Source organism: Peromyscus leucopus, chromosome 14 (assembly GCF_004664715.2).
Source record: "Peromyscus leucopus breed LL Stock chromosome 14, UCI_PerLeu_2.1, whole genome shotgun sequence".
NCBI classification, from domain to species: Eukaryota; Metazoa; Chordata; class Mammalia; order Rodentia; family Cricetidae; genus Peromyscus; species Peromyscus leucopus.
In genome coordinates this window covers 81,981,871-82,053,959 of record NC_051075.1, presented here as the reverse complement: position 1 = coordinate 82,053,959, position 72,089 = coordinate 81,981,871, and the positions used below count along the sequence as shown (strand labels likewise).

Genomic DNA, 72,089 nt, shown 5'->3' with positions numbered 1-72,089 from the left:
TGTCAATCTATGCATATCAAAGGGAATAATCATAGCCTCACACTATATATAGATTTACATTTATGGTCTCCAACAATATCTGTGTTGGGAACTCACTTTTATGGACTCATGTACATGTGTAGAGGACTCTAGAGCTCAAAGAAGGCCATGGAGAGGATGTCCAGTGTCCACATTTAGACCTGGATGGGCCTCAGCTGGGAGCCTGACTCTAAAGTGACATATCAGAAGCAGGTCCCAAGACAAGAGTAATCCTGTTTTGGGAGTTGTGCAGTTGTGCAGGTCATAGGTGGTGCTCACACCTCAGCCAGGGCAGGAACACGAGGAGTAGATGAATAGAGCAGACAGCAAGGGAGGCTCCAGGATCCATCAAGGTTTCTTCACCTCACTTAACCACATGTTACATAGTCAATCAAAATCCAGAAGACCATTGCTTACTGAGCTGTACTGTTTTCCTGGAGGACTCAAAGCAGAAGTAACAACAGGAAAATTCAGTTATTTCCTTTAACATAAGTCACTCTCCCTGGTATATAACAGAAATAGAGATGTCACAACCCACAGGACATTTAGTCACTATGAAGACAATTTTTCTCACAATAGAATGAAGTATTCAACTGAAAAATTAGAAAACAATGCCTTTTCTCATGGAGGGAACTATTAAAACTCTCTTAATCTTGAATCATATCCTATGGCCACTATGGAAATGTGATGTCATCAGGTGGACATGAGAAAGTGGAAACATTAGAGCAATGTCTCCCCAGAGTCCAGGCTGCAGACTCCTTTCCATCCAGTGATGATTACAGACACAGGACCTGTGCCTACGTAGAAGACAGTAAATAGTGACTTGGTTCCTAAGGATGTTTCGACAAACATACCCCACACACAATCATCCAAAAATATATGCAAGCAGAGGTTTCCCAATTGTCTATATTATTAATCAAACTGAATTTATTTAATTAATTTTCTTCAGTCTTCTGGATCTAAACCAGGGCTCTATGTATGTTAGACTACCAAGCTATATCTCCAAATAAATTTATTAATTTGGAGATATGAATTCAACATTCACTAAATTTTCAATTTTCATCTGGCACATGTAAATATTTTATTTTTTGTGAGGCAGAAAAGGCAAGAAGAAAAGTTTTATGGGTAAAATTCATAAACACATGATAGTTTAACACAATTGTTGCTGCCAGTTCTTTTATTTCAGGTCTGTTATCTGCAGTAGACCTGCTCCTTTAAGCTTCTACTCCAGAATTCCCAGGTGGTTCTTCCTCAGCTCATGAACACCAGTCCAGCCCTGAACCTGCAGCTCTGGAATTCCCAGGTTTTCCCATCCAGTGATCATCAATGAACACAGACCACTCACCATGGAGTTGGGGATCAGCTGAGTTTTCCTTGTCTGTGTTTTAATGGTTAATTTGTGGAGAGTAAGATATGCTGAGTGCATGAGTAGACATGACTGATAATGAGTGTGAACACATGTGACAGCTAGATTCCTGATCAGGTTTCTCTGTGTTTGCAGGCGTCCAATGTAAAGTTCAGAAAGTGGGGTCTTAGGTGGGCTTGGTGCAGCCTGGGGCTTCCTGCACTCTCTTGTTCAGCATTTGCATTCACTTTTAGTAGCTACTGGATAATCTGTGTCTGCCAGACTCCAGGGAAGTAGCAAGAGTGTGTTTCAGTGGTTACTGATGGTAACAGCCAGAACCACCCAGGCTCTGTGAAGGGCCACTCTCACTGGCTCCAGAGACAATTCCAACAATGCTTTCTATCTCCATTGAACATTTGAGATCTGAAGACACTGCTGTGTATTACTGAGCTAGAGGCACAGTGAGGGGACTTCCGTGTGAGTCCAGATATTAACCACTCCACTGATTTGCTCTCTGCTTTGTGTTTGCATTTGAAGATGTGAGCTCTCAGCTTCCTGCTCCTGCCATCATGTCTTTATAATCAGAAGCCTCCTTACAGAGCCACCCAGCAGAAATGACCAATTAGCAGGTACTAAGTCTGGGAAGGGTTTCTTCTTAAGGTCTGAATCACCATCCTCAGAGACGTAGAATCTACACAAGGAACAGTGACAAGGAAGAAAAATAGATAAGTACCAGAATGGAGGAAGGGAGGGAAAGCACACACACACACACACACACACACACACACACACACACACACACACACACATACACAGAGAGAGAGAGAGAGAGAGGGAGGGAGAGAGGGGGGGCAAGAGAGAGAAAACAAACATAAAGTGATATATGTGGAAAGTATTTGGGTAATATGATCAAAATACATTTTATGACAAAATTAATAAAAAATAGAAAATAAAACAAAATAAATTCAAGTCTATGAGGCTAATAATTTTTTATTTAGTTTTGTTGCAGCTGAAAGACATTCAGTAAACAAATTTCTAGCCAAGGATTTGTCTGCCCTTAGTTCTACATCTAGAGCCTCAATTGATTCATGTTATCATGATAAAAAACACACCCCTGCATCATCAGCTGTCTTGGCTAAGAACAAGTCTCTCTCTATAGAACACAAGGCACCAGAACCTTGAAATCATGCTGGGGAAACATCAACTGAAAATTTCCTTGATGCTTTGCTCTTATCACTTCTAAACTAGCTGAAATAAAATTGATCACTTTCTTTTATGAGGTCATTCCTGGGGTTATTGAATTTATATATTTAAATGCTTTCAATTCCTAAGAAATATGAGGCCAATGCAAACATCTGTGTTCATTTTTATGTGCAAACACTTCCATTCCAGTCTGTTACACACCTATCAGAATTACTCCTAGAGTATTGTCCAGCTAGTCTTATGAGAAGAAAGCCACTGAGATGGCAACATCTACATGTGCAAGGAGCACAGAGCTCAAGAGAAGCCATGCAGCAGAAGTCCATATCCACACCATAGACCTGGGTGAGTCCTACATATCAGCTAGACTCTGGTTCTGGAGCAAATCCGGACAAGATCAACCTGATGCAAGAGGAATGCATGTCAGCGGGTGATGCTGGCCCCTGAGCCATTCAGGTTTCCAAGATACAGGTGTCAACAAGAGAAAGCAAGGGAGATTGCTACATCTATCCAGAGTTTCCTCCTCTCACTTGCCCACATAAAATTCTGTTAAATATATGAAGCCCATAACATAAATTATTTGATCATCTCAGGACCAAAGCAGAAATGACTTAAGATCATCAATTCACTGCATTTAGTGGCTTTAATGAGGTCTCTTTACCTGGGAATGCCACAGAAACAATAATGCCACAATCCACAAATCCTCTTAGCAATAGCAAACCCACTTTCTCTAATAGTAGAATTGATTACTCCATTGAACAATTAGGACCCAATTCTCCTTTCTAATACTGGGGTGGCTATTCCATGGGTCCTCTTCTTGAGACTGATCCCACAGCCATGAAGGAAGTCCTACATTCTCATGGGAATTAGGGAGATGGGAGGAAGAGAATCCATGGCACTACGGACCCAGCAACAGACTCCTCTCCTTCCTGTGGTAACCACAGACAAGAAACATATACTTAGTTTGGGGAAATTAAAATGATAATGACATGACTCCCAAGGTTGTTGACTAACACACCCAAACATAAGCATACAATATATATGAACAAAAGTTTGTTATGTGTTTTTATTATTTTCTTAAACAATAATCTCTGGTAGTATCAATGCTTATTTAATATATATTTTATCTTTTCAATAATGAGGATAAATCTTGGGACATTGTGAGTGTTACACTCTCCCACTGTGCTATGTCCTCAGTTGAGTTTTGTTAGGTTAATTTATTGTATACTTTCACTATTCATCGAACTTTATATTAATTCCCCTGAAATTATAAAATTGTGATTTTTAATTCAAAACTTCCTATGAATTTATTGTAAAATATCTGGTAGGTAAGACAATAAATAGCAAGTGTGGAACAAGAACACAAATAAAAATACAGTAAAGCTGTTGGAGTTTTATGACAAATACAAAATGAATAACATTTTAATGAAGCCATACTCACTTTGCTACTTCATTTTCTCTCAGACATTTGCATCATTAACTGCTGCCCCAAAGGCTCCCACATCAGACCATAAGATATGCAGGAATATATGCAAATATGGCCTTCTTCTGCTCATGAAAAGCAGCCCTGCCCTGACCCTGCAGTTCAGGCAGAGGACTCTAGTCCTGTCTTCCCATTTGGTGATCAGCACTGAAAACAGAACAATCAGCATGGGATTGTGGCTGCACTGGGTTTTCTTGGTTGTTCTTTTAAAAGGTAGATAACAAGGGGCACTGAATGTATGAGTAGACATGAGAGAGACAGACAGTAGATATCTGTGACTGTTTCTTGATCAGGATTTTTTCTGTTTGCAGGTGTTCATTGTGAGGTGCAGCTGGTTGAGTCTGGTGGAGGATTGGTGCAGCCTCAGGGGTCATTGAAACTCTCCTGTGCAACTTCTGGATTCACCTTCACTGACTATGCAATACACTGGATCCGCCAGGCTCCAGGGAAGGGTCTTGAATGGGTTGGTCGCATAAGAAGTAAAAATAATAATTATGCAACAAACTATGCTGATTCAGTGAAAGGCAGATTCACCATCTCCAGAGATAATTCCAAAAGCATAGCCTACCTGCAAATGAACAATCTTAAAACTGAGGACACAGCCACATATTACTGTTCAAATGACACAGTGAGGAGTCTTTACTATGAGCCCAGACAAAAACCTCCCCGCCAGGTACCCATGACCAGCAGGGGGCGCTCAGCACACATAGAGCCCAGGTGCAGACATACTTGATACTTTTCTGTGTTATCTGGGCACCCACTCCACCTGATTTTTTTTTTATGTGATCTTCTTTAAAATTATATAGTATAGAAATTGGTCTAAAAAGAAAAAAATAAAAAGTCCTTTTTTGAGTGACTTTTTAAAAACAATATGTCACCTTGTCTCTCCCTTGAACAAAATACAGAAAGTATTTATGAGAGCAAGAGTGATTCTCTGTGGCCACCAAGATCAGCTGCTGGGGAAACTCAGGAACCTCGGATAGACTTCTCCCTCATACTAAGGTTACTGTAGACCCTCGATTGGAACAGTGTTATTAATTCAAGGGATTCAAGTGGAAGGGGGCCAGGCTCAGTCTCACGTAAGCTCTGAGTTGTTCAACCCCCTTTCCTCTTCTTGAGGATGGTACATATAAGGCTAAGAAGTGATAGAACTGAATTTATAATAAAATTCTTTCCATTACTGCATTTCATCATTGTCTCTTCTGTTTTTCTGTTCAATGAAATAATTCTAGTTCTGACCTCTGTGCACTAAACTCAGATCCCAGCCCCTCATCAGGAGCTAAAGGATGGTTTACAGTGTGGTCTAAGCAGTGTCCTTCCTGTGTGCTTTTACTGTGGATTCTCAGGTCCCGATCTGGCTCCTTCTGTTATGAATTAATTCTCACTATATTCAGAAGTTTCCTGGTCAATCTGTCTCCAAGTCACAAAGAGTGAACAGTTTTAAATTTATAACAAAGACCCATATGTCCACATGTTGGTAATAATGTGAACACATGCTTTCACCAATACTGGGTCAGTATTTTGGAGAAGGTGTTTTTTTTTTTTTTTTTATTTTTCAAGACAGGGTTTCTCTGTGTAGTTCTGGCTGTCCTGGATCTTGCTCTTAGACCAGAGTAGCCTTGTACTCTCAGAGATCCACTAGGTTCTGCCTCCCAAGTGCATTAGATTAAAAGCATGTATCACCGCCGCCCAGCGAAGAAGATATTTTTGATTGTGTATAAATTCTGATAGCTACTTGCAAATTAAAAATTTGTTTTCTCAGAGGGAGTCTCACTGGGGAAACAGACCACTCTCAAAGAGCCCCATGTCCAGCAGTAGGTGTCCAACACAAAATCAATCCAATGGCATCTTTTGTGGGTTCTTTTTTTTTTTTTTTTTGGTCTAATAATGTTGTCAGGCCATTGCATTTTTTCTACTGTACAGATCCTTTGTGTATATATTATGGCCTCCAGTTTTGCATTTTTATAGCATTCCTGATTGTGTGACTGTCTGTGTCTCTGCATCCCTATTTGTTTCTTGGGCTCTTTTTCTTGTTTGGTTGTTTTGTCCTGTTCTCATTTCTTCATTTTTTAAATTTATCTTATGTACTTTTATTATTAATCCTTAGGAGCTTGTTTGATTTTTAATGAAAGACGGGAGGGTATGTCTCTGGGTGAGAGGAGAGGTCGGAAGAACTTGGAGGAGTAGGGGGAGGGGAAACTGTAATCAGAATATATTGTACGAAAAACATCTATTTTCAACAAGAGAAAAATGTATGAAAAAAATCTGAAAAAAAAATTTCTAAATACAATTCCTGTAGGACAGATAATTTTCTCTTTCATATTCATTTCACATAATTTATATGAAGTCTCAGTTCATGTTAATGGCAGAATTGAGAGTTTGGAATTTTAGAACCAATCCTTAACACAATATTCACAGCCTTTCCATTCCCAATACCCTGCCTGCAGTGCAAGCCTGTCACAGAGCACAGACCTGCACGGACACACCATCACCTCCCACAGCCCATCTCCATGGGGTTCAGCCTGCTTCTACAGAGCACTTGGTTTTGGATAAATTGAGGAACCATGACTGGGATGGGACCTTGCACTAGGGAAATCCCAATGGACTAATATCATAGAGATGTGTCTTCACAGAACATTGATTATTCAGTGCTGAATGTGAGTTCCCTCGGCCAAATACGTGTTAGAAACTTTGCAATCCTATGCTGAATTAAAATTGCTGCTTGCAATTCATGTCACATCTGACCTGCCTCTTCTTATATAGGTGAGCACCTCAAAGTCATAGATGACCTGAACTTACATTTTTCTGCCAATAAATAAATTTTTTCCTTCACTTTTCAGATATTTACTGGGCAGCTTTATAAGTACGTGTAGAGGATTTTCGTTACTTTGACCCTCATTCCTCTTTCTCATCCTTTCCTTTCTTCCAAATTCTTTTGTGTTTTGATTATTGATCAAAGAATACTTTTCAGTAGTATTTATATTTATATTTATCTTGATATTTTAAATACTAGAATCAAACTTGGGTTCTAATATGTGTGATGTTGATCATAAATAGTTATAAAGAATATTTCTACATAGCTGTTAAAATATGTTTAAACATTAATTTACAGAAATAAAAGTAAATATTTTGTAATAAAAGTGAGGTATGCAGACAAAAATATACAGCCATAACTGTTGTGGGACGGTCTGTATGTCAAATTGCTCTGATTGGTCAATAAATAAAACACTGATTGGCCAGTGGCCAGGCAGGAAGTAGGTGGGACAAGGAGAGAGGGGAATTCTGGGAAGGAGAAGGCTGAGGGAGAGAGACACTGCAGCCGCCGCCATGACCAGCAGCATGTGAAGACGCCAGTAAGCCACCAGCCACGTGGCAAGGTATAGACTTATGGAAATGTATTAATTTAAGCTATAAGAACAGTTAGCAAGAAGCCTGCCACGGCCATACAGTTTGTATGCAATATAAGTCTCTGTGTTTACTTGGTTGGGTCTGAGCGGCTGTGGGACTGGCGGGTGACAAAGATTTGTCCTGACTGTGGGCAAGGCCGGAAAACTAAAGCTACACATAACATTCATAAAGGAGGTCATTTGAGTCACCATCTATGGAAACTGCAGGACAATATTGATATACAGAAAGAGAAATTCCCCAACTCATCATCTCTTATTGGGAGGCAAACAACTAACCACATGAGGTAGATATAGAGGTGTGGGTGGTGGTAGGGACATAGATGGACACCCACACAAGTAAAGTGACATACCAGATCTAGTATTCTATAGCACTGGGGATGACTAGAGTCCAAAGGAACTAATTACACATTATGAAAGAACCAAAGGGAGGAGATAAAAAATTTGCTTAACATCAGCGGTCATTAAATACATAAATCAAATTGTAATTCAAAGCTCATAAATATGGGAACATGCTGCATGACCATTACTGAAAAGATTGTATTGCTCATGGATTGCATATTGCAGTTTGGCGCAGGAGTGGTCTCATGAATCTGAGCTGTGCCTAACTCTATCTTTTGGATCTCACTCTGTGGACCATCTGAACAAGGAAGTGTTTCTGCACTGATTGTGGCATTTGACTCTTGTACTCCTGGGTATCAGACCAGGAGAAAACATTCTGAATAGACAGGATCCAGCCTCTCTTAGAGGTCTATGTCTCCCATTGAATTCAACACTATTTCAGAAAGATTTTATCTACACAATTCTATGTGAGCAAAGAATGACACCGAAATCACCACTTGGGTTATCTTAAGATCATCCCACCAGGAAATCAGCACAGGATAACCTGCTCACAACATGGAGGTCAGGTATTATAGAGAATCCAGACCTGGGTTGAGTGGGGGACCCCAGTAAGAACCAGTAATGGACATGAGAAAGCTGCAGCCCAGGACCATGAATCATGACCATTTTGCAACCAAACACCAGAAGTAACCACACTAGGAAGCTAAGAATGTAGAATCATCATGGTCTTATACTCCTTTTAGAGAAAAATCCTGGATGTTTATATATCATAAATACCCCGTATTAGTAAAAGAAATAATGAGTCTAGGAAATATAACTCTTCTGAACATTTATGCACAAAGTATTGGATCCAGAAATTTATAAAACAAACACTAAAAGGCAAAAGACTTTATACATTCTGACACAATAATAATCTATCACTTCCATATTCCAATTGTTTTTAGTTTGAAAAACTAAAAACAAGTAAACAAAATTCAGAGCTAAAATATACTAAGGATGAACTTGACTCAAAAGATATATACAGAACATTGCACCTAACTGATAGGGAATACACCCTTTTCTCATATAGAATCTTCTCGAAAAATCTCTCACACCATAGGACACAAGGTAAATCTCAAGAAATGCAAAACATTGAGATAACTCCTTGTTTCCTATCAGAGTATAATGCAATAAAATTAGGAATCAACAAGAGAAATGGCAGAAACCAAAAATGTGCTTGGAGAGTAACAACAGACATATTAGTGAAGAGTTGGTTATTCATGAAATCATAGATGGTATTTTTAAAAGATTCCTCAGGGCAATTATTGCAAATAATGTAAATTAAAAGAAATTCTATCAGACATTTTGGGATTGAGCTAAAGTTGCCCTAAGAGAAATGTTTCCAGAAATAAATACTCATCTAAAAATATCTGAGAGATATCATATGTATATAATGATGCACTTCAAGGCTCTTAAAAACATTTAACCCCAAATACAGTTGATGATAAGAAATAATAAATATATTAATATTTATAAATAAATATAACTATAAATAATAAATTAATGAAATTTAGAGAAAAAGAACAACACACAAAATCAGCCAAAGAATTGGTTCCTTGAAAAAGTTAATAATGTAGCCAAATTTTCAGCTAAACTGAAAAAAAGGAGGAAAACCACAAATTGATAAAACTTAGAAGTGAAAATAGCATTATTACAATTAATTTCAATGAAATTCAGAGTATCATTAGAGATTGCTCTGTAAAAGTATCATGCCAAAGCTGGCTAACCTAGAAGGACTAAAAGTATTCCTAGTAGCATATTGTCTACATAAATTAAGCTGTGAAGGTATGCATGACTCAGACAGGCCCATTACATGAAATTGAAGCTGTCCTTAAAATACTCCATTTGAAGAAAAGCTCAGGATCATACAGACTCACTGGTGAATTCTATACCAAATTTTAAGTAGGACTTGAAACCAATCTTGACATTCTCCACAATAGAAAGTAAAGGAACAATGCCAATTTCATTCATGAAGCCAATATCAGTATAATCTTGATAACAAAGTTGGGTGAAAACACTTTTAATAAACAAAATGCAAGAAAAAAAAAAGCAAAGGAAGCCATAGAGAAATTTCTTTAATGAATATAGATGGACAAATTCTTTAAAAAATGCTTGACTTTAATCCAAGCACTTAGGAGGAAGAGATAAGTGGATCTCTCTGAGGTTGAGGCCAGCCTAGTATACAAGGGAATTTACAGGTCTGTCTAGTCCAAGGGGCTGAAAATATTCAAGTTTTTTTTTTTTGTTGGAACTGAAAGACAACCACTCAAAAAGCAAATTTCTTGCAAAGGATTTGTCAGCCCTTCATTCAAGAGCCTCATTTTGTTCATGTTATCACTAAATACAGAACACAACCCTGGATCATCAGATGTCTTGGCTGAGAACAAGGTTCTTTCTATACAACAGCTAGGCACCAGAACCCTGAAATCATGCTGGGAAAACATCAACTGAAAATTTCCTGACACTTGCTTTCATCACTTCTATGCTAGCTGAAAGGAAATCAATCATTTTGTTTTATTCAGTCATTCCTGGGATTATTGAATGGATATATTTAAATGCTTTTGATTCCTAAGAAATATGATGAGGCCAGCTAAACATCTGTGTTCATTTTTATGTGCACATGCTTCCATTCCAGTCTGTTACACACCTATCAGAATTACTCCTAGAGTATTGTCCAGCTAGTCTTGTGGGAAGAAAGCCACTGAGATGGCAACATCTACTTGTGCAAAGGAGCCCAGAGCTCAAGAGAAGCCATGCAGCAGAAGTCCATATCCACACTGTAGACCTGGGTGAGTCCTACACATCAGCTGGACTCTGGTTCTGGAGCAAATCCAGACAAGATCAACCTGATACAATTGGAATGCAGGTCAGTGGGTGATGCTGGCACCTCAGACATTCACGGTCACAAGGGACAGCTGACAACAAGGGACAGCAAGGGAGATTGCTACATCTATCCAGAGTTTCCTCCTCTCACTTGCCCACATAAAATCCGGTTAAATATATGAAGCCCATAAGAGAAATGATTTGATCATTTAAGGACCAAAGCAGAAATGAATTCAGATCATTGTGTCACTGAATTTAGTGGCTTTAGTTAGGTCTCTTTACTTGGGAATGCCACAGAAACAATAATGCCACAATCCACAAATCCTCTTAGCCACAGCAAACCCACTTTCTCTAGTAGTAGAATTAATTACTCCATTGGACAATTAGGACCTAATTTTCCTTTCTAATACTGGGGTGGCTATTCCATGGGTTCTCCTCTTGAGACTGATCCCACAGCCACCAAGGAAGACCTACACTCTCAGGGGATGAGAAGGCACACAATCATGACACTACAGACCCGGCAAGAGACTCCTCTCCTTCCTGAGGTAACCACAGACAAAGAACATACATTTAGTTTGTGGAGATTAAAGTAATAATAGCATGATTGCAAAGGATGTTAACAACACACCCCAACACAAGCATACAACATATATGTGAACAAAGTTTGCTATGTGTTTTTATTATGTCTCAAAGAATAATCTCTGTGAGTATCAATGCTTATTTAATATATATTTTATCTTTTCAATAATGAGAATAAATCTTGGGACCTTGTGAGTGTTACACTCTCCCACTGTGCTATGTCCTCAGTTGAGTTTTGTTTCATTAATTTATTGTATACATTCACCATTCATTGAACTTTATATTAAATCCTCTTAATATCAAATTACAAATTCTATTTTCAAACTTCCTATGAATTTATTGTACAATATCTAGAAAGATAGGCAATAAAGACTGAGTGTGGGGCCAGGCAGTGGTGGCACATGCCTTTAATCCCAGCACTCGAGAGGCAGAGCCAGGCAGACCTCTTTGAGTTGGAGGCCAGCCTGTTCTACAGAGCAAGATTTAGGACAGGCACCAAAACTACACAGAGTAACTGTAGCTAGAGTTTTCCTGCCTTGCCCACAGTCAGGACAAATCTTTGTCACTTGCCAGTCCCATAGCCGCTCAGACCCAACCAAGTAAACACAGAAACTTATATTGCTTACAAACTGTATGGCCATGGCAGGCTTCTTGCTAACTGTTCTTATAGCTTAAATTAATCTATTTCCATAAATCTATACCTTGCCACGTGGCTTGTGTCTTACCCATGTCTTCACATGCAGTTTGTCATGGCGGCTGGCATTGTCTCTCTACCTCAGCCTTCCACTTACCAGAATTCTCCTCTCTCCCTGTCCCACCTACTTCCTGCCTGGCCACTGGCCAATCAGTGTTTTATTTACTGACAAATCAGAGCAATTTGACATACAGACCATCCCACAGCAAGTAACCCTGTCTCAAAAAAAAAAAAAAAAAAAAAGAGTAAGTGTGGAACAAGAGCACAATAAAAATATATTAAAGCTGTTGAAGTTTTATTACAAATACAAAATGAATGACATTTTAATGAAACCATGCTCACATTGCTACTTCATTTTCTCTCAAACATTTGCACCATTAACTGCTGCCCCAAAGGTTCCCACATCAGAGCATAAGATATGTACGGAGATATGCAAATACGGCCTTCCTCTGCCATGAAAACCAGCCCTGCCCTGACCCTGCAGTTCAGGCAGAGGACTCTATCCCTGTCTTCCCATTCAGTGATCAGCACTGGAAACAGAACTTTCAACATGGGGTTAGGGCTGCAGTGGGTTTTCTTGGTTGTTCTTTTAAAAGGTAGATAACAAGGGACACTGAGTGTATGAGTAGACATGAGTGAGACAGACAGTAGATATGTGTGACAGTATCTTGAACAGGATCCTCTCTGTTTGCAGGTGTCCACTGTATCTCCTGTTTCTCTGTTCAATTAGATAATTCTAGATCTGTCCACTGTGCACTTAACTCATATCCCAGACCCTCATCTGGAGCTAAAGGATGGCTTACAGTGTGGTTGGGACAGTGTCCTTCCTGTGTACTTGTACTGTGGATTCTCAACTCCTGATCTGGCTCCTTGTGTTGTGAATCCATTCTCATATATTCAGAATTTTCCCAGTTAATCTGCCTCCAAGACTCAAAGAGTGAGTAGTTTTAAATTGACAACAAAGACTTGAACTTTCCCATGTTGGTGATCATGTGAGCATATGCTTTTTCCAATACTCGGTCAATATTTTGGAGAAAATGTTTGTTATCACATGGAGATTCTGATAGTCACTTGCAAATGAAAGATTAGTTTTCCCAGAGTGAGTTTTACTGGGGGAAACAGATCACTCTCAAGGATAGCTCCACCCAGCAGTAGATGACCAACACAAAACCAACTCATGAACATGTTTGGTTGTTCTTTGTCTCATAAAGTCCCAAAAATCATTGTTTTTGTTTGTGTGTTTTTCATACAGTTTCTTTGTATATATTATGGCTTCCAATTATGAGGTTTCATGAGATTCCTGAGTGTGTGTCTCGGCATCTCTCTGTGTTTTGGGCTCTTTTTTTTGTTTGGTTGTTCTGTCCTATTCCAATTCATTAATTTTTTACTTGCCTTATGTTCTTTTATCATAATCCTTACATGACTTTTTGTTTTCTAATGAGACACAGAAAGGTTGTGGCTCTGGATTTGAGAGGAGGAACTAGGAGAAGATGATAGGGAAGGGGAACCTATAATCAGAATATATTGCATAAAGCAATGTATTTCAATAAGATAACAAAATGTAAACAATAATAACTGAAAATTTTTAAATATAATTCATGTAGGGAAGATGATTCCCTCTGTTATTTTCATTTACAGAATTTACTTAAAGTTCCAGATCATGTTCATGGCAGAACTGAAAAGAGAGTCTCAAAATTTGCAGTTAAAATATTCTTGATTCCATATTCACAGCCTTCCTACTCCTGATACCCTGTCTGCAGTACAATCCTCTCACAGAGCACAGATCTGCACCGACACAGCATCACCTCCCAGAGCCCACACGGGCTCCATGGGCTTCAGCCTGTTGCTGTAGAGCACTTGGTTTTTGATAAATTGCTGAACCATAACAAGGATGGTGTAAGGCACTAGAGAATCTCCATAGATTAACATCAGTGAAATATCTCTTTACTGAACAGTGATTACTCAAGCCCTTTAGCAGACAGTCCCTTCAACAACAAATATGATGTTGTGGGACTGATATGGATGGCATCTTATTAGCAATGCCTTACAATGTATATTAATTTCCTTGGCCAATTACTTTGCAATCCTATGCTGAATTAAAAATGACATTTGAAATATCATATATAAGCCCAAGAGAAATAATGTCTGCCTTCATCTGTGGTGATATTTTATTTGTGTTCTAACAAATAAAGCTTGCCCGGAGATCAGAGGAAAAAGCAGCCACTATATGAAACTTAGAGACTAGGCTGTGGGTAACACACACTTTTAATCCTAGCATTTGGGAGGCAGGAATTCATCCTAATCTTTGTGAGTTTAAGGCCACACTGGGAACAGAGCCAGGCCTGGTTGCACACCCCTTTAATCCCAGCACTAGTAAACCATAGAGGTCTATAGGTCTGTAGAGACAGACAGGAAGTGATAGAGCTGGCAGAAAGAGGAAAGTGATGTAGCTGGGCTGAGGGAGGAAGTAAGATGGCAGGGCACAGAAAGGATATAGGCGTGAGGATACAGGAAGTGCCCCCCTCTTTGGCTGAGGATTTCCTAGAGGTAAGATGTGGCTGACTTGTTCTTTGATCTTTCAGCTTTCACCCAAACCTGGCTCCAGGTTTTGTATTAGTAAGAACATTTATCAATTCATGTTACAGATATCATGGAAATATCAGGAAAAACTGGGTTGTGTCCATTCCTACCTATAATTACAGGGCTCCCAACGTGTGAGTATGCTTTTAATCTCCAGGGGAAATTGTAGTCTCAGCACATGGAAGATCACAGTCTACTCACATAGACTTAAAGTCTCTGGGGGAAGACAGGGGTGTGGTTAGAAGATAAGACTGTTGGGTCAATTCATGAGTCTAGTGACAGGTTCTCAGTATCAGTGTTTGTTTGCTACTCATGGATCACACTTGGGGTCTGTTAAAAAAATGACTAAACATTGATGTGTCCAAATATAAATCCTTTCTGTGCATGTTTTTGTTTATAAGAACATATGGTGCCTTTTTTTCTTACCAAAGCAGATTGTCATTTATAGTATCAGAAATGACTCTGCCATTGTCACCATGGTTAGACCCTGAGGAATTGCTAGGGAACCTACAGACCTTGTCACTGTGACTGATTGAGGCTGATTCTCCTTGTCCATAGGTTCTCCTTCCAATGTTAACAGGACCTGGTGAAGCTCTCAGAGATGTGGTCCTTACCTGCACTACCCCTGGTTACTCCATCACACTCTCATACATACTGGTATTCGGTTTGCCCCAGAAAAGTGTCTGTTACTACTGGGAGAAAGAGGTTATTATGAAGTCACAGAAAACAGCTCATTCTTCTTCATCTTCATATCCACTTCCAGAAACACATCTAAGGAAGAGTTGTCCTTAAGGCTGACTTTTGTGATGAACACACGTGACAGAAAAATCTTCCTGCAATGTGCTCTCAGAAAGAGCTTTGGAGCTCATCTCCAGCAGGGGGCACACAGCACACAGAAACTCACACTCAGCCCAGGAGTAGGTGCAGAGGGTAGCTTAAGCTTTGTTACTTTGGGGATTTGGTAGTTAAGGATATTTGAGCTTCAGGAATCTGAGCAACATTTTGTAAAATAGTGTCCCAGGAGTACCCAGCTGATATCAGAGGTGTGCATATTCCTGATATTCACTGATGTGGGATGGACAGCAGTGCCCAAAGCTTCGTGAGAGTGTTTGATGGGGGCAGGATAGTCAGTGCAACTTCTCAGCATTACAAATGCAATTGATCCTAAGGAAGTTCACGTGGCCTTTGAGCCCTTGAAGTGTGGTTCACTTTAATGACCATGGATATGATGAACTAGATTCTTACTGGGATGGAAGATCTCTGCCCACACAGGTGTCAGAATGAAACAGGGTGAAGCAAGGAACGCTTTTCCCAGACAGGTTTAGGACTTGAACCTCACCATTCAACTGAATAACATAGAAAAAAAATCTACCTGTTCTGCCTCAAAAGGAGCAGGTCTTGTGTGGGAGCCCGTTCTCGGGTTCCTCGTGGCTTTACCCAGCATGTCCCCATAGAGGATGATCAGGACCACGGGCCTGAGTGCAGGTGTCTGAGATGGTCTGCACTTGGCTGTGCTGGGGGAGGAGGTCTTTTGCTCCACCCCTTGGAGTCTCTATAAAAACCCTGGGCCAGAGACAGTCGGGGCCCGTTGGAATAGGTTCCAGGCCCTCTCGAGGCTATCCTTTATTTTCTATCTGTTTATCTCCACAATATTCTCTGCTATAAATCCTTCTATCTAATATTTCCTGCTGATTGCACTCAAGAAAACTCTGGGGAACTGTGGGGATGGTGGGTAAATGCCCCCACAGAATGGCGCCATGAACAGGGACTAAAGAAAAAGGAAAAAAAAAGGGGGACTGAAGAAAAAAAGGGGGAACAAAAAAAAGGGGACTAAAGACAAATGAACAGGGACTAAAGACAAAGTAATAGGGACTAAAGATAAAGGAAAATAATAGTTTTATTACAGATTTTTTGGTGAAAGTGCTGAGTCAGTCCTGCCAGTGGAAAGGCATGCCGGTGTTATGGAATATATATATTTTTATATATATTTTTGGGAGGCAGGGATTTTATCCTTGAGAGAAAAGGAAAGCGGACTGGAAAGATGTCCAATGCTGCAGCGAAATTCTCTTCTGTCAAAATTTTCTATCTTCTATCCCTTTCTCAATTTCTATCTGTGAAAAATAAGTAAGGTATAGGGTAGTAATATAGTTTTGGAAAAACTTAGAAGTGTAAGATTGTGTAGGAAAAAATAAGTAAGGCAACTAGACAGAAAAACTCTTCAATTTTCTCACTTTGGGAGCTATGAAAGCAAACTGGGGGAAAATCTTTCTTTGGGCTTTACGGGAAGTAAAAAAGCTCTTCTTTGAGCTTATGGGGAAGAAAAAGTTTCCTATGGAAGCTTTTGACCTGGGAACAGCTGAAATGCTAAGTCCAAGCGGCAGGAGAAAGTGTTTTCTCCCTGAGGCAAAAATGGGGGTGTAAAAAGCCAAAAAGTTTAAAGTTGGGAAGTTTTGGGAAAAGTTGGTCTTTCTCCTGGGGGGAAAAATCTTTCTCTTAAACTATAAAGCTTTTCTTGGAAAATTTGAGGGGAAAATCTCTCTAAAAAGCCTTAATCTTTCTCAAAAGCTCTCAAACTTAAAAACTAAAGCCTTTCAGAACTCTCTCTCAGAAGGACAAAAATTAGAATCACCTGAAGATATTAGTATGGGGACCACCTGTGATTAGCTCTAAGGGAAAACAACAAACTTAAGACAGCAAAACCTCTCTAAGTTCTTTCAAGCTTTAACAATCCTCCCTGCAATGCAGGAGGCAGGAACAAGTTCCTAAAAACCTCTTCTAAGCTCTGTCTCTTCAAGCTAGTGAAAGACAGTAGGTCAGAGTACCCTGAGGGAAACACTTGGGAGAGTGTGGGTAAAGAGCTACAGAGAGCCCAAAAGGGCAGGAAACTTTACCTGAGAAAAGCAAAAAAGCGAAGCTTCACAGTTACAGCCTAGCTGAGGCATCAAAGGTTTTGTCTGAGTGAGCATTTCAGAATGAAAAGGTGCTCCTAATAGTCTTAATGCAAAAATCCCCTGAAGCGATGCAAACTGTTAGCATTGTATCCTTGCTTCTGACCAAAAATCCAGAGTCAACTGGCCAGCGTCTCTGAGTTGGAGTTCATTTCAGGGATACTAGGGTTCCTGCATTTGTAAACTTCCTGGAACACAGAGCTGAGGCAGGAAGGTGCAGGACCCAGGGGAAGATTGCTAGTGAACAAAGCAAGCTAAAGCCAGTGGGAACAGCACAGTTGTGTGCTTTCCTATAAGCCCCGGGTTGAAAGGTCAACGTCTGCAAAAAGAAATCTGAAAAGCTTTCCTAATAGAAAAAGGACCTTTCTGGGAAAACAGTAAAGCTGATCTGTGTCTGAAGCAGTCATGCTGCCGAGTCAGAATGCTGTCTGGGGAAAGAGCCCAGCCAGGGCAGAACAGAACTATCCAGGAGTAAAGCTTTCTTTTCTGTCAGAGAAAGCACCTCTTTGAGAAAAGCTTTGTTTCAACTGGCTCTTGGTGAGATGAGGGAGTATAACCCTGAGGGATGATTGCCTCTGGCATAAACACTGTCCTTGAGCACCCAGACAAGCAAACACAACCCACTGGGGGACTGGGCCAGGTGAAGGCCTGATGAGGCAAAACACCTGTCCTAATGGGAGTTTAGAAATGGCAAAAAACTCCCTTGTTAGATTTTCAGTCTGTACACAAACCACACAGACCCCAAAAACAGAAACGGACAAAAAGCCCTACCTTCAGTAGCAGGGAAAGTCGCAGCTCTAGTGTTGGAAACTGTTTCTGGGGTAGATGGGATAAACTGAGACCAAACTGGGAACTGTCTGGGAGAAAGACTCTGAAGAAACAGAGAAGGGACATAATCCTCCCACGAAAATATGTGACCTGAAAAAGCTGCAAGAATTCGAGGCAGATTTGGGGGGAGAAAAAAAGCCCCTTCTTCCAAAGGCAGCTAGCAGAGGAACAGAGCCGCAGACAAATAGCTGAAGCTCTGCATCTGTGGGGGGGGGGGGAGGAACAAGCAAAATGAGAATAAGATCAGTGTGAGAAAAATCTCTGAAGGAGCTATGGAAAAGCTCTGTTGCAAATGATCTTGTTTTTCACTGACTGGCTAAAACAAACATAGCCCCAAGGAAAGTTGCTATCAGGAATGCCAGCCTCAATGCGCACTAATGAGGCAGGTGCAGTTCTGATCCGGGGGCCAGTGTCTGATGAAGGAGAGACACCTGTTAAAGCCAGTTGAGAAAATAGAACTCCCCCAATGTGCCATAGCTGGAAATGTAAGGTGCTTGTTCAAATCTCCCGTTGCAAAAGCAAAAACTTTGTTCAAACCTCCCGGGCAAGAATTTGTAAACAAGTATGTTAAAAGAGAACCAGTTGACTCTCAAACCTGAAAAGAAATATGGGAAATGATATAAGGGACTGATATTATTATGGACTGATATAAGGGAAATGCATTCTGGGAAAGGTAGTTTTTCCGCTAAAGATGGCGACATTGCCCTGAAACATTTTTGTCAGCTCAAAAATACGTTCATGGTAAACTTAAAATACAGCCTTTAAAAAGAATAATGAGGAAAATCATCTAAGAGTTTACGTGTCAGTTCCGATGAAAAATTGAAAGGAAACGGAACTAGGCACTTCGTGGTTTGGGGCTCCATTGGTAAAATGCCTTATTTACCCTAATAGATGTGAAGTTTTTAACAGTAGTTGGATGACAAAAAGCTACCTATAAGAGCAAACAAGTCACTTTAAAATCCTTAAAACAAGGGAAAGCAGTTTATACTCTGAACGTTGTCTTAGATATGAAGAAACTTATGTTGAAATTAAAGTTCTTTGCCTTTTGAACAAACTGCCTGTAATGAGTAATTCCTTTGCAAATCTAATAAGGAGACAAGGAAACAGGCATTCAAAAAAGAAATGACTGCTTTCTAGATGGGAAACAAACTTCAGAAAATTTAGCTGTCTTACAAAAGAGTTGCTTTACCTGAAAGTTCCTTATAAAAAAATCAATGCTAAATATCACCACTGCTAATAACATCAGGAGTTAAAGCTAATGAAGTGAAAATACTAATTCCTGAAACTCAAGTGAAATGGAAAGATCCCTGCTCAGGATTATGGAAGGGTCCTGATCCTGTTTTAATATGGGATCAAGGACATGTTTTTGTTTTATTCGCAAGAGGAGAATGAAGCTCAGTGGTTACCAGAGAGTTTGGTAAGGAGTGTGGAACTAAAAAAAGTCAGCTCCAATGATGTTCCTATAAAGGAACCAGAATGAAAGTGGCTCGATTAGTGCTTCTGAGGTTTTGTCACTGATTAATGCAAACAGTGAGGAAATAAGAGTTCAGAGCTGTGCTGCTTTTGGCTTTACTAGCTCATTTAGAAAAATACCTTATATCACCTAATAGCTGTGCAGTATTGGCCAAGAGCTTTATAGAAGCTAAATATGGTAATTTCACCCTTGGGGTGAAGGTTTTCAGTAGAGCAAACCAAAAGTACTGCTGTGATAGAAACTTTGTTTGAATTGAAGTTCTTAGGGGAGCTATTATGAATTTGGGTGAAGGGACAGCCTCTAGTTAAAAACCATTTACTGCTGACAGTGCTTCTCTGCCAGTTTGAAAAGGCCAACTGGCAACTTTGGGGTGTGGCTTTGTCTGGAGAATGTTACAGCCCCCTAGCAACAAGCATCACAACTCTATAATGACAACACTCACTAAATCCCAGTGCTTTATAACAGGGCTGACTATAAACTCTAAACTTTAGAAATGACGTACATACTTCCTGTCTAGTTAAGAGAATCTTTCTAATAGAGATGGTGATAATAATTAAAAGTAAGAAGTAGAAAGACGGGCGGAGACAAGCAGACGCAGGTAGGCCTGTGGCAGCCGCCCTGGGAGGAAGACGGGGCCCGGCGGCGGTGGCCGACAGGGACATTCAGGTCCGGTGGCAGCCGGCGGAGACTTTTAGGCCCAGCGGTTGCCCACAGAGGTGGACAGGCCCAGCGCGGCACATAATAATCAAAACACTAAACACACAGAACAAAGAAAAAATATTAAGAGCCACAAAGGAAAAAGACCAAGTAACATATAAAGGTAAACCCATCAGAATAACACCAGACTACTCAATAGAGACTATGAAAGCTAGAAGATTATGGACAAATCTCATGCAGACACTAAGAGACCACGGATGCCAACCCAGACTATTATACCCAGCAAAACTCTCAATCACCATAGGCGGAGTAAACAAAATATTCCAGGATAAAACCAGATTTAATCAATACCTGTCCACAAACCCAGCCCTACAGAAAGCACTAGAAGGGAAAATTCAACCCAAAGAAGCTAAACACATCCATGAAAAATCAAGCAATAGATAATCCCACACCACCATACACCACAGAAGGACAACACAACACAACCACAACAAGCATTAATGTGTGGGTGAAACGCTTGGTGAAATTCTGAGTGAAGTTTTAGCTAAAGTTGGTTGAACTTGGGATTGACTGGGAGACCAAAGATTTAAAAAGCAGAAGATTCTCTCAAGACACAAGTTGTGTGATAATAGTGTGTTTTGTGTGTGTGAATGAAAATTTGTAAATGTTGAATTCTAGGCTCCAACAATCATTGTCAGTGCAGATCAAGCTGCAAGTATTTATGTTTTAAAACTTAAATTATAAAGCTAGTTACGTCTTTCTAACAACTAGTTTTAATGTTTATGAGTATATTTTACCTACATTACCTTTTCAGGATGTTTAGAAAGATGTATCACAAGCACAGGCTGGAGACTGGGGGCTAGATGGTTTTGAGGAAGAGGTCTTGGTGAACTCTTTCATAGAGCAAAGGGAAGCAATGCCTTCTGGGAAATGAGCTAAGTTTTAATCTAGTCTTTATATTAGAAGTCAAAAACAAAAATATTAAGGAAATGAAAACCTAATTGATCTTTGAAGTATTGTTATGTGGAATTGAGTGGGACTTTTGAGGCCTTTCTTCCAGAAAACAAGGATTTGGTTGTCAGGCCTATATTAAGCCTAAACCTTGGTGCCATGTAGTTGTACTTAAATCATTTCAATGGAAAGTATCTTAGTGATTGGAACTTCTAGTGAAGTTTGGAGTTCTTCCATTTGAAAAATGTGATATTTGCATGGGATTGTTTGAATCTTGTTTTCTAGTCTCTCCCCATCACTACCCTCATAGTCTAAAGGTAGATTTTTCTCTTGATAAAGGAATAAAAAAAGTGAACATCTTGTTTGTAAATAGGTATCTAGTAACTAGTGGTAAACTTGAAATGGTAGAATTCTTTAAAGCCTAATTCTAGGTAGCCTTAAAGAAATGTATCTTAATTATTTTTGAACCTGTATTCACCTTGTTTTTTTCAAATATCTTAAATTATATTTTCTTTTTCAGAGCTGCTTCTTATTTGGGGCTATTTTTTTTAAATTGAGACATAATTCATAAAAGGGTATATTGTTTTGATGAGACTTTTTACAACTGTGGCTGGATGTCTTTCTTTAGTCTTCCATGAAGGGCCATTTTACTTTTTTAGAGTTACTTTTGAATATGAGTTCAACAACTTGGACTACTATGCATGTAAGTGCTAATGCAAATTAAAGCCCAAGTTGACCTCCAGCAGCAGTTAATTCTATGTTGACAGTGAGAGAACACTTTGCCTGTTAGGATACTGTTACTCGTGGACTGAAATGCTGAAGAAACCCCTCCCCCTATTTTGTTTTTTGCAAAAATCAAGGTATATTCTAGGGTTTCCTGGTTGACCTCAACAGATAAACTGAGATGATAGCCTTAGTTCAGAAATGATCTGAATGTAGATTTACAGTCTACGTGTATAGCTGGCTAAGTGAGATCGCTTTCACAGTTCTGCATGTATCCCATCAGCTCCCCATTAGTCACTGAACTCTTAAAACTGGTATTGTAACATTATCACAATGTTTTGCTCCAATTTTATAAAGTTTACAGTACAATATGTGTTCCTTTTCTGAGGCAAACCAAAGGTATATTTCTCAAGGTTCTGCTGCTATCAGCAGTGCTGATGGAGGATTTTTTATACATTTGTAATAGATAGAAATAAACCAGAAAAAAAGAAGAAAAAAAAAGTGGTGGAGGAAAAGGTGAACACTGCAAGAATACTCAAAAGGGCTGAGAGTTGCAAACACCAAGAATGGCTTTGCATAGTAAATGGAATAGAACAGCTCTGAACTATAGCTTACTTTTCCTGGTTTGGTCTGACAGAATGATTGAATGCTTTTGTACAAAAATCAGAGCCTTAAAAACAAGGATTTGGTGAGTAAAATGGTGTGCCACTTTGGCAAAACAGTTTGGTGGTTGGTCAAAATGCAAAACATTGTTACTCTGTTACTCAACAGTTCTACCCTTAGGAATATATCCTCAAACTACTGAAAATGTGCACCTATGAAACATGTACATGAAGGTTTACAGCAATGTGTTGCTAATAGTAAAAAAGTTAAAACAACTCAAATAGCTATCAAATACTGGAGAGAAATAAAATGTGGCTTATTCATACAATAGAATATTATTAAGACATACAAATGAATGAGAAACTGACAGATTAAATGACTTTGGTGAACCTTTATAATTTCATTTGTAGATCTTTCCATTTCTAATTTATAAATACATTTGGGGTTATAAATTATAAATGTACTGCCTCCTGTCAATATTGTATACTTCTATTTGATGATTTCTGTGTCAAACATTATATGGAAATGTTTCCAAGTATTTTCTGTATTAACTGTGAATGAATAGAACAAAATAAATTGCCTGTGATGGAAAAAAAAGAAGTAGAAAGACGAAAATAAGATATGTGAGTTTGTAAAAATGTGTAAATGTTGAGTTTATGCTTAAGCACATGTTATGTGAGTTTGTAAAAAAGTATAAATGTTAAGTGTGAATCTATTCTTAATGTATATGGTGAAAGAACCCCGAGACACAGAAGGTTAGTGTCCTAGTAGACTGCAAAAGTGTAGGCAGTCTGAATGGTTTCAAAAGCTCCAGAAGCCCGCTAAGAAGCTAAGAATGGCAGACGCCAGAACCAGCACAAGGCATCCGCAGCTGAGATCCGTGGAATATCAACGCAGCACAGAAAAATCTGATCTAACAGCAAAAACGGTGCGGTTTAAAATATTACTATAACTAAAAAGGTCTGTCCGTGAGAACAAAAGTTGCAGAGACGCTTGTTTGAACTAAAATTGTTAGCTGCAAAAAGTTTTGGTTGTAAAACGTCTCTTCATATTTGGAAGTGAAAGCCTGATACCAGAATTTATTTCTTGTTTGAACTTTTTGAGCTCAAAATGAGATAAAATTACAAAAAGATTTTGGTTATGGATTTCTCATATTTGGAAGGCTAGTACAAGAATTTATCACTTGAATTTTAAGACTTAAATGAAACAAACCATAGAGATTTCATTGCAATGGGACAGTTTTGAGTAATGACCTAGGAACAGTTTTCTGGAATTGGGTTAAAAATGGAACTGTTTAAATGAAGAAATGTATTTCTACTTACAATCAAGATGCAGTTTTGTGTATGCATATATGCTTTATTAACTGGTGATTTATAAATTGTTTCGTGGAACTGTTTATGTAAAAATGGAATTACTTATGGAACTGGTTTTGTGTTACAAATGGAACTGTTTAAACAGAAAAGTTTGGGTTTTCTAACTAGGCTTGAGATTTTGCTTAAAATTATAAAGAAAAGGGAGAGTTAATAATCCTTAGTCTATTTAATTTAAAATGTTGTTTGAGTGGGTTAATGTCATGTTTTGTTAGTAAAAAATGCAAATGGGGTATAATAAGAGACTACTTTTAAAGTGTGTAAAGAGTTTTATTAAGAAAATGCTTTTGGATGTTTTGCAAAACGTTTTCAAAGTGTTAATGGTTAGATCGAAAATATTGCCTTTCAATATGGGTTTGTAGGAATTGTATAAGTTTGGGTTCCTCTAACTAGGTTTGAGATTTTGTTTAAAAAATTATAAAGAAAAGGAGGAGCTTTGAGATTGAAATATGTTCGCAGAAACCTATTGATATTAATGCACCCTGGTTTTGTGGAGTTGAGGAAATGTTTAAGTTGATGTGAATACATCGAATATTTTCCTATGTTCTGTTAACAAGAAAATTCAAATGACTGAGTTAAAGTTGTAAGATAGAGAAAATTGTTAACTATATATAGCACCATATATGCTAATTCAAATGGTTCTGTTAAGAGTTTGCTTTGAGTTGTAAGATTGAGAGAATTGTGACTATGTATAGCGATATTTATGTTAACCTGTTAATGGTAATGATGAAGCTAAGGGATTTTTTAAGTTTGTAGTCGCCTTAAGAGTTTTTGGTTTAGAAAGGGATTGAGACAGCTAAGACTGCTGTAGTCACCTTGAACCTAATTCAAAAGAGAAATGCCATCTATATCATCCTCTACTCCCATACTGGGAGGTGTAACAACTATGGAGATTACTGTAAGCCATTAATAGTTATTTTTTATATATTAAGAAGGGGGGACCTGTGGGAGCCCGTTCTCGGGTTCCTCGAGGCTTTACCCAGCAGGTCCGAATAGAGGATGATCAGGAACACGGGCCTGAGTGCAGGTGTCTGAAATGGTCTACACTTGGCTGTGCTGGGGGAGGAGGTCTTTTGCTCCACCCCTTGGTGTCTCTATAAAAACCCTGGGCCAGAGACAGTTGGGGCCCGTCGGAATAGGTTCCAGGCCCTCTCGAGGCTATCCTTTATTTTCTATCTGTTTATCTCTGCAAGATTCTCCACTATAAATCCTTCTATCTAATATTTCCTGCTGATTGCACTCAAGAAAACTCTGGGGAACTGTGGGGGTGGTGGGTAAATGCCCCACAGTCTTGCTCTAAGAAATACCATTCTTCATGATAACATAAACTAGAGTTTGTGGCTGTTAATACGGGGATATTCACAAAAGCAACAGTACCATATTAGTTCCTGAGCACACAGGCTCTCACTGTGGACTGAAGTCAGCTCATCCTCTATCTGGAGGCAGCAGCTATAAATAAGTGCATTACTAGGAGCAGGGCTGATGGGGAGCCAGTGACTGAAGTGATCATGGCATCTTTATACATGTGATGTCCACTCCAAGGTTCAGCTGCAGCAGTCTGGAGTTGGGCTAAGAAGTCCTGGAGATTCAGTAAAGTTTTCCTGCAAGGACTTTGACTCAGATAGCTTCCCCATTTCCTATATGAAGTGGGTGAGGCAGAACTTAGATTTTAGCTTGAAAATCTTGGATGGATATTCACAAGCATTGGTCCAACAGACTACAGACAGAAGTTTCAGGACAGAGCCACATTAGATGCAGACACAATATCTAACAGAGTCTACATGGAGCTCAGCAGCCTGACACCTGAGGACTCTGCCATCTATTACTGTGAAAAGAGCACTATCATAATGCATATCTGAGGTGTGTCAGAAACCCTGAAGGATTATAAAGCTGCTTTGGAGTTGTGTGGACAGGGAAGAGTAACCTGAAGACTTTCTCAAAACTTGTCATTAAATACTGTGGAAAGGGGTATTTGGCTGGTTAAACATGTGGCTGGTTAAGCATTCAGGCTTTTGAGCAGTAATTCAGCTGAGACTCATTCCGGATGAGGACTCAGAGGCCTCCAGTCTGAGGAGACAAGATCAGCTGAGGATCCGGCGAGGTGAGATAGCTGTGGCTTGTTCTGTCTCTCTGATCTATCAGCATGGACCCCAATAACTCTCCTCAGGTTTGATTTTATTAATAAGAACTTTTAAGATTCCTGTTACAGTCTGAGGCTTTCATTCAGATATCTTGCCGATAATAAAAAATTAACTTTTGGCTATAAAATTGATGTATCAAATTTAGCTGAAATTTAAACACAAAAAATATGTAATTGTGAATTATGTCTTACTTGTGTTTAGTAAATTGACAGACATATGTATTAAAGAAAAAGGCAGAAGGCCTTTGAACCATTTAATTCCCCACTGAGAGAAACTCAGACCTCAAATGCACCTGTCTCACACTGTCTTAGGATTGTGGTCTTGCCTGTCTTTTCATATTTTCATAGTACTCTCTCCCTAAGAAATAAATAAGGGCACTTTTCAAAAATCAGTAATATGAAAAGGTAGAAAGCTGAGACAACTTCTACAAATGCAGGATGTAAGTGTCTTCCTCTGCCTCATATCCAGTCTGTCTGCTGAGTAAGGAAACACATGCACAGCCAAGCTTGGGATTAAGCCTTGACTTGGACTGAGATTTGTAGCTGGTCACAGTAATGAAAAGAAACAACTGCTGAGTCCATGTTCCTATACCTCACCCACTCTGAGAGTCAGGGAATGGTGTGGAGAAAGAGGCAGAAAGACTCTCCGAGTCTAAGGATGGGGAGCAGTACCACAAAACACTGTCTTCTGGATATGACACAGTCATTGTAATTATAAATTCACAGTCACTATGATCATCTCCCAAGGCACGCACACACACACACACACACACACACACACACACACACCCTATGAAAGTAGGTGAAGAACTAGGAAACCAGTTAGAAAGCAGAAGGACATCAGGAGTTGGGGAATACGAGAAGGCAATGGGGGTAGATATACTCATAAGACATTGTATACAATTATAGAATTGTGAAAATTGAAGAGTTGGCCTTGAAGGAAGAAGAAGCCCCCTAATTACAATAAATCCACATTCTTAATTTTTGGACATGGTACTGATGCAAAAAAAAAATACTGTGGAAAGGAACAACAGACTAAGGATTAGTTCTATTACATGAAGAATTTCCTAGTCACACTGCATGAAAGATTGAGAAAGCAGGAGTTTTAAATTAGTGAACTTGATCCCCACATCCTCTTGTTGATATCAATATGAGCAAATGTCTAATAAAATAACCGAATCAATACTTTGAAGTAGAAATAGTTTGATTGCATTTTACATCAATGTCTAATTCCTAGATGACCAATGTTGCTGTTGAATTTTTATTAACAAAATTTATTCATCAAACCAGTTTACATTTATGAGCTTTTAGGTATAGGCTCTGAGATTAAGCAGTAATCACTGATTTCACATTCATAGCCTTGCCCAGTCTCAATATCCTGCCCTGTAATCACAGCCTGTTACAGAACAGGAACACAGTGACATGAGACATTCTCCTCCAGTCTTTGGGATATATGGGTGTCACAGTCATCCTTGGTTCCTTGCTGAATACAGTTTAGTGGTTAGTGTTGCTGATTCATGATATTTTCCCAGAGGAATGGGCTACAGAGGTTGTCTGTAACTTCCTTCAGAGGTAAGTTACAGAGTGGACACCCCAGAGATGCCCAGAATCATCTCTAAACTGAATCTTCCTGCATCTTAGATATCTGGCCACTGAGGAAACCATGTGCACCAATCTGTGAGAATCACAATGAGATATGAGTCCATTTCTAAACACAATCCTCCCTGTGGAGGGCCTCAGGAATTGTGCAAGTGATGCTCAGGGTCTTAGGTGGCAGCACAGTTACAGAAGGAATTTCTGGGGATTTATGATCAATGCAAACAGGGACCAGCCAGAGGAGAAGACTAAGCCACAGAGTAAAGGGAGAATCGTAAAAAATCTAGAAATCAATATGTGATGTATTAAAGGAGAACTGTTCACTTTCACATTTGTTGTAACAGATCTGCACATATTATAATCCTAATATTACTTCAATTCAGGAGAATAAGCTCACAGTATCTATTTATATTCTCACAGGGCCCAGAATTTTGTGAATGGATTACATTGTAAGAGAAGAAAGTTTCCATACTATTCCAATAGACATGCACTTCGGTCCATTGTAACCTATGACAGCCATCAGCATCCCATGTACTGAAGTAAAAATAGAACTGTTTATGCTTTAAACTAGTATCTGGATAGCCAGATGACTAGTATTAACTTGTGTTCCTTAACACAAAAGGACATGCAAACTCAGACATTCCAAACCAAACATACATGTGGCCACATTTTCATTCATACCTGCAGAGTAGACAGACATTTTTAAAACTATGACCGTTTGGAGTCTCCATGTAACAGCAGAATAGCAAGAGAAAGAAATCTGAAACATGTTTCATTTTTTTATACACCTCAAGTCATTTTTAATCATTATTTAAGCCTTTTTATCCTCAGACCTTTATAACTTGCTTTTACATATTCCATGAACTTGCATTTTACATATTTTTCTTCTTTCTAAAACATTTTTTATATTTCTATATCTAAAACCTTTATATATTATACCCTAAACCTTATAACTTACTTAAACTTTAAAGCTAGGCTTTAAAGTTTCATTATTTTATTTTTACCTCAAACTATTTATTCAGATCTAAAATATCACATACTCAAATCCTAATGACATGCTTAAGCCTTTAAAGTTTTACATCTTAAACTGCCTCCTCAAATCAAAAAATCATTTATTTAAACTTTTATCTTAACCAACAATAATTTATACCCAATTCTCTTAAATGATGGCAAGTATTTGTAACTCATTAAACTCAAATGACCAAAACCCATGTAAATTTTTATTTTTCCTGTGGAAACAAAAGCATAATTTTCCCAGTATCTTGAACTGGTAATTTAACATTTTTTAAAGCAATATCAGGACAGAGATGGGTTAACAAGAGAAGTTGCTGGCTGGCAGAAGAGACCTTGAAGTTATCACAGTAAAGGAAGGGAGGGGGAACAGTGGGCATAGAGTGTGTCCTTGGCTGCCAGTGTTCCTGAAAAAAAAAAAAGTTTTTGTTAACTCCTCTGACTAAAGTCAGATTCTCTGTTCAGTGTTCACACAGTTTTTGTCAATTGTAGGCAGTCCTCATTGCCCTGTCCAGAGCGGCATTGTGAGCCCAAGCTAGGACATCCTTCCAGTTATCTAAAGTCAAACTTAGGGGGGTAGTTAGTTGTTGCCCCATATGCAGAGAGAAAGGTAGAGGCAAAAGACAGACTCCAAAAAAAAAAAAAAAAAAAACCACAAAGAAGACAAGGACAGACACAGTCCGCATGGTAAATGCCAAATCAACCAGACAAAAGACAAGACACAATAACATAAAACATAGATCGAGATCGTGTTTACCTCCAACTGGCAGAGTGGGGGTCCGGGGGCACCCCAATCTTGGTGGAACTTCCAATGCTGGACCCCAAAATTTAGGGTCTCAAGTGGGTGCCCCAAGAACCCAGACTCCAGTCCAGTTGATGCAATATCAGGAGGATTTATTAAACTTCTGTACACAAGGGCTCCTCTGCTCCCAAGAGCAAGAGTTGCCGTCAGGGGAGAAGTGGCCGCTCTTGTTTTACTTTCATTTTTTGGAGGAGTGGCTGCTGTGGCTCCAGACTCAATATTGTCGTCGGGCTGGAGGAGTCTGAGAGAAAATACTCCACAAGGGCTAAGAAATGTGAAACATGCTCGTCTCCCTCTGTTTTCTTTAAAATATCTCTAATCACACTATAAAAACTAAAAAGGGTGTCGGGGACATTTTCCCGATCTCTGAGCAATTTATTAATATCTTTTCCAACCTTGTTCCAAATCAAAGGGTGAATCCCTGGGCCGTTAACTACCAACCAGGGGCATTTCTCCTCCACAAAACAGAAAAAATTTATTAGATCCTTTTTTTAACTCTTATTCCTCTCTCCCTAAAATTGCCTTTCATTTCCTTGATAAAGAGAACATCTTTTTATAAACCCTTTCCCATTGGTTATCAGACGACTGTATTTACCTCAAGACTTCCCACGTTGCACGAATGATGCGGTCCGGGTGTCTTTACCCTTTGTGATCCGGAACTCCATTATTATCTGTTGTCCGGTAGGTCACCGTGCCTCGAGCCCCATGTTGGGCGCCACTTGTCCCATCCAGTAGGCCAGGTTATTAGGTGAGACCCGAGGAGGCACCTCCTGAAAGACCAATGGGGGCGAGAGAGAAAGGAGACCAGGTACATAAAGAAAAACAGAGTCAGTCTGAGTCGCGTCAAGGTCTTGTTTATTGCAAGGGAAGGCAGGCTTATATATACTGGGGGATAGGAGAAGTGAATAGGGGAAGGGGGGTGATGGAAAATTTCTGAAGAATAGGATCAGGGTGAGGTCTTTTTGGTCCAAAGCTTGTGCAACCGACATGCTTCAGGAAGTTATTCTGAAAGTACTTTTTGTGCTTTTTTTGGGAACGAGTGTTTTTGTAAGTTAATGACGTTTATCACGGGTATAGTCATGCCAGATCATCCAGGCAAGAAAGGTCAAGGTGCAGTCATCCATATTTTGGTTCCCAACAGGTTGGTACATAAAATGAATTTAAAAAATTAAAAAAAAAGACAGTGTACCTTCAGTGTAAGCCATGACAAACCAACCTGCAGGGAAGCTCAGAACCAGCAGGTGGCACAATAGAGACAAGAATCCCCAGTAGAGAGATGAGGTTGGTGTGGAGGGGACTCCCAGATTTTTCCTATGTCCTCTCCTTCACTATTCTCACCACTAAAGATAGCATAACAATTTTTAAAACTATAACATTGTTGGAGATAAACTCCTGAGGACCCATACCAAGCTGAGGATCTATGGCATTTGATGGTGGATGAGGAAAATATAATGAATCTTCTTTGGAAGATTACTACAAGTTTCCTATGACCCCAACTATGTGTATATAGATAGCATTGACTGAACTCATTGTGTTATTAGTTAATGAAACAAAGAGGTCAGGAACTTGGGAGAGAGACTTATTGGAAGGTTCCAAGAGGAACATATGCGGGCAAATGGATGTAGATAAGATCATAATATATTTTATACATGGATTAAAACGTCAAGAAATACAAATTATTAAATGTAAAAATAACAATTTTACATATGTTTAGAATTTTCATGCATATGTATTTTGAATAGTGTGTATTAATCCCCATAGTATCTGCTCTTCATTTTCCTTTTTCTCCTACTTTACCTTTATTCTACTAGACAATTTCACTTATACATCATCATATATTTGTATTCATAGTTGTATGTACATAGTTAATATCTAAGAACTACTAATAAGAGTCTCATTTAAAGTCTGTATTTCTGAGATGGTATTAATCATTTATCTCTAGTTGCATCCAATATTTTATAACTGATATAATTTCCATATTTCTTACAGATGGAAAAACTCCTATAATTTTATTTATATAAACATGTCTTCTTAATGAAATCTTCTGTTGACAGTACATAGTTTATTTCCCTAATTTAGTTATTGTGATGTTGATACAATAATAATTATTGTGCAAATTTGTCTGAAGTATATTTATTTTGGACATTTGGATGAGTTTTTTTAGTGTATAATTTGTTGGAAAGGCAAATATTAATTGCATATATCTGAAAGGAGCATGGAAATTCTCGTAACTTAGCAAGATTTAAATTTCCCATCATTATCATTATCACAACCACCATCTGTACATCAATCTGACATCCTTATCATAAAGTGTAGCAACTTTCTCAGGCCTGAAATCTACTGAAAGCACAGGTCCTGATGTTGCATTCTCAGCATCTCTACAGGGCTAAGGGAAGGAACATGTTATATATTTCCTCAGAGAGGAATAGAATTAGCATTCAACATCCTACTGCCTGACCCAGTTATTCTCTACCACTTTCTTCTCCAGTTGGACTAGGTACTTATCTAAGAAGTAGCCTGCTCATGAATATGCAAAATACTTGAGTCTGTGGTGGTAAATACAAGGAAGTCCACACCCCAGAACAACATATGATCAGTGTCCTGTCCACAGTCACTGAGCACACAGGTCCTCACCATGGGATGGAGCTGGATCATTCTCTTATCCTGACAGTAACTACAGGTAAGGGGCTTTCCAGTTCCAAACCTGAAGAAGGAACAGGGACTGAGGTGACAATGACATCCACGCTTCCTTTCTCTCCACAGGTGTCCACTGCCAGGTCCAGCTGCAGCAGTCTGGGGCTGATCTGGGGAAACCTGGGTCCACAGTGAAGTTGTCCTGCAAGGCTTCAGGCTACACCTGCACTGACTATGCTATGCACTGGGTGAGGCAGAGGCCTGGACAGGGCCTGGAGTGGATTGGATACATTGTTCCTGGAAGTAGTAGTACTGGCTACAATCAGAAATTCCAGGGCAAGGCCAAACTGACTGCAGACACATCCTCCAGCACAGCCTACATGGAGCTCAGGAGCCTGACATCTGAGGACTCTGCAGTCTATTACTGTGCAAGAGACAGTGTTGCAACCACATCCTGAGTGTGTAATAAACCCTGGAGGAGCAGGAAGCTAAGCTGGGACTGAAATGACAGAGAATATTAGCCTGGGGACTTGCTCAGAAATAATCATTCTCAGTGTTCTTTGTCTGTCATTTCACAGTCTTCCAGGGTCTTTGTCAACCTTTCAAAAGGACTCCTGGGAATAGATTGATGTTGATTCAGTATGCCCCTAGATTATACCATGCCTTGACCAGTTGTTTAATAGTGACCACCTCCATTGACATGATTCATTTTTAAGAAACTAAAATAAGAAAAATTGTAGCAATACATTATGATATAATACTTCTTAAATCTAAGGGACTGGAACTATTGCTGGAGTAGCTGGGAATAAGCTATAATATGACACAGGCCAGTAAAAGACATAACAGCATGTACAAAAACAAAGCAACTTCCACAGTCCAATTTGGTTTCCCTAAAACGAGCACAGGCAGTTTGTTGGAAGGGGTCCCCATAGATTTCGGAGTAGGTGCTTTAACCTTGTCTATGAAATCTAATTTAACATCTTTAGTTAGTGATACATCTGATCATGAATTGCTTTTGGAAGTATTAATCAAATCATTTATTGTTTTAGGATTAGAAACAGAGCTGAGTGTCACATTGTGGAGTTCCCAGGGTGGAGAGTCTGCTACTTTGACAACAAGCTGGGCTCCTGCTCACACAGCACTGGGGAAAGAGCAGTGGATTCCAAGCTGGGGAGTGTAGAGACGTGATCCTGTCATCAGCAGCCCTGGGTGCTCATTCCCCTGTTTCCTGAAATTGAATTCTCTTTGTCACCACTTCTAGACTGACATAGACTGGACCAGTGAAAATGCATCTAACATCCTGTTTTAGAGAGAGGTTTACTATACTGAGGATGATTAGCAAGTATTTGTTTATATTATTTCTGTAAATGGCCTATGCCCTCAGTATGTGAAACACACATGAGGCCATAATAACACAGCCAGATTGTGAGCTCCTTTGGGCAATCATTTTGGTGTGCTTTTATCAAATCAGCAATATTATGAAAGGTATTAGCAACTATAGAATGAAGCTTTTTACAGTTTAAATTTGCATTTTAATAAGCACACAGAAGAGACAAGGTAGAAGCAGCTTCTTTACTATCTGCCTGCTGCTCTGTAGCTTGTTGCAGATGATGGACAAAGTCATAAATGGCTCTATATATTTCTGCGTACAGTGGGAAATATGCCTGTGGGAGTATTAATATCAGCAACTTTATTCCAAGCCATTAAAGCACTGTGGCTGCTTTGACTGTTAACCAGTTGAGGGCTGGCACACAGTTGTGCCACTATTTGGAAGTTTCCTTTCATGATAATTTGATGATAAGTCATGTTTATAGTGGTCCCTGCCTTTGGTTATGAGCAGCAGTGGACAGGCATTCATCCATCCATTACTGAAGACACAGGCTAAACTGAGGGGTGGTAAGTATTGTTTTCATAAGGGCTTGTCAGGATAAGGGAATTATTTCATACATACTTGTGAAAATGTCTATTATTCCTGTAGGGAAATGCCTCTCAACCCCATTTTCTGTAACATTATTTCTGAAATCCTTCTATATGGAGAATGGAGGATTGGTTCATGGGCAGGATTCTTCATACTTCTCTAATGACTAGAAACACAGTCAGTAATTGTCCTGCCTAGAAACACTTCAAGGCCTTTTGTGGGTAAGGTTCTATTAATATATTTACATCCTGAAGGGACATATGAAGAAAAGATGTAAGACTTTTAGTAAGAAGACATTATTTTCTGAGACTTCCTATCTTTGGTGAGACTAACAAACTAGCCTAAGCTGGTTCCACCAGATTGAATGTTTTAATATAACTGTCTCATAGAGCAGCTCAACTTGTCACCATTTTCCTCAAGATTCTGAATGAGTCTCACGGTTGTGACCCCATGGATGTTTCTTAGTAACAGTCAATAGTTGATGAGTTTATTTTAATCATGCTTCGACTTTAATTCATTTATGTAAGTTTTGTAGTTGGTTTGGACACATTTATAATAAACTTGGTTTCATCAACTACGTTTCTACATCACATTAGAGAAAGAAATCAAAGCATTTCCGTTGAAGTCATTTAACCAAGAGTAAGCTCAAATATAAATTCACTACTTGATATTGCCTGTGTTGTCTTCTGATGTCTGTGTTGTAGCTTCTGAATCTCTGTATCTATCTCCATATCCTGTTCTGCACCTCTCTAGCTGTCTCCCTGTGACTCTGTCTCTCTCTGTGTCTCTGTTTCTCTGTGTATGTGTCTCTTTCTCTGTCTCTCAGTCTGTACTTCTCTCTTTGTCTTTAACAAAGATTTTTTCCTGTATATTTATTGATCAGCACAGAATGTATCACATGGAAAAAGAAAAATGGATATTTGACAGAAATCTTTAACAAGAGTTTTGCTAAGGCTTAGTAACTTTTTCCAGCTGGCTCAAATAATAAACAGTACCACAATCATCTTTTAAAAAATCAATCAAAATCTATACATAGTATTCAGCAATTCTGGATACTCATTTTATAAAATTTATTGAAGCCTGTAATGTATGTTTTCAGAAAATGGTTATTATAACATGCATTAAAACACATGTGCATTAGTCTTCAGTTAGGAGCATGGAAGAGCACAAAAAATCAGGTTATACCTATGCGTTATCTTATTTTGTAAGGTCTGATTATATGGGAAATTTAGGCAAGTAAAGTTGAGTGTTACAATATTCTCTTAAAGACAGTTTAAACAGACTGAGTATATATTGTGCTCACAGTTTGAAGAATTTCAAAGTGTATTGTTCACTCTGGATGTGTGGTCTAGCAAAAGTTTCTGTCTCTTGGAATGTAAGGGGTATTTTTATCATAATGTATTACCACAAAAGTAGAGTTTCTATTAGCTGGTTAAATGTACTATTAAAACATTTTTTCACAGAACTCTTTGATTGACACAATGTATGTACATGTTAATTGTCAATAGTTATAAAATTACGCATTATGCAGTACTCTCTAGTCTCATATTACTGCCGTCCCAGTCTCAGAACTCCAACCTACAGTCTAAAGTCTTTACAGAATGTGGTCCTAAACTGATACAGCATTATCATGCACAGTCCATTGGGTAGCTAGTGGTCACATTTTCTATAGAGCATGGGGTTTTGGTTAAAGTGTGAATAACAACCATCATGGAGACCTGTGGTACCTGGTAATCTCAAGGGTTTGATTCAATAAGAACACTCTTTAGCTCAGAACAACAACATTTTATGCTCATGTAGACATTCCCCCCATGACAAATATCAATGTCACCTGCTTAATATGTATGCACCCATATGGGGAATACACTGTGGCAGGCATGAATCCCCAGGCCAAAGATAATGCAAACACATGTGGCATTTAAAATACTATTTGAACGATTAGTGATTTTATAAAAATCACCTGTCTTCCTGCTGTCTTCCTCCAACTGGAGAGTAGGGGTGGACCAGAGGAACCTTCCACTTCAGGCCTCTGTGTTGAATGGGACTCTCCAATGACCTGGGGAGGCATCTGTCAAGCAGCTCTAAGACCTCGATACAAGGAATGCTCCTCTACCTGTTGGACAGGTCAATTTTAATGTACCCAGACACCCTATACTGAATATGGTAGAGATCCCCAGAGAGGGTCCTAAATGTCTGAAAGTTCAAAAAGTGAGTCACTGGTCCTGAGATAGGCCCTGGAAAATTTTTTTAAATCACATATTTTACTTTGCCTTCTTCCCAGAATAAGCAAAAACTTCATTTCACTTGATACCAAGCTGATGCGAGCTAATTTTACATAGTCACCACCTAGGGGTGCTATGTAAATCACAGTATTCTCTAAAAAATATACTCGAAGTACTTTGTAGTGGGAATTCAAGGAAGAAACATAAATTTCATTTTCTTGTTTGCTTTTAATTAACAACATAACCTTATTGTGTCCTGTAGAAATGATCTTTTCAATCTTTCATTTGGTTATCTGGTTATCAGTAGCATTATTTCTTACTAAACAAGGTATTTTATGTATCATAGGGCAAATGATATCCTATTACAGACTTACACTTTATGAGATTAAGAAGAAATTCCTAGCAGACCTCATGGAAAACCCAGGAGAACCTGTTCTCTGTCATCTCTACTTGTAAATGCAGAGGTCTCAAAACTCAAACATTCTTCTAATCTCCAGGGGAAAATTTGCCTCCTCAGTGGAGGGGAGTGCTCCAGTCTCTGCCCACCCAGGGCTGAGGCACCTGAAGATGGGAAGGTTTGGACTAGAAGATAATAGTGAAGTTTTGAAAGAAAATGGTCCCCAAAGGAAGTGGCCCTACTAGGAGGTGTTTTTGTTTGTGTGGCCTTCTTGGAGGAAGTGTGTCACTGTGGGCATGGACTTTGAGGTCTCCTATGTTCAAGATATGCCCAGTGTCACAGTTCACTTCCTGTTGCCTATAGATCAAGATATAGAACTCTCTGATCCTTCTCTAGTACCATTTCTACATGATGATGACAACAGATTAACCTCTGAAACTACAAGCTAGCCCCAATGAAATGTTTTTCTTTATTAGAGTTTCTGTGGTCATCTTGTGTCTTCACAACTATAAAAACCCTATCTAAGACAATAATACTACAGGGTCTGCTTTTCTTTCTTTTTCAGCTTCCCAAGGTCAGGGTTCCTCACTGTTGCCCATAGGTTCTTGAATAGTTTCCAGTGTGGTGACTGTCAAGGGATACAGGTATCTGGACCTAGCCTTGTGATTCCATCACAGGGTCTGTCTTCATCTGAGCTATCTCTGACTAGTCTATCACAAGCTGGTACCTACTGGCATTGGGTTTTCCAAGCATTAGAAAAAAGGGGATATGCTGTTGGGAAATGAAGTTATGGTGGAGTCAGAAAAAAAATCCTTTCTCAGGCTAATCTCCACTTCCAGAAATACAGCTAAGGACCAGTTATCCCTGAGATTTGTATCTTTGACTGCACAGGTGACAGCTTTGTATTACAGTAAGACACAGTGATGAGACATCACTGTGTGGCTCAGGACACATCCCAACACACACATACACACATACACACACACACACACACACACACACACACACACACACACACACACACACCAGAAAAAAAAAACAAATATACACTTTCTCTGTTCTTAGATACAGCAGAGCACTTAGGACCTCTCTTGATTTTTGGCTCTGTTATAACCTTGACATGTCTGAGTCCTAACTTTTCTGTCTATGTTTACCAGTATGTTTTTGTTTTTAATTAGGAAAACACATTTTCAGTCTCTACAAAGGCATAACGTCACTTTTAGGAGCAGAAATGACTCTGCCATTGATAGAATGGTTGCAATTTGAAACTTTCCCCCCACACAGTGGGGTTCTGTTGTTTAAACTTACTTTCACTTAGATCAAAGTAAAAAAGTTGTGTAAACAATACCCAGTAAGTAGAAAATCTAATTTGTTTCCAGTTTGTCCTGGCTCTTCTCACACTTGTGAGCATACTCAGGCTGAGAGCCGATTGGGGTGTCTATTTTCCTGACGGTACATTTATTTTCCTCCTTTAATTTATTCCCAGAGTTCAGCATTATCCTTCCTTACCCTCTGGGCCTTTTCCAGCAGGTCACATGACATCCAGGAAAAGTCTCCTCACCATGTATTGTGGGGAGAAATTCCTTATCCCCTGATGTCCAATGTCTTCCAGACGCCCTCTGTGCAATGTACAAGATGTTAACATCATCAGGGCCTTCAAATATGAACCATAGAGTTATGATAGAAAGAAAGAGAAATGCTGCTCTCTGTGAAATCGGGGAACTATTAACAGAAAGACTGAGAGTGGTGATGGGGTTTGTATATTGTGCACCCCAATAAACTTATCTGGGGCACAGAGAACAGAACAGCCACTATATTAAACATAGGTTTAAGCAGTGGTAGTACACATCTTTAATCCTAGCATTCCAGAGGCAGACATCTGTCTGGATCTCTGTGAGTTCAAGGCCACACTAGAAATAGCCAGGCATGGTGACACACACCTTTAATCCCAGGAAGTGATGGCCAGAAGCCAAAAAAGTATATAAGGTGTGAGGACCAGGGACTAGAACCTTTTTAAGCTTTTAGCTTTTAGCATCAGTTCAGCTGAGTTCCATTTGGATGAGGATTCAGAGGCTTTCAGTCTGAGGAAACAAGATTAGCTGAGGAATTGACAAGGTGAGGTGGGAACATGGCTTGTTTTGTCTCTCTGATCTTTCAGTGTTCACTCCAATATCTGGCTCTGGGGTTTTTTTTTTTATTAATAAAACCTTTTAAGATTCATGATACATGGTATGCATGTTGAGTTTTTGTTAGATTAGTACTGACTGGACCAACACAAGTTTCACAGGGTGACTTCCATAGGGATAGGCTGGATTTCTCAAAGAGAGCCAAAGCTTCCATCCTCCACAGAATTCCATCTTGTGGTTGCCCTGATGTGTCACAACAACACAGAATTGGTAGTTTGGCTTTTCTTACTTATAAGTTACTTTTGAGACACTGTAAGAGTAACTACTCCATGGGAGTGAAATTAATCAAATGGAGACCATGTTCCATCAAGGTAAACACAGAGGTTCACAACCTGCTATTTTATGTTATGATTTACACATGATATCAAATTCATATAATCAATAGTGTTGCCAAATACTTATTGCTATGAGACAGCAAAAATGAAGAAAACAAAATAAATGTCTTGTGCAGAGTATGGGGAACAGGTGCAAACAGGGTCCAGCAAAGGTGTTTCCTGGCTCTCCCTAGAGTTTATTCCTATCTATTAACCACATACAAGGCCAGGAAACCATGTCTGAGGTCAGTTAGAAGCATGGCCTTGAAGGATGTGACAGAGATCACTGCAGCAGCTTCTTAAATCTATGTCAGTCTCCTGCGAATGCAACAGAAACAGAAATGACACAATTTGAAGGCTTTCTTAAGTCACCAAGAAGACAGTTTATCTCACAGTAGAATGAATTCCTCATTTGGAAAGCTAGGACCTGACAATCTTTTCTCATGGAGAGGCAATTCCAAGGCTCATCATTCTGAGTCTCACCCCCAGTCAGTATAGAGTGTCATGTTCTTAGGAGGTACTACTATTATTGAAAATAAAACTTTTATGCAATGTAGTCTGACAGTTCTCCTCCCATCTTCTCCCAGATCCCCTCAACTCCCTATCCTTTCATAATACTCCCCACTGCAGAAGACAACACTTACCTATTTCACTGAATATGAAGAAGTTGAGCTGGTCTCTAGTTAGAATTTTCACCCAGACTGACCAGAATTCATGGTATGGAAGGTATCCAGAAGAACTCTACCTGCTCTGTCTCAAGCTGGATCAGATCTTGATCTAAGCATTACACTACCTCAAAAATATGTAAGTGAGATGTGCGATCTCCACACACCCTACAGCACCACAGGAGCAGCCTCTGTCCACAGTCCCTGAGCACACAGTTTCTCAACATGCACTGCAAATGGATTGTCCTCTACCTTTCAGCAGTAGCCACAGGTAAATGGATCTATAGTCAAGGTGTGTGTGTGTGTGTGTGTGTGTGTGTGTGTGAGAGAGAGAGAGAGAGAGAGAGAGAGAGAGAGAGAGAGAGAGACAGACAGACAGACAGACAGACAGACAGACTAAAGTGACAATGGAGTTCTCGCCACAGATGTCCACTCTCAGGTTTAGCTGTGACAGTCTAGGTTTGAACTGAGAACTCCTAGAGCTTCAGCGCAGGTGTCCTGCAAGGATTTTGACCCTGATAGCTCCTTCAGATCCTATATGAATTGGCTGAGGCAGGAGCATGGACATGGGCTTGAATGGATTGGAAACACACTCCCAAGCACTGGCAGAACACACCATGGACAGAAGATTCAGGCAGAGCCAGACTGGACGCAGACACCGTCTCCGACACAGAGTCCTTGGAGCACAACACCTGTCATCTGAGAACTCTGCCGTCTATTGCTGTGCAAGGCACAGTGTCAGCACACAATTGAGGTGTGTCAGAAAGGAGCAAATGTGTCTGGAGGAGCAAGAAGCCGCCTTGGGCCTGAGAGGACAGGGAAGAGCAACCCGAAGACTTGCTCAAAACTTGTGGTTAAGGACTGAAGTAAGGTAAGGGGCATTGATGATAGTATAGAAACATCTTAACATCAATCTCTGAAATATCCAGTCAGCACCTCCAGATAAACAAGAGTCGTTTCTCCCTGTAGCTGAGCTCTGTGAGCACTGATGTTGAAGGGTTGTGTTACAGCTCCAGGGAGACAGTGCAACTTCATTTGTAAGCCATGACAAACCAACCTGCAGGGGAGCTCATGACCAGCAGGGGTCACAATAGAGTTCAGAATCCCCAGTAGAGAGATGGAATGTGTGCAGAGGGGGCTCTGTAAACTCCATGGTTTCTTTTCTTGGGTCTACTAGCTGACCTGCATCTGCTATGATTGACATGTGATGTTTCCATGCTCAAACACAGTAAAGATTCTTGGTTAACCACTTCCCAGGTTTATATTTTCTTGTTTATGTTATTCAGTTTTCATTTACTTTTTATATTTTTTTTTGTGGAAAAATTTCATACAGTGTTTTTTGATCACTGATGCTCCTCCCCCTACTCCTCCTAGATCTTTCCTATGTCCTCCCCTACCCAACTCCACACCCTGTCTTTCTCTTTGTAGGAAAGAAAAAATCAAATACAAAAAAAAAGAAATTTAAAAAGCGAATAATACCAAACAAAAATAAAACAATAAATACTCTCACACACAAGCATATACAAAATCCTAAAAAGTACAACTCTGACCATGATATACAGGCAAAAGAAAGTGAAACAAAAAGTGCACAATAATGTGATATGAGAGAAAACATCTATAAAAATACCATTGACTTCATTTTGGTTTGTGAGAGCCTGTGAAGTACCTAAGCAGGTAAAGGTGTCTAGTGCCAAGATTAGCCATATCAGTTTGATTGCTTGGATCCATGTAATAGGACACAAGAATTGAATTCCATAAGTTGTCCTCTGAGGATCACACATACACCTTGGTACATATGTACCCTGTTCTCACCACTAAAGATAGTATAACAATTTTTAAAACTATTATATGGATGGAGAGAAACTCCTGAGGACACACACCAAGCTGAGGATCTATTGGCATGTGATGATGGATGAGGAAAATATAATCAATTTTCTCTGGAAGGTTTCTGGAGGTTTCTTATGTAGTAGTGAATGACCCCACCTATGTGTATACACATAGCATTGATTGGGCTCACTGTGTAATTAGTTTATGAAACAAAAGAGATCATGAAGTTGGGATAGAGACTTATTGGAAGGTCCCAAGGGGAACCAATAGGACATAGTGATGTAGATATGATCATACTACATTTTATACATGGATTAAATTTTCAAAGAATATAAATTATGAAAGATAAAAATTACAATTTTATATAGGTTTAGAATTTTCAGACATGTGTATTTTGTACACTTTGTATATTTCTCCCCATCTCTCTCCTTATTGTCTTTTGCTCTTCCTTTACCTTTATTTTACTAAACAATTTCACAAATACATGATTATATATTAGCATTCATAGCTGTATGTAAGTATGGGATATCTAAAAACTACTAATGATAGTCTCATGTATTGTCTGTGTTTCTGGGGTGTTCTTAATTAATACATTTATCTCTAGTTGCATCCAATATTCTATAACTGATGTAAGTTCTCTATTCCTTGCAGATGAAAAACTTCTGTTGTGTTGTTTATATAAACATGTCTTCATGATGAAATCCTCTGTTGACAGACACATAGTTTATTTCCATAATTGAGTTATTGTGTCCTTGCAATCATCATTGCTTTTCATCTATTTCTGAAGTATGTTTACTTTTGGTCATTTGAGTGAGCTTCTTAGTTTATAATCTTTTGGTAAGGCAAATATTAATTGCATATATCTGAGAGGAGTCTGTAAATTTCAAATTTGCAGGTTTTAAATTTCCCATCACTGTCATCATCATCATCATCTTCATTATCATCATCATTCTCATCATCATCATCACAACCACCTTTTCTAAATAAATCTGACAACCAGGTTACAAAGTGAAGCAAATGTCTCAGGCCTGAAATCTACTGAGACCTCAGGTCCTGATGATACAACCTCAGCATCTGCACAGGGCTCATGGAAAGATCGTGTTATGCATTTCCTGAGAGAGGATTCAGACTTATTCCTCTGCATCATGCTTCCCAACCCAGGAGTCCTCTACCTCCTCTTCTAGTAGGACTAGGTACTTATATAAGAAGTACTCTAATCATGAATATGCAAATTACTTGAGTCTGTGGTGGTAAATACAGGAATGTCTAAAACACATAACAGCATATGATCAGTGTCCTCTCCACAGTCACTGAGCACACAGGTCCTCACCATGGGATGGAGCTGGATCATTCTCTTCCTCCTGTCAGTAACTACAGGTAAGGGGCTTTCCAGTTCCAAACCTGAAGAAGGAACAGGGACTGAGGTGACAATGACATCCGCTCTGCCTTTTTTTCCACAGGTGTTCACTCCCATGTCCAGTTGCAGCAGTCTGGTCCTGAGCTGAGGAAACCTGGGGACACAGTGAAGTTGTCCTGCAAAACTTCTGGCTACACCTTCACTAATTATGAAATGCACTGGGTGAGTCAGAGGCCTGGACAGGGCCTAGAGTGGATTGGATACATTTATCCTTGGACTGGTAATACTAACTATGCTCAGAATTTCCAGTGCAAGGCAAAACTGACTGAAGACAAATCCTCCAGCACAGCCTACATGGAGCTCAGGAGCCTGACATCTGAGGACTCTGCGGTCTATTACTCTGCATGAGACACACAGTGCTGCAACCACATCCTGAAACCCTGCAGGAGCAGGGAGCTGATCTATACCTGAGATGACAGAGAAGATCAGCCTGGAATCTTCCTCAGAAATAATCATTCTGAGTGTCTGTTTGTCTGTCATTTCACAGTCTTACAGGGTTTTTGCCAGCTCTTCAAAAGGGAAAATGCTGGGAATAAAGTGATGCTGACTCAGGATGCCCCTAGAGTACACCACTATACTTTGACCAGCTGGTTAGCAGTGACCACCTCCATTGACATGATTTCTTTTTAATAAAGTAAAATAGGACAAACTTTGACAACACATTATGATAAAAATATTTCTTAAATATAAGGGACTGGAACTGTTGCTGGAGTAGTTGGGAATAAGCAACAATATGAATCAGGCCAGTAAAAGACAAATCAACAGCGTGTGCACAAACAGGCTCCTTTCATAGTCCAATTTGGTTTCTCAAAACAAGCAAATGCAGTTTCTTGGAAGGGCTCTCCATAGATTTAAGGGTTAGTGCTTTAGCCTTTTCTATGAAATCCAATATTGCCTCTTTAGTTATTGATACATCTGATCATGAATTGCTTTTGGAAATAATAATCAAATCTCTTACTGTTTTAGGATTATAGACATAGCTGAGTGTCATGTTGTAGAGTCCCAAGGCTGTGGAATTTGAAACTTTGACAGCAAGCTGGGCTCCTGCTCAGATAGCACTGGGAAAAGCAGTGTATTCCAAGCTGGGAATGTAGAGACTGATCCTGTCATCAGCAGCCCTGGGTGCTCATTCCCCTGTTTCCTGAGAAATCCCATTCTCTTTGTCACCACTTCTGGATCCACACAGACTGGACCAGTGAAAACCTATTTTACATTTTGCAGCAATTTTAGAGAGAGGTTTACTATTCTGAGGATGATTATCAAGATTTAGTTTATATTATTCCTGTAAATGGCCCTTTCCCTCCACATTTGAAATGCATAGGAAACCACGAGGACACATCCAGAATCTGAGACCTATGCTCCTCTATGCCATCATTTTGGGATGCTTATATCAAATAAGCAGTAGTATGAGAGGTATTAGCAACTTCAGAATGAATCTTTGTAAGTTAAAATTTGCATATTAATAAGCAGATGAAAGAAACAAGGTGTACAAAGCTTCTTTATTATTTGTCTGCTGTTATATAGCTTGTTGCAGATGATGGACAAAGTCACTAGGGGCTCTGTAGATTTCTGTCTATAGTGGGAAAGATACCTGTGGGTTATTAATATCAGGAGCTTTATTCCAAGCCCTTATAGCAGGTTGGCTGCTTTGGTTTTTTACCATTTGAGGACTGGCAAGCAGTTGGGCCACTGTTTGGAAGATTTCTTCTCTGATAGTTTCATGATAATTAATATTTATATGGGTTCCTGCCTTTGATTATGAGCAACAGTGAACAAACATTGATCAGTGCATTACTGAAGCCACAGGCTAAACTGAGGGGTAATGAAAATTGTTTTCATAATGGCTTGTCAGGCTATGGGTATTATGTCATACAGATTTGCCAAAACATCTATTATTCTTGTAGGGAAATGACTCTCAACCTCATTTTCAATAACATTATTTTTGAGACCTTTCTATATGTAGAATGGGGAGTTGTGGTCTATGGGTAGAATTTGTCATACTTCTCTAATGACTGGATATATAATCAGTAATTGTCCTGCCTGAGAACCTTCTTTAAGGCCTTTGTGGGAAAGGATCAATTTATATATTAACATAAAGAAGGGAAGTATGAAAAAAAGATGCTAGAAATTTCATAGGAAGTCTTTTTTTTCTGAGACTTCCTTTTCTTTGGTGATATTATAGTGATAGCCTAAGCTATTTCCACAGGATTAAATGTAATAATGTAACTGTTTCTATAGAACAGTGTTATGGAATAATTCACAGAAAAATGATGAAGGAATTATTTATTTAGAAATTATTTTATGGAGAACAACTCACAAAACAAGATTAGTTGATTCTGTTGTAGGGTCCTGAGAGGCTGATAGTCTGCCCCATGCCCTTCTCTGCTGCCTGAGTCAGTCCCCACCATCCACATCCATGAGGGCAAACAAAAGGAGGCGCATGTGCTCTTCAGGTTTTTAGGTTGCCCTGGAGGCCACGCTATAGATGCTGATACTTGAAGGTCATAGATAGAATAGGTGTCCCCTACATCTCCCCCTTTTGTCTAAATAAGAACGTCCTAACCTAATACAAACCTATATACAGTAGGAATGATTATCAAGTATTGTCCAGGAGAGGGGAGAGGTAGTTTCATGAACAAAAACAGAAATACAACCAGCAAGAGCAACATCAAACAAGAGACACATACTGAAATCCAGAAACGTCCAGATCATAGGTAAATGACATGTTACAGAACTTTCTTCAATAGCCGTCGTATCCTGAAAAATCTAACTTTTGTGCCTAAATTGTTCTTAACTAAGGTATGAGAGGATTATAACAGTAACTGTCTAATCTTCAACCTCATCATAGATCTGAGAAGGAAAATAATGTTACCTTTAAAAAACACCAAGTAAGCAAATTCCGAAAATTTGCAAGAATTGACAGACAGCTAGCAGCCTGGACAGTCACCTAAAGTTTCTCAGCACTACTGGGGCATCCATTTTTTGCTACAGGCCTAGAATATCTGATGGACCATTTTCAGACTCGGGAATTTTGAAAGACCATCTTACCCTGTCTTGGCAAGGTTCAGTAGTCACTTTTCCTTGTGTCCTGCTCATCAGGAAAGGACAGAATGCATACTTTTCGGAGTCAAGGCAAGGACAGCTCTTTGCCCAGCAAGCCATTTTATGCTAAGAAGAAGACCAACTACCAAATGGAGTATCTTAGAAGCCCAACATTCTTTCAGGAGTAGATCACTGCTCCCAGGAGCAACAGTGTCTCACATCAGTAGAATTCTAAGTTATCAAGACATTTAAATGCCATATTCTCTAGGTCTATGATATGTTTGAAGATTACATATCCATCTGACATATGTGTATGTAAATCTGGAAAACCTAGCTTACATAACTGTAGTTATGACAAGTATGGATTGCTATTAATCTGTAACTCTTATCTACCTAAATAACCTAAGGACTAAGGCTTCACGTATCAAGGTAAAAAGTCTGTAAAGAGATATACAGTATAAGGACAATGACTTCCAAATTGTGACAATATACAAAATATCTTAAATGGAGGTAGAAATGGATAGTGCAATATGATAATAATATCCTTTATATGTATCAGTATACAAAATATCCTAAACAGAGGTAGAACATACATACAGTATGACATATAATTTTTATTTGTATCAATATGCAAAATACTTCAAATAGGAGTAGAAACATATGTACAACATGAAATTTATAGTTTGGAATTTGTATCAATATACAAATTATCTCTAATTAGAAATAGGAAAATAGTTTACATTTGTAGCAATATACAAGAATCCATATCCGTGCAAACTATTTGAGGTTGATAGTTTGCTAAATTAGTGTACTAGTAGATACAATAATCTACCTTAATATCCTATAGCCATCTATTCCTTTTTTCTTTTCCAAATGAGAATCCTGAGTCTAAATTATATTGTTCCACCCCTAATCCTAACAATTTATTCATAACCCTGAGAAAATAAAACTTTCTGGGAGATGGGGCATCATTTTCTTAAAATTGTTTCCTGTTGTTTAGGGGTAGATGGTATCTTTGTGCCATCCTATAAGAAAGCTAAATGGTTAAGTCTCAATAAAGCAAGCTGTAATATTTGTAGCCAGTCTCAAAGTAAGTGTAAGATTATCTGAGGTTCTGTCTAGAAATTTAATATGATGGGCCATCTCATCTTGGAACTGTCGTGAAGAGTTTGCAGTCCAAAGCTGATCATTGAGTGGTGTTTTTTGGTACAATGGCATCATTATGCACTGGGTAGAATTGTTGTTTGGGGCCCCATCTTCCTTTTGAAGACTTCAGAGCTTGCTATTGGAAAGACTTATTTTTCACTGTGAAAAACTTGAGCATTATTAATATCAAAATGTTAAGTTTGAATTTTAGGGTGATGTGATATGTGAGGAAGAATTATCAGAAATTAAGAATAAACATGGAGAAAAATAGAATCTTGATAACAATGGTCCCTAGATTACTGGTTTTCTTCTGTCCCACACCAGTTGGCTCTTCTGATATGAGACAGAACCTCCTACTTTTTTCCTTTAGGAATATGCTTAGGTTTAGAGAAGGAGAGAACCATATTCCAACTCCAAGCCTGGCTTGATTTATAATTGAATTAGGAACACAACTTTTCTAGAGTTAAAGACATATTGATGTTAGGCAGTGAGATATAGCCCTGTAGAGTATATTGATACCAATAGGTTCTTCTCTTCTGCTGTAGATGTCTGGATGTCCAAGGCCTTTTGATTTCTTGAAGATGAGCAATCCTATTATCCTAAAAAGACAAAAAACAGAATTTTGCTCCAACAGTTGTTTGTTGAGTTTTCCTTACAACTTGTAGAATTGCTGCATTGGTGCCTGAGCTATCACCTCTCCTCATCAAGGGGTTGCTCCTGTTCAAATCAAATTTTTATTAGTTGTGTTGGTATCTATAGCTGTTCTCCTCCTGCAGAAACAAAAGCAAAACTCCTTCCCCAATGTAGGATGTATCCTGGTTTCCATTGCAAGGTCAACACATCTTTGAAGTAAACAGTTTGGTTTAACTCAGAAGATTTTTTTTATCTTGTCCAATGTCCCTGTTGTTACTTTCTCATCAGCACTAAACAAATTCAAGGTTAATAAAGCATTATGTAATCTATCTCTAGGGGTCACTGATACTTCTTTCTGCTTATTTAGCATATCCTGTAAAGTTTGATTAGATCTTTCTATGACTGCTTGGCCTGTGGGGTTGTGTGGTATATCTGTAATATGCTTTATATTGTAATAAGAAAAAAAAGAATAAAAAACTGTTTCATTTTACTTGAGACATATGCTGGAGCATTCTCAGTCTTAATTTGTACACATATTCCCATGATGGCCATAATTTCTAAAAGGTGTGTAGTTATAGAATCAGCCTTTTCAGAACTCATAGAAGTTACCCATTGAAATCCTGAATAGGTGTCAATGTTATGGTGTACATATTTTTATTTTCCAAATTCTGCAAAACTGAAACACATTCATCTGCCAAATTTCATTTCTTTGTATATTACTTCCTTTATGATTACTTCCTTCAGGTAATGGAGTTTGGTTATAGAAGGAAAAGTAGGACACTTTTTTAAATGATTTCCTTGGCTTGTTGCCAAGTGATGGAAAAGTTCTTATTCAAACCTTTGCTATTTACATGCTGTTTCTTATGGAATTCTGAGGCCTGCAGCACATGACCTACTAATAACTGATCAATCTCATCATAGTCTTGTACCAGAGGACCTGGCAGACCTGTATGGGATCTGATGGGTGTTTTATATATATATATATAGGATGTTCCCTTTTTCTGATGATTTCCTGTAATTGTATAAATAGTGAAGTTAATTCTGTATTATCAAGAATAAATTCAGCAGTTTCAATATGTAAAACAACTCTGCATATTGAGAGTCAGCAACTATATTGAGAGGTTCTGTGAAGTCTATTAGTACCATTAGTATGGCATACACTTCTGATTTTTGTAAAGAATTGTAAGGACTTTGGACCACTTTACTTAAATCTCCTGTTTTATATCATGCATTTTCTAATTTATTTGCATCAGTGTACAGTGTGGGGACTCCAGAGATTGTTTTTGTTCCATACAATGAATTCTATTCTCTTGCTTTGGGAGTAACAGTTGTTAATCTATCCCCCCAAAATTACTGCAGGCTCTTTGCCACTATTCATTATCTTTCCATAAGAAGGAGACCTGCATCCTCCCATGGAGCTTGTTCGGATAGAGTCACCTCCTCCAGTGGGGTTTCCTCAGGTGGGACATTGTCAGAAAGAGCTGCTTTTTCCTTTAGACCATACTTAGATAGAGGTTGCTCAGACAGGGCCTCCTCACAGGAGATCTGTTCAGAAGGTGCCTCCTGCTGTCATGGAGTCACCTCTTCAAGTCAAGCCAATCATCAAAAGGTCTTCTCTCTGAAAAGAGAATACAAAGGAGAAGTTGAGCATGCAGAGTGAGATGGTGCAGCAGGAGCAAGTCCTTATTGACGTTGGCTTAGTGCCTGTTAGAGATAGCCAGGGTCTAAACAGAAGCAAGTGTGCACAGGATCTTCCAGCCTAGTCTATCAGCACCACCAAAGGGAAATTCAAGAAGAGAAGAGACATCCAAGGACCAAAAACATGGCTCTGATGGGGAAGGAAATGAAATAGTTCCTCTCAAGAAAGTAGGAACAGAGGAAGCTGGCAAGAGTCTAGCTGAGCTTTCTGCTCCCAAGGAAATCTACCAGTCTTACAAACATGCCAGATGGTGAAACATTACACGCTAAGTGTCAGACTGGTTCAACAGAGGTTTGTGAAACAGAAGTGGACACTCAGCAGAACACAGCAGACAATGTTCCTGTGAAAGACCCCAGAGTTGAACCAGTGTCACCCTTGCCTCTTATCCCATCACCAACTGTGAACTACTGTGCATGTAAGTGCTAATGAAAGTTAAAGCCCTAGATGAGTGCAAGCAGTTCACTCTATGAATGTTGACAATGAAAGAGTTGACAATGAAAGAAAACTTTGCTTGTTAGTATACTGTTACTTTTGGACTGAAATACTGAAGAAATTCCCCCCTACACCTTTTTTTTTCTCAAAAATCAAGGTATAGTCTAGGGTTTCCTGGTTGACCTCAACAGATAACTTGAGCAGATTGTTTAGTTCTGAAATGATCTGAATGTAGATTTATAGTCTATGTGGACATCTGGCTAAGTGAGATAGCTTTTGCAGTTCTACATGTATCCCATAGAGTTCCCATTAGTTACTGAACTCTTAAAATTGTTATTGTAACATTACAACATGGTTACAAATTATAATTGATCATAATTAATCTCTTTCTAAAAGAAGAAAGGGGGATATGATATAGAGATGTATGATATAGAAAAGATAGAATAAAAAGTGTCAATTATTGAATATACTTTAATCCAAAAAAAGGAGTTAATTTCAAAATATTTTACATTGGTATGGATTTCAGTTTATTGATACAAATTTAAATTAATTTTGTTATAATCTATGTATATTTCTACTCTTGTTAAAGGTATTGTGTTTTTGCAACTCATTTAAAATTGTAATGTATAATTAAAAATACAGATTAGTAGTCAGTCATCCATCATAATTAAACTTAAATTATGTTAATTAAGATTTTTAGGTATACAAAGATATATTTCAATTAGGTAAGTAATCTTCAAACTTCAAAGACCTACAGAATATGACATTTATAATGTTTTATGAACTTAGACTTTTCTGGACAATGATACACTTCTGTTCCTGGCAGCACCAATTGCTTCAAAGATATGGGCACTGAAGAAACTCATGGAGTTTATCTTCTTGGCAAAACTAGCCATTTGGGCAAGAAACTGCTTTTGTCTGAACTGCTTGACAGTTTGTTGTGTAACCTGGACATGCAGGACCCATGAGAAAAATGGCCACTGAACTTTGACAAAATACTGTGAAATGTTCCTTCAGATTACTGCTTCACAGAGGAGACTGCCAGACATTCTTCAGGACACAGCAAAAAGCAACTGATGAACTTTGCCAATAGGCAAGAAAATCCTTCAAATTTCCTGCTTCACTAAAAAGTCTGCCAGAGACTTTAGGCCTGTAGGCTGAAAATGGATGCCCAAATGTTTCAGAGGAACTTTGGGTGACTGTCTAGGCAGCCAGATGTCTCTGTCATTTCTAGAATTTTGGAAGTTGCTTACAATGTACTTCCTGTTTAGTTAGGTAATATTATAACCTTCTGGAGTCTTCAATGGATTTGTAGACTAGATATCTATAATTATATATTTCCTTAGTCATGATAGAAAGATAAGTTAGATATAAAACTTTAGACTCACAAAGAAATAATAGATGATAGAATATGTTCTTTAATTTTGCTAAATACTAGTAGACTAGATATTATAACTGTAATTCTTGCTTGATAACTGTTTTATTACATATAATTTTACTGTATTAAAGTAAAACTATCCTTTTTGATTAGACAGAAAAGGGGAAGTGCTGTGGGATGTCTTTCTGTATGCTGTGAATGTGTGTTACTGTAGTGGATAATAAAAAAAATCTGTTTGGGCCTATAGCAAGAAAGCTTACAGCCAGGAGGGAAATCCAAGAGAGATACAGAGAGATAACAAAGGCAAAGTGAGGGAATAAGTCATCCAACCACCCAAGAAGGAAGATGTGAAAGTACCTGTAAGCCAAGAAGCCACGTGGCAAGACATAGATTATTAATAGTAGTGCGTTGACTTAAGTTGAAAGAACTAGCTAATATAAGATGGAGCCATAGTCCATACAGTTTGCAATTAACATAAACCTCTGAGTAATCATTTTATTAGCGTCAATGGAATCATGGGTGGGAGAGATTTGTTCAGAGCACAGGGCTGGGTGGTACTAAGAAACTTTGCCTACAGCCATCAACAGCTGTGAGCCTGTGGCAGTGGAATATCAGCCTGACTGCTGGTGAAGGAGGAGGCAAAATTTAGGAACTTTTCCAATATAGCCCTAGAGGTGAATGCAACAGAGCAGAAGTCAATGTTGGAGGCAAAATATCTGTGTTTTAGACCTCTGATACAGTCATAGACCCTCTATTCATGGTCTTTGAGGAGGGTGATGAATGCCGTGAGTGCTGGTATGATAGAACCGAGCTAACAGCTTCCCCATGCATTGGAAAATCTTCACCATTTTAAAGAAATTTGTGCTGAGAGCAGCAGACAATGCTGGTGGTGGTAAAGCCCGGACATTCACTTGTGATGAAGTCCATGGGTGTGAAGTCAGGTGTTTTTTGAGGCAGAGAATCACACAGCTTTCTTCCTTCAGGAAAGACAAAGGTTCTTTGAGAAGGAATCATATCAGAACATGGACAAAATAGATAAGGAGCATCTGAAACAGATACATTTCATTGCACAAGGACATGACTATAATCCATTAAGGTTCTCAGAAATCTCTGAGGGCTCAGGTCACAGCAGATTTACTGTTTACTAGTCATCCAGCATGAAGCAAGGACCTCAGCTGTCACTTTCAAATTTCCACACTAGTGGTGATTTGAATTTGCAACCATTTTTCCACCCACACCCACCACTTTAACCATTAGTCAGTTATTATCTGAAAGCAAAAACAATTTTTTGAATGAAGGTCATCTGAGATAGGGAGACATGTAGAGGTATTCTATTACTCCTCATCCTTTTCTTCTTTGGCATTAGCACAAGAAATCTATTTTCCTTTTACATTTTTTGAGGGTTTCATATATATGAATATAAATTCTGTCTTTTCACTTCCTGTTTGATCAAGGTTCTCAAGAGATCTTAATTTTGTGCCACAACCATGTGCTGTATGAGGACATAGACAACAAAGCGATGACTGCACAAATCACACTATGATGAACTTGCCATTGGTGAATCATGACTGTCTTTCTGAGTAACATTAACTAAGTTAACCTGCCCATTTCCTCTTAAATTTATACTTGAGTGTAATTTGTTTGTTTTAGATGATTTTTCTTCCAAAGAAGTAGAGGGCAGTACAAAGGTGAAGACGTTGGCTGTTGAATAAATAAAAATCACAAATATGTGAGGCAGGAAATTGACAGATTAGTGAAATCAATAAAATGTCACAGTTTTTCAAACAATTATAGAGTTAATGATTACCAGCCTGGTGACAGGATACTCTCAAACTATATAAGAAGTCTACAGTCTCTGTACCTTTCTGTGTGAAAGAAAGTATGTATTGACAGGACTCACATAGGAAGCCTCTTTGACCTCAGGCACAGAGCATCAAGATAATAGAAGAAAAGAATTTATCTTTGAGTTCTTTGTGTGTCCTCCATGCAAAAACAGAGGGTAATGAAACACAGATGGGAGAACAGAGTAAAGACCTTTCATGTTAGAATGAGGATCTCTCAGAATTATACAGTACTCATCCAAAGTGTTTTACTCTGAGGACCCTGGTCTTGTATTAGCTACGCTTTATGGGGAACAGATGTGACCTCTCCTGAGGGTTTCTGTGCCTCCCATCACAGACTGGCTCCTGCTGATTATAACTTATGTCCTCCAGGAGAGTCAGCACCTGGTGAGGAAATGCAAATCTCTCCTGGATCCACCCAACCCAGAGTTGAAAAGCCAAAGCTGGGCCTGGGTACTCACTGGTGTACAGCCATGGCCAGGCTTGCTTCCTCATTCCTGCTGCTGATTGTCCCTGCATGTGAGTGCCAAGGCTCCCTAAGGGATGAACTTTCATATGCTCACCCTGTTCCAACCTTACCCTCTGCTTTCTTTCCCCCACAGATGTCATGTCCCAGGTTACCCTGAGGGAGTCTGGCCCTGGACTGTTGCAGCCCTCACAGACCATCAGTCTGACCTGCTCTTTCTCTGGGTTTCCACTGAGCACTTCTGGTATGGGTGTAGGCTGGATCCGTCAGCCACCAGGGAAGAATCTGGAGTGGCTGGCAAACATTTGGTGAAATGATGATAAGCACTACAACCCATCCCTGAAGAGCCAGCTCACAATATCCAAGGACACCTCCAACAACCAGGTATTCCTAAAGATTGCCAATGTGGACACTGCAGATACTGCCACATACTACTGTGCTCGGGGAGCACAGAGACACAGCCTCATTTGATATCTGTACAATATTTCAGGGTGGTTCTCAGCTCTGTGCCTTCCTAATATGGGGAAGAGGATATGCCTTTCCTGCTAGCCTCTGTGGTTTCCTCTTTATTGTGAGCTTTAGAGCCTGGGATTCCTGTTTTCCACTTTAGGTCATTTATAAGATGTTTAGAAATGAGTCTGTCTGTGTCTGGTTTTCATAAAGATGAAGGAAGTATGGTGCACAAGCCAGGTGGTTCAGAGCTGTGGTTCTACTCTCTATTTGGCCTCAAATCCCTACAGCAGCAGTCTCCAAATTATTGTAATGTTCACCATCAGTAAACAACTGGGTATGGGGAAGATGGGCTTTACTGGATAAAGACTCACAAATAGAGTCTTTGGAGTCAGAATTTCCATGGATCCCCTCAAATATCTCAGTTTATTGCCAAGGCTATTGGTGCTTTCCACAAAGTGATGATAAGGCCATAATGCTGAATACTACATTACATTAAGAAGTTGATCTGGTGTTTAATTAGATGCTTAATCTCTACTGAATGGCATTCATAGCTACTGAAGATATTTTCTATTAGAAGGAGAAAGGCAATAATCAACCTAGCTACAAATGCTGTGAACTACAATGGTGACATGCCTATGAGATATGCCAGTGCAATGCAGCACAAATGTTGTGAATGTAATTGATTATTCTCTGATTGGATTTCATGCCTACTCCATGAGATGATACCCATGTCTGACACAGCTAGGGTGGCCAAGAACCTGAGACTAGATTGGCCCACAGCTCTAGGGGAAAACCAAATACTATTTTCTGATAATGGAACATAGAAATAAAATGAGTCTTAATTGCATGCCCATATATACATATAAATCAATGCCTAATTCAGCCATCAGCAGAGAAAATTCTTCTTGCAGTGAATGGGAACTAACTTAGAGAGCAAAAAATGGATACTGTGTACAGAATGATATTTATTTGAACATTCAGTTCTAAACAGGTTTTATTTGTCAAACCGGCGGTGGGCGGGGGGGGGGGGGGAGGGGTGCAGGAAAACTTTCAGGAGCAAATGGCACCAAAATGTGGGGCAAGAGTTTCTACCTAAAGCCTGAGAAAGCTTTAAAAAAGATTCTATAACAGCTAAAAACAGCTTCCTAGTTGTGTCTCTCAGGCAAGCTCTGAGCTACAGCATGGCAGATTCCTGCCACTGTGTACTGTGTCGCCTGCAAACCAAGCAGTGAGGTGTATGGTGGATTTAGCTTTTGATAGTATAAAAAATGGTTTCTGGGATATATGCTGCTTTGATGGAGGCATAGACCACTGTTTTACAGAGTCAGTGGCAAACATAGTTCAGCCATGTTGGAAAGCTGAGGTGGGCAGAGCCAGCTACCAAAGCTCCCATTTCAGTCCTATTAATGCTACAGTATAAAGTAATAGATTCATAATAAGGCAGATTTAGATGGAATAAGACTTTTAATGGTTTACAGAGTATGTAAAAATGTATGTAGGCTTGAAAGAGAGAAGAAAAAGAATATAGGCAGTTATATAAAGAAATAAAAATTTTTGAAAAATGAAGTATTTAAAGAAAAAGGAAAGTAATATAAAAACAAGCCACATAAAGGTAGATATAACACAGAGAGTCTGGATTGTGTGGTCTTTGGGATTTTTAACTGCAGAGAGACATTTGATTGTAAAAGCTGCTCAGTTAAACATATATATATATATATATATATATATATATATATATATATATATAGTATATAGTATCTGGACTTCAAAATGTGTATCTAAGGATATGTTGCTTTGGAAAGGGGGCTCTGCTTTTGTTTCCACAAAGAGACTATGGATTTGTTCCAGTTAAGATGGATCAGGTTTGACCAGCCAAGACCCCCTGAAAGGTCTCTGATGACACCATGTCTCAGACGGTCCAACGTCCAGAATGGCTTCAAGGCAATTGGATCAGACAATGCAGCTTCAAAGACTATTCCAGTCAAGACTTAACTATAATTCTTAATTTTCTCAGGATAGCCATAAGATTGCCAGGGCCCTCATCCAACACAGAGTGGTATGAGAAACTATGCTCAAATTCCCAAAATATTCTGGCTTTCAAAGTCTCCATTGAGAAATCGGGTGTTATTCTGATGGGTTTACCATTATAGGTCACTTGGCCTTTTTCCTTTGCTGCTCTTAATATTCTTTCTTTATTCTGTACATTTAGTTGTTTAATTATTATGTGTCAAGGGGACTTTTTTGGGGGTCTAGTCTGTTTGGTGTTCTATAGGCTTCTTGTATCTTCATAGGCATTTCCTTCTTTAAGTTGGGAAAGTTTTCTTCTATAATTTTGTTGTATATATTTTCTGTACCTTTGAGTTGGTATTCTTCACCTTCTTCTATTCCTATAATTCGTAGGTTTGGTCTTTTCATGGTGTCCCAAATTTCTTGGACATTTTGGTTCATGACTTTGTTGGCTTTAGTGTTTCCTTCGACTGATGAAACTATTTCTTCTACTGTATCTTCAATGCCAGAGATCCTCTCTTCCATCTCTTGCATTCTGTTGGTTATACTTGCATCTGAAGTTCCCGATCTTTTACTCAGGTTTTCTATTTCCAGCATTCCCTCTGTTTGTGTCTTCTTTATTTTTTCAATTTCCCTTTTCAGGTCTTGGACTATTTCCTTTATTTGTTTCATTGCTTTTTCATGATTTTCTTTCAGTACTTTATTGTTTTCTTCCAGTACTTTATTGTTTTCTTCCAGGACTTTATTGTTTTCTTCCTGGACTTTATTGTTTTCTTGCAGGACTTTATTGTTTTCTTCTAATTTGTTTGCCCTTTCCTCTAGTTGTTTACAGCGCTCTTCCAATTTTTTTTTGTCTTTTCCTCTACACAAGCCTCTACCTTCTTCTTGATGTTACTCATAAGGCTACTTTCTTCTGCTTCTTCCAATTTTTGATGTTCAGGTCTAGATGTTGGAGGTGGGCTAGGTTCTGGTGATGCTGTATTGCTCTTCATTTTGTTGTATGTACTTCTGCCTTGACATCTGCCCATCTCCTTATGGTTCCTTCTTGGTCTTATCAGTGTACTTGTTTCAGACAGAGCTGACAGATTCAGGAATTCTCTCTCTCTTGTCCAAATGGGAACTCCAGGGCAGGATGGAAGCTGTTATCTGGATGGGAAACTGGGGCAGGATGGGAGCTTTTGTCCAGACAGGAAGTCCAGGTCAGGATGAGAGCTCTTGTCCAGAAAGGAAGTCCAGGGCAGGATGGGAGCCCTCTCTTGTCCAGAAGGGAAGTCAGGGGCAGGATGGGACCTGAGGGACGGACTCTAAATCTCAGGAAGTGACTGGGGTCTTGGGCAGATGGGTGTGGGGGCAGCGCATGGAGATTGCAGGGGCAGCCAGGGGCTTGGACAAGGGGATCCTTCCTGGTGGGGCTAGAAGGGGACCTGCCTGGTGGCCAGAACCTGGGGCCAAGTTGAAACCAAGGTTGGATAAAGCACAGGGACAAATAACCAAATGAATGGAAACACATGAACTATGAACCAAAGGCTGAGGGGCCCCCAACTGGATCAGGCCCTCTGAATAGGTGAGACTGTCGATTGGCTTGATCTGTTTGGGAGGCATCTAGGCAGTGGTATCAGGTCTTGGGCTCATTGCATGAGTTAGCTGTTTGAAACCTGGGACTTATGCAGGGACACTTGGCTCAATCTGGGAGGAGGGGACTGGACCTGCCTGGACTGAGTCTATAAGGTCGATCTCAGTCCTCGGGGGAGGCTTTGCCCTGGAGGAGATGGGAATGGGGGGTATGCTGGGGGGAAGGAGAGGGGAGCAGGAAGGGAGGGAACAAGGGAATCTGTTGCTATTATGAAGAACTGAATAGTATTGTAAAATAAATAAAAAATGTAAACAAAAAATCCCAAAATATTGTTTACAAATGTTTGCTTTTATTTAAAGAGAGTTGATTATAAATACAATCTCTTTCGACAAAATGGGGGATAGTATAGATATGATAGGATGAAAGGGTAGATCATTGAACCTACTTTTAAAGAACAACAACTTGTTTTGAAATGTTTTACATTTCTATAGATTTTAGTTTATTGATAAAAATTTAAATTTAATTTTGTATATATATATATATACATTTGTGTATATATATATACACATATACATATATATACTCTTGTTTAAGGTATTATGTTTATTAACTCATTTAGATTGTAATGGATAATTGAGAAATACAGATTAATAATTAGTCTTCTATGATAGTAAAGCTTATGTTAGCTAAGTTTTCTAGGTATACATAGATATATTTCAATTAGGTAGGTAATCTTCAAACACTTCAGAAAACCTACAGAACATGGCATTTAAAATGTTTTAAAAACTTAGGCTTCCCTAGACAATGAGATACATCTGCTCATGGAAGCACCAATGTATTTCAGAGAGGAAGATGGATGTCAAAGCCACTCCATATAGAGTTTATCTTCTTGGTAAAAAGAGCCATTTGGACAAGAAACTGTTCTTGCTTGGGCTGCTTGACAAAATGTGTCAACTGGACATGCAAGACCCATAGGAAGGTGACCACTGAACTTTTCAAGGTGAGATGCAAGGTCCTTCAGGTTTCTGCTTTTCAGAAGAAACTTCCAGATATTCTACAGGACACAGGAAGAAGTGACTGAGAAACTCTAGGCCTGTGGGCTGAAGATGGATCCCCAACTTTACAGAGGAACTTTGGATGACTGTCCAGGCAGACAGCTGTCTCTGTCATTCTAGATTTTGGGAAGTTGCTTACAATGCTCTTCCTGTTTATTTAAGTAAATGTAGGAACTAGTCAGTGGTAGGCCTGAGCTAATGGCTGAGAAGTTTTCATTAATATAAGCCTTTGGGTTTTTACTTGGGTCTGAGTGACTGTGGACCAGATGGGACACTAGAAAACTTTCAGCAACAGGATTGAGTAATCAATGCAGAGGAGGTGGAAAGATGATAAGAGCCAGAAGTGATGGCCCATGTCCAAGCCAGAAGGGACCCAATGCTGAGAGGTAGAAATGTACAAGGGCTCCCACTACTATCCAAAAGTTATCTGCAACTTTTAGCCACCAGCAAATGAGAAAAATTAGTCTTATTCAATGGAGTGTCACTGGCTATATTAACCACCTTCATGGTAAGCCCCGTGCCCAGGAATTAGACAAAAGAAAACTAACACAATGACAGTTTATACAGTTTTTGTCTTATATAACTTTGTTTAGTCTTTTTTGATGTTTCATTAGTATTTTTGAGTTGTGTGTACTTTGGTTTCTGATTTCATGTTCTTGTGACTGTGTGTGTTTAGGAAATAGATAGATAGGTAGGTAGATAGATAGTTTATTTTTTGTTTGTTTAAGAGTGAGAGAAATAAAGGTTGCAGAGTTTTATTGATGGGGAGGGGAGGAAGATCTAGGAGTAGGTGGCAGAGGGGAATTATATGATCAGAATATATTATTTAGAAACATTTTTTTTTGGTTTTTTGAGACAGGGTTTCTCTGTGTAGCTTTGCACCTTTCCTGGAACTCACTTGGTAGCCCAGGCTGGCCTCGAACTCACAGAGATCCACCTGCCTCTGCCTCCTGAGTGCTGGAATTAAAGGCGTGTGCCACCACCGCCCGGCATAGAAACAATTTTTAATAAAGAAAATTTAAATAAAACAAACTGGAATCTCCCAAAAAACAGTTTTGTATTTATGTTTATTCAATACCTAACAACATTTCAGATAGACAAAACATATTTATTTATGTTTCTGACATGTACAAGTGTTGCTAGAGTTTTCCTACCTGGCCCACAGTCAGGACAAATCTCTGTCACTTGCCAGTCCCACAGCCGCTCAGACCCAAACAAGTAAATACAGAGACTTATATTGCTTACAAACTGTATGGCCGTGGCAGGCTTCTTACTAACTGTTCTTACAGCTTAAATTAATCCATTTCTGTAAATCTATATCTGGCCACATGGCTCATGACTTACTGGCATCTTCACATGCTGCTTATCATGGCAGTGCTGGCAGTGTCTCCCTTCCCTTCCTGTTTCCTCAATTATCTCTCTGTTAGTCCTGCCTATACTTCCTGCCTGGCCACTGGCCAATAAGTGTTTTATTTATTGACCAATGAGAGCAATTTGACATATAGACCATCCCACATTATTCAAGTACTACCAGGTTGGAGAGTTCACAATTTCTGTTCAGTTCTCTATTGCACTATTCATTCCAAATCTTATCATTTCTGTCTTCCTGCACTGATGATAATCAGGTAGGAATCTATGGGGCTTTCTTTCTAAATGTCACTGTTCAGATGTTTTCTCAAAACATGTGCAGAGTCATCACAGGGAAGTGCTCCTTTCCAGACATCCTCAAGCATAGACATAGTCTCTGCCAGTAACAACAATGATGATCCTCAGTTTCCATCAGCTTATTGCTCATTGTCTTAAATGACATTGTCAAGACAAGGTTCATAGCCCATATCTCTGCTGTAATTCCAGTTTCATTTCTATTGCAGATCTGTAATATTGACACTCTTTCTACAGTTGGTCCATTTTCATTGTCTCTAAAGGAGAATTGTCACTAATGATCTATTCTTGACAAGGCAGGTTTGTTTTAGCACTAAGTTCAAAATGGTTTTAGCTTCTGAAAGTCACCCCTGTCTTGAGCTGCTTCAATAGTTAATCATTTATATCAATATTCTCACTCTTCTGCACAGTACTGTCTAAGTCTCTATATTGCTTCTATAAAACAGTCCAGAGTGAGTGATTTACCAGGAACAAAGTGAACTGAACTGGCTCATGATGAAAACATAGAGCTTCCTTCTGTGTGATTGTTGGCAGATCATCCTTGGGATTTCCTACAGCATGAATTGTTAGAAGGCCTTATTAATAAAAACAAACCCAGAGCCAGGTATTGGGGTGAACACTGAATGATCAGAGAAGCAGAACATGTCACAGCCACTTTACCTCTCCAGTTCCTCAGCTGATCCTGTTTCCTCAGACTGGAAGCCTCTGTGTCCTCGTCTGAATTGATCTCACCTGAACTGCTGCTAAAAGTCTAAAAGCTTAACCAGGCTCTAGTTCCTGGTCCTCACACCTTAAATACCTTTCTGCTTTCTGCCATCACTTCCTGGGATTAAAGGTGTGTGTCACTATGCCTGGCTGTTTCCAGTGTGGCTTTGAACTCACAGAGATCCAGACAGATCTCTGCCTTTGGAATGCTAGGTTTAAAGGTATGTATGCCACCATTTTATGGCCTCTATGTCTATCTAGTGGCTGTTCTGTTCTCTGACCCCAGATAAGTTTATTTGGGTGCACAATATTTTGGGTAATGCAATATCACCACAATTTCCTTACTAGGATAGTGTTTGAGATTCAGTGAGAACAGAAAGAAAAAAATCAACAAAACAAACAAACAACAAAAAAACAATAATAACAAAAAGAAACAAAAAACAGGTAGGACCAAGCTCCTGGAACCCAGAATCCTTATAAATCTAAACTCAGACTTGACCAATTTGACTTTTATCCTATGCATATTCTCACTCTGTGACCATTCTTACATTTCCCACTTCACTTTGTTCAACAAGTGAAAGCAATTTCTGAACTTCGTGGTCTGTGCTTATATTGATTGTTAGATTTCCGGGACCTAGAGTCAGGCCAAATATGCATGCGTGTGTGACCATGTGAGTTGTGCTGGCCAAGTAGTCCCTGTGCACCTCAGCTCTCTTTGCCCAAAGGCCTGTGGCCCTCTCCTGAGAAGCGACCCTGACTCTGCTGCCCCTTTGCTCTGTCCAGGGGAGCTTGGAGATTGGCCACAGTCACTTCCTCCACCTCCACTACAGCCTGGTCTCTCTGGAAACAGAGACTCCAGCCATGAGAGCAGGTCTCCTAGGCCATTCTAATCTAACCACTACAGTAGGAAGAGGAGTTCCCTTCCAAGAAGAGTAGACCTACAGTCTCTAAGTTTTGTGAAAGGGAAACTACTAAATCTCTCAAGGCCTTCTGCTTCTCCTTTGTCTCATCACAAGGTTTCTGCTTCTCAAACTCAGCTTCATAAAGGCATCTGCATCTAGCAGCTCCAACAACTCTTAGACCCAACTCAGGCCTACATCCTTAGTACATACAGATCACTCACTTAGACTCACACCATCACTCAGACATTCTCACAACTTACCCACACATTCACACACAAACTCAAACCTACATGACTTAGATACTTGCTGCAACTCTAACTTTAGCTTCTCTAGCTTTCAAAATATCAAGTGAATGTAAAAATGTTGGTCTACTATTACACTGTTCTGTAAATACTCCTGAGTTTTCTTGTTGCACTTAAACTTTTGATGTCCAGAGTACTCCCTTCATTTCACAGTGTTCCATCACTGGATTCCCCTGTATTCAGAAAGCCACACATACAAGTGTCACTGGAACTGCTGAATGGTTCTGAAGTGGGGAGTGTGGAATTGGGAAGTGATAGTTATGACATATAGACATAGGTGAAGAAAAAGACAGAGACACAGGATAGCTTTGGGAGGGTTCTGGCTCAATACCATGCAGACATAAGTTTTATCACTCACAGGCTTTAAATTCCCAAAGCAAGGGGGGCAAAAAGATCTCCCCTTTGAAGGATATCACAGTTCAAAATACAAAGTACAATTATGTGTAAACATCTGCTTGGTACTCAAGACATCTGGTGACCACGCCTTCTGGCAAAGCATCCTGTGATAAGGACTTGAGGTTTAAGATACCTGGTAACCACACCTTTGACTAAAACATCGTATTATACAGCCTTACAGGTTAAAACAAGCTTAGGCTCTCTGACCTTGAGTTAAGATGAAAAGAAGCCACAGGCTGGGGGCTCTTTGGACCCCCACAAGACAGTGTACTTTATAAAAGAAAGAGGCTTATGTATCACCAAGATTTGATGTTCAAGGGCCCATGGCAGTGTTGGGTCTGTTGACGGCATCATGGTGCATGGTTGCACACCACAGGTATGTATATGATGGAGTGCTACACTGTGGGAATGAAGGGGAGGCATCAAGCTTGCTTCGTGAAACACATGAGCCCTGAGACCTAACCAGGATCACAAAAGAAATGCATCAGTTTGTTCTGAGTACAGCATGTTCCTTCAACTCAACATTATCCTTTGGGCACTATAGTAACTCGCACTGCTACCACCAGGAGGATCAAACTTCCCACACAGCATTCCTTTAAAGAAACTTGGAGTTACAATCAAACCATATACAAATAATGGCTTTGTGTGTCTGATGTCAAGATCCTTCTCAATCTTATGATGCAAAAGTTTTCATCCTTTCATGATAGCCTCAATGTCTTGCAGCGATCACTGAAATGTCCAGGTTGAAAGTCTTGTTTGAGCCTCCAGACAAACCTCTTCCTGCTGTGATATCCTCTTAATATAAAAATTTTTAAAACTCAGATTCATAAATTCTCTTTTTGCATTTTGACTTTCTCAATTATTTGGTTATACAGAAGTTCTAAAATTTTAAAATAGAGAGATTACATTCCATTTTCAAAGTCCTTACCTTTCTCCATTATAACTAGTGGAAATGTTGTGAATGATAACTCTTCCTCAGTCTGTGAGATATTAGGTCAGTTATTCAAGTGAACCTAGGTCTTAAAGGGCAACACCTATGCTGACAGTGATGTCATCACTTTTGCAAAACATTCAATATAAAACATGATTGCCAATTATCATTGAGATTCTTCTAAGGTAGTGGAAGTTTTTAAATAAATTTAAAATACACCAGTGATGAACAAGAATTGTGATTGATGTGATTTAAGTAGTTGTAGTTAGTAACTAGTTTCCAAGACACGTTATCTTTGCACCAAGGGCTTCAAACTTGGTATTTTCCCCTAGATACATGTTCATGTTCCTCAAGGTTCTTCAACAAGGAGAGAATCTACAGGCCCAGGTGGTCTTGTAAAAGTTCACCTTTTGCTGGGATGACATGACAGGCAAGTGCATACTTCAGCAATGCTAGGAAAAGACACCATGTTGCTAAAAGCATCTACCATGTACAGCATATATTGAGAATGGGATCTTGACATTAGTAGTCCCTCTTGGTACGATGTCTTGAATAGATATAATAGTCAAAGCACTTCACATAGAGAAACCTAAAATGAAGTACCATGCCAGACTTGAAATATTCAACCCATGACAAATTTCAATGGAATGAAATACATTTTACTACTGATCATGCTGCTTACATACAAACATATGCATCTACATTCTGAAGTCACATGTTTGAATACATGTAGATAAACATAATATATATATATATGTTGGCTCCACTAACTCATAGATAGATATTCTACTCCACAAAGGTCATTCAGTAATCTTAGAACAAATACATTCATGTCTCTGAAAAACAAAAATCTTACATAATTTTATTGGCTTCTCTTGTTCCTGTAAATATTAGAAATCTATCCTTGATCTTTGAAAATATTAAGCTGCTGAAAAGCTTTACTAGCATTTTCCTTGTCCATAAATAAGAGAATCCAAGACTTGAAAATGTAGGTATATAATATAACATATAAAGATGTCCAAGATCAACTTCCTACACCCATGAGGATCCTTATCAAATGGATTTCTGCTTTCTTTATTCCTTTAAATATAATCAAATATGCAGTCAGGTTTCTTGTTGAGACACAGTCCAGTTTGCTTGACTTCTGTTTCTTCTCACTTATGAACATATTTTCTGGAGTTGTTAACTGCTCTGTGAGTGCCACATGGATTCCTTCTCTTTCTGTTGACTCCTGTATCTCACTGTCTCAAGAATTTTTATGTGAATATGTGATGTGCTGCATCTGAGATCAAGAAACATTGTGGTCATCTGTTTCAGGAGCTCTGACCCAGGTGTAGCCTGATGAAGCTATAAATGAATCTGTCTTCTGTATTTACTGTGATACTAGTGGATAATACTGGGGCTGGATCCAACTGCATCCAGAGAAGACTCTGGCATTCCAAATGACATTAATAATAATACAGACACAACTTAAAATCAATTCCTGACACACCAAGTCACTATCTCTGGAAAAACAAGAGCCATTTCTCCTGCTCCTGAGCTCTGGGAACACTTAAATTTCAGGGATATGAAATACAGTGAAACTTCAGTGTAAGCCAAGGTAAGTCTACCTGCAGGGGTGGATCACAACCTGCAGGGGGCATAGTGGAGCCAATAGTCAACAGGACAGAAATGAGATGAGGAGTGAAGGGGATTCTGTAGCCTCTGTGAACTCCTTTTAAAAATCTTATTAGATGAACTACAGCTGCTTCTTTTTATATGTGAAGTTTCTATGTTCAAACAGAAAAGATAATTAAATATTTCCAAAATTTATATTTTGTTTTCTTCAATTCTAATTATTTATACTTATTTTGTGAAAAACATGCATTTCATTCAATATATTCTGATCATAATTTCCTCAGACATGTCTTTCTGATCCTTCCCACCTCCACACACACTCAATTCCACACCCTTTATTTCTCTAAATAGAAAACAAATAGTCAAAAAAGAGTATTTTTTATATCACAAGAAACACACACAAGATAAAAAAATTAAAAATAAAGATACAAGGTCAGAAAACATGGTATATAAGCAAAAGAACATTAATACCATGACTTTAACTTGTGCAGGCTCTGTGCATGATGTCACAGACTGAATTCTTATGTGCATCTTATATTGAAGACACTGTTTCCTTGGGGTCATCTACTCTCTGTCTCTCACAATCTGTTCAGTTTTTAAATTCTTTCCCCAAATAAGGCCTATCTATGCATTTATTTTTGTGCAACCAAAACAATGGTGATACCACATACTGCTTTCAGCATGCCTGGGCCCTCTCTCACTGTTAACTCATAGGGAGAGATCGTATACCCAGAAGTGAGATGCTTAATAACTTGTGCCTATGGGAAGCAGAACTGTTCCTCCACTCAGGTACCTCTATTCAAGGAGTCACAAGTTAAATAAAATGCCAAGATCACCTGTATACTTTCTATTCTGCTTTCTGCAAACATATGTTCCACATAACCATGGAACATAATCAGAGTCAGATCACTGAGATAATACTTTTACCTAAACTACAAGCTGTATTTACACTTTTCCAGTTTTGCAAGCACTTTTATTAGGTTTATTGTTTTTAATGAAATACTGTAACCGCTGATTCATAAAAACACACCATAACCTGAGCAAAAAAATATTTCATCAACATGAAGAATATACCAAGTGTAAAACTAGGCAACTATGAACTCTTCATTCCAGATTTTTTTTAATAGAAATGATTTTGTATTTAAGTGTCTTTCCATTGCATACATTACTTTTCTTTGCTCCTGATATCCTGATCCTGTGTTTTTGTCATGACACACGCATTCTACATACTGCAAAATTATAGTTTTACTTACATTGCAAGATCATAGATTTCAATATCTCTGTTATAACTGTTAAATTCTGTTAACCTTACCCCGACCATCACTCCTCTCTTTCCCAACACAACCTTATACTTGAATCTTTGTGTCTCCAGTAACTGTCCCCTCCACTTTCATTTTATCTGTCATTCATCACATTCAATCCCTTAACACTTCAAACAGACATTGACCTTTACTAGTCTCTCTGTTTTCACTCCTAGTGAATAGTGTTCATGATACTGGAGTGTACTCTGCATGTTCCATAAGAGAAAGATAAACACCAAAAGGTCATACAATTCAGCTACAATCCCTTAGGTCTACAATTGTGACTTCCTGCTGTGGATATCACTCTATATAAATAAAACACTTTTGGCCAATGACCAGACAGGAAGTATAGGTGAGACAAGGAGAGAGGAGAATTGGGGAAACAGGAAGAAGGAGGGAGAGACACTGCAACCACCGCCAGGACAAGCAACATGTAAAGATGCCGGTAAGCCACCAGCCATGTGGCAAGGTATAGATTTATAGAAATGGGTTAATTTAGGATATAAGAACAGTTAGCAAGAAACCTGCCATGGCCATACAGTTTATAAGTAATATAACTGTCTGAGTGATTATTTTATACATGGATTGTGGGAGTGTGGGGATTGGTGGAATCTGGAGAGAAGCTCTCCAGCAACAACTTCCCTTGAAAACACACTGATACAACAATGGAGAAAAACTCAAGGGATGGACCAACCATTATCAGTGGAGATTTAAGGCCCACTGCATAAAATGGATCCAATCACAGACACTGTTCTGGCGACCAAGAACTAAGACCATACAGGTGAGACTGAGTTAAAAACGAAATATTACTGCTCTGCTAAAGAAAAAAACCCAACTTTGTGTGGTGTGGGTATCACAGTAACTGTAGCCTCATAAAAAGAGTTTGGTAACATTCCTTCTGTTTCTATTGTGTGGAACAATTTGAAGAATATTGGTATTAGCTCTTCTTTGAAAACCTGGTAGAATTCTGCATGGAAACCATCTAGTCCGGGACCTTTTCTGGTTGGGAGACTTTTAATGATTGTTTCTATTTCCTTAGGGATTATTGGTCTATTTATTTTTTTAAATCTGGTATCGATTTAATTTTGGTATGTGGCACCTATCCAGAAAATTGTCCATTTCTTTTAGATCTTCCAATTTTGTGGAGTACAAGTTTTTGAAGTATGACCTGATTATTGTCTTGATTTCCTCATTATCTGTTGTGGTATCTCCCCTTTCCTTTCTAATTTTGTTAATTTGGATGCTCTCTCTCTCTGCCTTTTGGTTAGTTTGGATAATGCCTTGTCGATCTTGTTGATTTGGTCAAAGAACAAACTCTTCGTTTCATTGATTCTTTGTGTTGTTCTTCTTGTTTCTATTTTATTGATTTCAACTCTCAATTTGATTAATTCCCAGCATTTGATTAATTTCCTTCTGAGTAAGTTTGGTTCTTTTTGTTCTAGAGCTGTTAAGTCATTAGTGTGAGATTTCTCCAACTTCTTTATTTGGGCATTTGGTGCTATGAATTTTCCTCTTAGTACTGCTTTCATAGTGTCCCACAAATTTGGGTATGTTTTACAATCATTTTCATTAAATTCTAAGAAGTCTTTAATCTTTCTTTATTTCTTCCTTGACCCATTGGTGATTCAGTTTCCATGCAATTGTAGGCTTTCTGTAATTTTTGTTGTTGTAGAAATCTAACTTTAAGCCATGGTAGTCTAATAAAATACAGGAGATTATTCCCATTTTTTCACATCTGTTGAGATTCATTTTGTGACCAAGTATGTGGTCGATTTCAGAAAACATTCCATGGGCTGCTGAGAAGAAGGTATATTCTTCTGTTTGTTAGGGTGGAATGTTCTGTAGATATCTACTAAGTCCATTTGAGTTATAACATTTGTTAGATCCCTTATTTCTCTTTTAAGTTTCTGTCTGGCAGATCTGTCCATTTATGGGAGTGGGGTGTTTAAGTATCATCGAGGACTATGAGGGTCCAGCCCCTCGATAGTCCCATTCCAGGGTCTGGGAAGAATCTACAACCAGATGATAATTAATCTTTGATGAAAAGAATTGAATCTATGTACACGAAACTCCTTAGTTCATACACTTTATTATTCTGTGATAGTTCTTTCTCTACACCGCTTCTATTCTGCTGATTTCTCTATATTTGTCTACTACCCCCTCTTGGTTCTATCTTAATTCCTTCATCTAGTTCTGTCCCTTCTAGGTTCTCATCTATCTAGTTCTTTCCCCTATCAGCTCCTCTCCTGTCTCCTTCTGTCTCATCTGGCTCTTCCTCATCTTGTTCTTCCCCATCTGGTTCTTCCTCATCTTCCATCTCATTCTTCTAGTCCTTTCTTTTAGCCCTTCAATCTAGTTCTTCCCCATCTCAGTTTGTTCCTCTCAAGTTCTTCCCCTTCTAGTTCTTCCATTCTCTTTTTTCTTCTCTCCCCATATTCTGGAAGTCTCGGTATATAAAGGGAGGGTCAGAGCTAAATTGTGTAAAGCTATTACTTAATGTCCACCTCTCCTAGGCGGTGTCTCCTTGTGGAATTTACCATAAGTCAGGAGACTTACATGTGGGCTGTTATTGTTAGTCCTCGGAAGTTGGGTCCCCCCCGGCGGTGTCTCCTTGTGGAATTTGCCAGGAGACTTGCAGGTGGGCTGTTATTGTTAGTCCTTGGAAGTTGGGTGCCCACCTGGGTGGTGTTTCCCGTAGTACTTGAAAGTGGCTAAGGGAGATAATCTGATTCCAGAGAAAGCCTTTCCTGAGGCTTTTCTCCAAATACCTGGAATGTGTATGTCCGGAGAGTGCTCAGTCTACACTGTTAGTCCTTTTTAGGGGAAAGTCAATTGGAAAAACTATGAAGGCACACATGATTTTCATAACAGAAGACAGCTGATATATAACAAGCCAAGTAACACCAAAAACTCCTTGGGATTTGGCTTCCTCTGGAGGAATTCCCTGATTCCTCCAGGTAGTGACTTTGCCATAACCAGCTGAGTTCTTATGATATACTCCTGCAGCCTACAGCAAAGCATCTTACTAAGAGTGTGGGGGGGTTGATGTGTGATTTAAGCTTTAGTAATGTTTCTTTTACATATGTGGGTGACCTTGTATTTGGGGCACAAATGTGCAGAATTGAGACTTCATCTTGGAGGGTTTTTTCCCATGATGAATATGTAATGTCCTTCATTATCTCTTTTGGTTGATTTTAGTTTAAAGTCGTGTAGCTAGAGTTTTCCTGCCTGGCCCACAGTCAGGACAAATCTTTATCACCTGCCAGTCCTACAGCCACTCAGACCAAACCAAGTAAACCCAGAGACTTATATTGCTTACAAACTGTATGGCCATGGCAGGCTTCTTGCTAACTGTTCTTATAGCTTAAATTAATCCATTTCTATAAATCTATACCTTGCCATGCAGATTGTGGCTTCCCGGCATTTTCACATCCTCCTTGTCCTGGCAGGCAGCTGGCAGTGACTCCTTCTGACTTCCTGTTCTTTTATTTCTCCTCTCTGTTAGTCCCTCCTATGCTTCCTGCCTAGCCACGACCAATCAGGTTTTATTTATTGACCAATCAGAGCAACTTGACATACAGACCATCCCCCAGCACAGCCAAGTGCAGACCATCTCAGATACCTGCACTCAGGCTTGTGGTCCTAATCATCCTCTATGTGGACCTGCTGGGTAAAGACACAAGGAACCCGAGAACAGGCTCGTACAGGACATACAGAACATCCCACAGCAAAGTCTCTTTTATTAAATATTAGGATAGCTACACCAGCTTGCTTCTTAAGTCCATTTGGACAGACTTTTACCATGCTTTTACTCTGAAATACTGTCTGTCTTTGAAGTTGAGGTTTGTTTCCTGTATATAGCAGGATAGATCCTGTTTTCACATCAATTGCATTAACGTGTGTCTTCTTATAGGCAAATTGAGTCCATTGATATTGAGGATATTAATGACCAATGATTGTTACAGATGTCTTTGTGCATGCTGTGATTGTGTTGCTCTGATTGTTTGATAAATAAAACATTGATTGGCCAGTAGCTAGGCAGAAAGTATAGTAGAGGCAGGATAAGGAGAGAGGAGAATTCTGGGAAGTAGAAGGCTGAGTCAGGAGATGCCACTGCCATGAGAAGCAAGATGTAAAGTGCCAGTAAGCCACAAGTAACGCAGCAACTTATAGATGAATAGAAATGGGTCAATTTAAGATATAAGAACTAGATAGCAAGAAGCCTGCCATGGCCATACAGTTAATACATAATATAAGTCACTCTAAGTGGCTACGGGCCTGAGCAGATCTGGAGAAATTTCCAGCGACAAGTGATTGTTGATTCCTGTTATCTTTTGGTAGTAGTGTGTGTGTTTTTCCCTCCTTTGGTATTTGTTGCTATGAGGTTACCTATTGCCTGTGTTTTCGTGGGTGTATCTAACGTCCTTAGGTTGGAGTTTTCCTTCTAGTGCTTTCTGTAGGGTTGGATTTGTGGATAGGTATTGTTTATATCTGGTTTTGTCTTGGAATGTCTTGTTCACTCATCTATGGTTTTGCTGGGTGTAATCATATGGTCTGGCATTTGTGGTCTCTTAGTGTATGCATGGTATCTGCCCATTACCTTCTGGTATAGCTGGAGTTTTCTTGTGTTCACTTGGCTCCTGCAGCTGCTTAGACCCACGTAAACACACAGAAAATTATATTACTTATAAACTGTATGGCCTTGGCAGGCTTCTTACTATCTAGTTCTTATATCTTAAATTAACACATTTCTATAAATCTATACCTTGTCATGTGCCTTGTGGCTTACCGGTATCCTTACATCTTGCTTTCCCTGGCAGCGGCAGCTGGCACCATCTCCTGAATCTGCCTTCCACTTCCCAGAATTCTCTTTGTCTGTTTATCCTGACTACTGGCCAATCAGTGTTTTATTTATCAGCCAAACAGAGCAACACATTCACGGTATACTGAATATCCCACAGCATCTCCCCATTTCTGTCTAATAAAAAAAGAAGGGTTTAACTTTAACATAGTAAAATTACATATAACAAAACAGTAATCAAGGAAGAATTACAGTTATAATATTTAGTCTATATTAAAGAAAATATTCTATCTGTGAGTCTAAGGTTTCATATCTAACTTATCCTTATAATAACTAAGGAAATTATAACTATCTAGTCTTCAACTACATCAAAGACCCCAGAAGGCTATACTATTACCTAAATAAACAGGAAGTGCATTATAAGCAACTTTCAAAGATCTATAAAGACAGAGACAGCTGACTGGCTGGACAGTCATGCAAAGTTCCTCTGTAAAGTTGGGGCATCTGTCTTCAGCCCACATACCTAGAGTCTCTCAGTCACTTTTTTTGTGTCCTGT

At 39.1% G+C, this 72,089-nt stretch overlaps 1 pseudogene and 3 gene segments (V, D, J or C); all 4 read left to right on the top strand.

The window, feature by feature from the left end:
- The first annotated feature begins 4,152 nt into the window (after positions 1-4,152).
- Positions 4,153-4,779, top strand: LOC119089082. The segment is given in 2 exon segments: positions 4,153-4,259; positions 4,358-4,779. Coding segments are annotated over 2 exon segments (468 nt in total).
- Positions 4,780-32,116: 27,337 nt separating this feature from the next.
- On the top strand, positions 32,117-32,736 carry LOC119089033. The segment is given in 2 exon segments: positions 32,117-32,271; positions 32,354-32,736. Coding segments are annotated over 2 exon segments (375 nt in total).
- A 10,330-nt stretch (positions 32,737-43,066) lies between these two features.
- LOC114686638 lies at positions 43,067-43,538 on the top strand. The segment is given in 2 exon segments: positions 43,067-43,150; positions 43,234-43,538. Coding segments are annotated over 2 exon segments (351 nt in total).
- A 10,296-nt stretch (positions 43,539-53,834) lies between these two features.
- Positions 53,835-54,298, top strand: LOC114686623 (annotated as a pseudogene).
- Positions 54,299-72,089: the final 17,791 nt, after the last annotated feature.